Consider the following 72089-nt stretch of genomic DNA (forward strand, 5'->3'; position numbering starts at 1 on the left):
TTGTAGTCCTATTACAAAATTTAACCTCTTTGTGCTAAATCATCTGTCTTTTGAACCCTACTTCCTTGAGCACTTATAAAAGCATAATGAGCTAATAGCTAAAGTTTAAGTGGAATGTTGGTTGAACTATGAATGAAACCATTTAAAGATGGAAGGCTAAGGAAAAACAAAATTTATTTGCAATGAGGAACGCAAGTTGTTAAAATAAAGAGAAGAAAAGGAAAGGAAAAAAAAAACACATGAGAAAAAATGTGTTGAAAAATAAAAAAAGAGACTTCCTTGTTTCATAAAAGTGAAAGAAGGAAAAAAAATAAAGGGAGAGATTGGGTGTTGTATAATTTATAAAAGGAAGGTACTTGAAAAAGATGAAGTATGTTTTTATCTATTATGTTGTATGTGCTTGGGAAGCTTAGTCACTATTATCTATATGCATCATGTCCGCCCCTTAGCCTACATTACAACTATTAAAAAGTTCTAATTGATTTTAGACTGAGTAGGCCTACATTAGTAGACATTTACATAATGGGCAAGTCTATGGTACCTTTTGTGCGCATGTGAACTTATTTGAGAGAGTGGGTGATTTCTTTCATTGTTTGAAGTCCTTAAATTATGTTCAAATTTTATTTGAGTGTGTGGACTGTCTCTCTTTATTTTGTGATGATGGCACATGTTTCATGGTGGATAAGTGACTTTATTAGGCTCTTCAATGAGAGTAAGTAAGTTGACCTAAAAGTAGTTATTTTAGGGAGTCAATTTCTGAAGTTAAGATGTTCCAAATTTGCTATTTGATTATTTTGAATTGTTCAATATTGTGCATGGCATGTTTTGAACATGGGGGAGGTAAGTAGAGAATGTATATGCAAATGGCTAATTTTTTGTATCAACCAAAGTCATAGGTGTTGGAGCTTAATTGAAAAGTTGTGGCTTGATAGTGATAAGCTTAATTTTGTTCGGTCTATTACATGATGATTTTACTTTGCTCGAGGACGAACAAATGTTTAAGTGTAGGGTGGTGATGTTAGGCATATTTTTATATGTTTTAATGTTATTCTGCCCATATTTTAACCGCTTTTGGTGCTGCTTGGTGTTAAAGATACCCAATATATATTAATTATTAGTTTTACGACTAATTAAGTTGTGTGCGATGATTTAGGATATTTGCGGTGAAAAATATGAAGAAAATATGCTTCAACTATAGAAGAAGAGGGTGAAAGTTCTTTTATCAAGGTGGTTAGGTTTGATAATGGTACAAAGTTCTTTAACTCTACTTGTGGTGCTTTGTTTAACACATATGGGATTATACACCAAATGTCATGTCCATATACACTCCAGCAAAATGGGGTGGTTGAACGAAAGCATATACATATCCTTGAGACTGTTAGATCCATTAAGTTTCAAGGTGGTTTGCCCTCAAGGTTTTGGGGATGTTACATTGAAGCAGCAGTGTATATCATCAACAGGATTCCCTTGTCTGTCTTAGATAATAAGTATGCCTTTGAGGTCTTATATAAACGCAATCCCTCTCTCTCATACTTGAGAATCATAGGATGTATATGTTATGCCTCCACTTTATCCAAGCAAGATAATAGGGCCATAAAGTCAGTTCTACTTGGCTATGGTATTTTTCAAAAGGGCTACAAGTTTTATGATCTTGAGAAACAGACAGTCTTCTTCAGTAGAGATGTAGTTTTCAATGAATCCATCTTCCCTTTCAAGACTACACAAGGCAATGCTGAGCTATTTTTTCCAGAGGTGGTTGATCCCTGCAGATTTTCCACAGATGTTCCCACTTTTCATGTTCCTCCCCTGTCCTCTATTAACTCTTCAGTTCCTGCAGATTTACCTAGTAAGGCTGACCAGTTGTCCACAAATTTTCCACAGATGCTCACACTCTTCATTGGGCAGGCTTTTATACCTCACCATTACGAGGCCCGACATTGCTTATGCAGTGCAAAATCTTATTCAATTCATGCATTCACCAAAGGCTTCTCATATGGAAGTTGATGTTCGTTTGGTTCGATATATCAAATCTTCTCCGGGAATAGGTATTATTATGTCTAATGTTGCTGATAATAGTTTGACAGCATTTTGCGATTGTGATTGGGCTTCATGTCCTATCACTAGGCGATCTGTCACAGGATATATGGTTAAATTTTGTGTGTCTCCAATTTCCTTTAAGTCCAAGAAGCAGACCACTATTTCTAGAAGCTCTGCTGAGGCAGAGTATCAGAGTCTTGCTTCAACAGTTGCTGAGCTCGTATGGCTCGCTGGTTTGTTCAAGGAGTTAGTTGTGGATATTCATTTACCTACCTCTATACATTGTGATAGTAAGTCATCTATTCAAATAGCGGTTAATCCCGTGTTTCATGAGTGCACTAAACACATCGACATCGATTGTTGCTTCATTCGAGAGAAGGTACTTCAAGGCCTAGTTCATATTCAGTATCTGACGAGCGCAAAACACAACACAAAATTATTGCTCGTTAGTCAAAGATAGTATAGTTTAATTATCGTCTCCACAAGGATTGAATTTAAACAGTGTTCGAATAATCTTCAGTTGATTACTATCCAGAAAAATTAACACTTGATTTGATGACTATTACTACAATTAACTACTAAAAATTAAGCAATTAATAATTGATCACAAAAGACAGCAGATGATCAAAGAAAAAATATCAATGAGAGAAATAAGGGTATTTAACTAGATAGGTGCAAGATAATTGACTCGGGATCCAATTTTTGAGTTAATTCACTCTATAATACTGTTGATTCTCACGAATTCAACAGATAATCAGATTACACTTGAAGTTAAGGTTCCTCTTTTGATTAAACGTTAATTTTAGTAATTAATCCAATTGAAGCACGGTAAACAATTGCAACAATAAAATGATGGTTATGTCTTAAAGGGTAACTTCTCTCGAATATTCCCCTTAACTTGGTTTAATCAATAATTCAAAAAACTCTCTCGATTACTTAGAAGAATCACTAAATTAAACCAAACCAAATAATACAAAGATAATCACTAAAATATTCAATCTTTCGATTAAATAAACAGGTGAATAATTTCGCAATCAGTTCAAAGCTCCATAAATGTATTCAAACAATTAAACTAGAGTTAAATCTATACACTCAAAATACCATATCCGTCAAAACCCTAGGGAAGAACTATTCCATAGATATGGAGAAAGTTATCACAAATAAATTTAAGAATATAGAAAATATCAAAGACAATTTTACGATACAAACTCTCGTATTGCACCGATTGTTGACAAGAGAATTTGATGAAATCTTGTGTCTTCAAATCGTGGTAGCTCTCTAAAACTTTCCTAGGTCGAATCCCCTTCTAAAATTGTGTCTACGGTGTATTTATATCGAGTATGGGAGGACTTGGACTAAAATACCTTTTCTTAGCCGAAATAGAATTAACCGGGTGAAAATTGCACTAGCGTACTGCACTGGGCGATGCGCTGTGCATCGCACTAATGAGGAAGTACAGAGACCTGACCAATTTAATTTCTGTTGTTGCGCCGCACAATGCGGTGCATTAGGCCTCGCACAATTGCACAATTTCTGTTGCCTTGTTTCTTCTCGCCAGAAGCCAAAAATGGCTTATTCCCTCGTATGACAAGGCCTAACACATGACGTGTTAGTGTCACTTTTGAGAAGGATTGAAGCTTTAAGCTTAATGTGCACTTTTTTTTTTCTTTCTATTTTTGTATATGGGCATTCGGTCCTTGACCCCCGAACTCGATCCCGGTTCAACTCTTGAATTTTTACTCAAGCTTTAAAATTCCTTTTTAGCTCGAAAAGCTCGTCTTAGTCCGAAATTTTAACCTACACAATAAAAAATACGTAATGAGTATAAATTGTCCATATTTTAGTTTAAATACAATTAAAGTGTAGCAAATAATAAGTGTAATGTAACCAAAATTTTTTGTTTTTAGCCTACCATCAGTATCTACCCTCCTCAGAGCAGTAGGTTGATATCCTAACTAAGGCTCTCACCATGCTTCAATATCGCTATCTCTCGTCCAAGCTCGGGATGAAGAACATCTTCATCTCTCCTAGCCTGAGGGGGTGTAAATGAGCTCACCGACTGCACAGTTGTCACTTAGGTGTACAGTCATTACTTAGACCATAGTTAGACTAATTAACTAGAGTAGTTAGTTTGTTAGTAGTTTGTTAGTTATATATTAACAGTGTAAATGGACACAAAGTCGGTTAAGTAGAAATAACAGAAAATATGTTTCACAATTTCTCTCTCTACGTTTTCTCTCCGGCTCGATCCTCTCCATTTGCATCCATCCAATTCTCCAAATCTGTGAGAAATTGAGAATTAACAATTATCCTCAAAGTAAATTCAAGCATTGACAGATAAACTAAATCAAATGATCTTGTTTATTTAGTTAGAACGCCAAAAACGAAAAAGGGATCAGTCATTGAACTTGTTAGGATCGGGAACCCGGGTAGTGCGAAATTTAGCCAAACAACGGTATAATGACAATAACAAAGACAATAGAAGTTGATAACAATGACAATTAAAGTAGATAAAGAAGACACAAATTTAACGTGGTTCAGTCAAAGTGACCTACGTCCACAAGCGGAGAGGAGCAATTTACTATAACAATAAGAGTACAAAAGAGAGTACAAAATTAGAGTAAACACTCTAATTAATCCCAAATACCCTAAGAGAATAACCTCACAAGATCACTCCAAAGAAAGGGTTCACACAAGTGCTTCCCAATACTTAACTCTCATACAAAACACTCTTAATAAAGGAAGAAAGAAAGAAACAAGAATTGAAGACAAGTCTTGTTGGTGTGTTTGCAAATGAGGAGAAACTCCTCTATTTATAACAAAAAATCCTTGGCCTAATAATGGATATTATGTCATGGCAAATGTCATGATCCATAAATTTGTTATAATGGATATTATGTCATGGCAAATGTCATGAACCACAAATTTGTTATAATGGATATTATGTCATGGCAAATGTCATGAAAATTTGGCCATGTTACAAATCTCCACCTTGGCCTAATTTCGGCTTATAGTAAATTTTGCTCCATCTTCTCCGCAAAAATCCCAATGGGCAAAATCATTCTTCATAAATGCCAATCAAGTTCAAGCAAAGCTTGAACTTGGATACTGGAAGAGGTTTTGTGAACATGTCAGCAGGATTGTCTCTAGTGTTGATCTTCTGAACAGAGACTTTTCTTTCAGCAATGGTTTCTTGGATGAAATGATACTTTATATCAATGTGCTTCGTCCTCTCATGGTACATTTGATCTTTAGTCAGGTGAATGATACTTTGACTATCACAGAAAATGGTAATACCACCTTAGTGTAAACTGAGTTCCGCAAATAGACCCTTCAACCATAAAGCTTCTTTGATCGCCTCGGTCACTGCCATATATTCTGCTTCGGTAGTAGATAAAGCTACTACATGTTGTAATGTAGCTTTTCAACTAATAGCACAAACCCCGATGCAAAATACATAGCCTGTCAGTGATCTTCTTTTGTTAAGATCACCTGCATAATCTGAGTCTACAAAACCAACCAAAGTGTTAGTATTTCTCCCAAACACCAAACATGTGTTTGAAGTACCTCGCAAGTATCTAAGAAACATTTCACAGTATGCCAATATGCTTTACCAGGGAAAGCCATATACCGGCTTACCATGCTCACTACTTGTGAAATGTTAGGACGTGTACAAACCATTGCATACATAATACTGCCGACTGCACTGGAATAAGGAACCTGTGCCATGTACCTCTCTTCTTCCTCTGACTGCGGGAACTGAGCAGCTGATAACTTAAAATGAGCAGCAAGAGGGGTACTAACTGGTTTAGCATCTTTCATGCCAAACCTCTCCAAGACTTTCTCCAAGTACTTCTTCTGGGTTAGAAATAGCATGTTGGCTTTTCAATCTCTTTTGATCTCCATGCCAAGGATTTTCTTAGCTGCTCCCAAATCTTTCATCTCAAATTCACTTTTCAGCTAACTTTTCAAATTGTGAATTTCTGTTAAATCCTTAGCAGCAATGAGCATGTCATCAACATATAATAATAGGTACACAAATGAACCATCATTTAACTTCCGGAAGCAAACACAACTATCATACATGCTCCTCGAATAACCATGACCCAACATAAAGGAATCAAACCTTTTATACCATTGCCTTGGAGACTGCTTTAATCCGTACAAGGATATTTTCAACAAGCAAACATGATCTTCTTTTCCTTCAATTTCAAATCCTTCGGGTTGATGCATGTATATTTGTTCCTCAAGTTCGCCATGTAAGAAAGCTGCCTTAACATCAAGTTGTTCTAATTCCATATCATACATGGCAACGAAGGCAAGCAAGACACGAATAGAGCTATGTTTAACAACATGTGAGAAAATATCATTAAAATCAACTCCTTGTACCTGACTATAGCCCTTTGCAACTAATCGTGCCTTATACTTCGCATCTTCAACCCCTGGAATGCCATCCTTTTTCTTGAAGATCCATTTGCAACCAATAATTCTTTTTCCTGATGGCAGCTTCACAAGAGACCAAGTACCATTCTTGTGGAGAGACTCAATTTCTTCATTCATTGTAATCAGCCACTTGGCTGAGTCAGCACCAAAAACTGCTTCTGAATATTTTGATGGTTCTCCAATTTCTTCAGTTTCCTGTGCAACTGAAAAAGCAAATGCAACATAATCTCCAAACCTTAATGGTTGTTTACCTTCTCTTCTTGGTCTATGTTTGGCTATAGAATACTCCTCTTTTTCTGGTTCAACTTCAGGAGTCTCAACTTCAGGAATTTCAGCTTCTGTCTCAACTTCAGGAGTTTCAACTGTATTTTGCTCCAAAGTTGATGAGCTTGGCTCAGAAGGAATGCCAATCTCAATCTCCACCTGGTTCTGTGTACTTTTTCCTTTATCTGTATTACAAGAACTAGAAGACTCTTTTCTAGAATGTAACATAGAGGATTCATCAAAGGTTACATCTCTGCTAATTATAAATTTTGGTGCCGTGGGATCAGGATACCATAGTTGGTATCCTTTCACCCCAGATGCATACCCAAGGAAAATGCACTTTTTAGCCCTTGGCTCTAATTTTCCATCATTTACATGCATGTATGCAGGGCAGCCAAATATCTTTAAATCAGAATAATTAGCAGGAGTACCTAACCATATTTCCTCTGGAGTCTTAAAGTTCAAAGGTGCAGAAGGAGCTCGGTTGACAATATAACAAGCTGTAGAGATAGCTTCTGCCCAAAAGTCTTTTATCAATCCAGCATTTGAAATCATGCAACGAGCCCTTTCCAAAAGAGTTCTATTTATCCTTTCTGCCACACCATTTTGCTGAGGTGTCATTCTCACAGTACGATGTCGAACAATTCCTTCATTCTTGCAAAATTCGTTGAATTCATCATTACAAAATTCCAAGTCATTATCTGTTCTAAGCCGCTTAACCTGTTTTCCTGTTTGCTTCTCAATCAAAACTTTCCATTGTTTGAAATTTAAGAAAACATCACTTTTATTTTTTAGGAAATAAACCCAAACTTTTCTTGAATAATCATCAATGAAAGTTAACATATACCTGGCACCACCTTTTGATGGGGTACGTGAAGGACCCCAAAGATCTAAATGAATGTAATCCAAAGTACCTTTTATTCTATGAATCGCTGGAGATTTGAAGCTGATTCTTTTCTGCTTTCCGAACACACAATGTTCACACAACTCCATATTTTCGGTACTTTGGCCACATAAGAGACCTCTTTTACTGAGGATGGAAAGACCTTTTTTACTCATATGCCCCAATCGCATATGCCACAATTTGGTGATGTCAGAATCTGATTTATCTGATATTGAAACTGCAGCAGCACCTGTAACAGTAGATCCCAAAAGAGTATACAATGTACCAGATCTGCGTGCTTTCATGATCACAAGAGCACCATGAGAAATTTTTAGAACTCCACCTTCACCTGTGTACTTGCACCCAAGAGATTCTAGAGTGCCCAAAGAGATGAGATTTTTCTTCAAGTCAGGAACATGTTTAACATCGGTGAGAGTTCTCACCACACCATCGTGCATTTTGATTCGGACTGTACCTTTTCCAATAACTTTGCAGGCAGCATTGTTACCCATCAAGACAACTCCACCTCCAATAGATTCATATGTGGTAAATAAATCTTGACTGGGACACATATGATAAGAATAACCCGAATCTAAAATCCACTCATTGTTAGATTTGAAACTATTATTAGTTGCTAAAAAAATAGTTCCCTCAGTCTCATCAGCAGCTACACTTGCTTCGGCAATGTCAGTATTTTTGTGCTCATTTTTCTTTTCTGTATGCTTTTCTTTGTTTATCAATTTAAAGCATTCAGAAATAATGTGACCTTTCTTATGACAATATTTGCACATGACATTTTTGTATCTGGATTTTGACCTTGATTTAGGTTTCTCACTACTTGAATCTTTCTTATTGGATCTACCTCTTATGAATAAGCCTTCCCCTTGGTTCCCACTAGTTTCCCCAGTAATATCTCTATCTATTTGTTCTTATGATTTCAAAATAGATTTGATATCTTTATAAGAGATATTATCCTTTCCATAAAGCATAGTATCTCTTATATGTTTAAACGACTGGGGTAAGGAAACAAGCAATAACACAACTTGATCCTCATCTTTGATTTCAGCATCTATGTTACTTAAATCCATAAGAAGAGAATCAAAAGTATCAAGATGAGTAAGTATAGAGGTACCTTCAGCCATACGAAAAGTGTAGAGTTTTTGCTTTAGGTAAAGCCTATTTTCTACTGTTCTTTTCATATATAGGGTTTTAAGCTTTTTCCATATGCCTTTGGCTGAGCTTTCTGCTGCAACTTCACGCAAAACCTCATTTGAAAGATTTAAAATAATACCTGCTTTTGCCTTTTTGTCTATGACGGCAAACTCCTCGTCCGTCATTTTATCCGGCATCTTCTCCTTTCCTTACAGTGCCAAATCTAAGCCATCCTGAATTAGGATAGCTTCCATCTTTAATTGCCACATTCTAAAGTTTGCACTTCGATCAAATTTCTCAACATAAGACTTTGTTAGAGTCATTTTGGCCGGTTAGATCTGGCTCTGATATCAATTTGTTAGGATCGAAAATCCGGGTAGTGCGAAATTTAGCCAAATAACGGTATAATGATAATAACAAAGACAATGGAAGTTGATAATAACGGCAATTAAAGTAGATAAAGAAGACACAAATTTAACGTGGTTCGGTCAAAGTGACCTACGTCCACAAGCGGAGAGGAGCAATTTACTATAACAATAAGAGTACAAAAGAGAGTACAAAATTAGAGTAAACACTCTAATTAATCCCAAATACCCTAAGTGAATAACCTCACAAGATCACTCCAAAGAAAGGGTTCACACAAGTGCTTCCCAACACTTAACTCTCATACAAAACATTCTTAATAAAAGAAGAAAAGAAGAAACAAGAATTGAAGACAAGTCTTGTTGGTGTGTTTGCAAATGAGGAGAAACTCCTCTATTTATAGCAAGAAATCCTTGGCCTAATAATGGATATTATGTCATGGCAAATGTCATGATCCACAAATTTGTTATAATGGATATTATGTCATGGCAAATGTCATGAACCACAAATTTGTTATAATGGATATTATGTCATGGCAAATGTCATGAAAATTTGGCCATGTTACAGAACTATATATTATATATGCTCCATTCAGTGAAGCCGCTAGTTGGAACTTGGATGAGTAATTTAGTAATGTCAGGCAGAAGAACTCATTTTTTATGATAGAACACCTAACAAAAATGCGTCGCTAATTGTTTAATTTCCAATCTAATCTTCAGTCTCATTGACCTCCTTCATGAAAATAATTCTGACAGTTAAAAGATCACAATTTGTAAAGTAACGTCACGAGCTAAGATTTAATGACATTTTAATCGGCGCTACATAATTGAGTTATTTTTTTCTCCTATTCTATGTAAAAATAAATTTTTCTCGATATACCAAATAACAACAGTATTTTATACCTGATACAAATGGTGATGTTTATTTATTCATTTTGTTCAAAAGGACAAAACCATACGTACCTCCCTCAAATAATATGTTCTTGATCGAGTGAATTAATTTTTAAGAAACTTAAGTTGGCTACCACTTTCTGGTATACCCTTGAGTGGTTAAGGTATGACTTTAAAAAATCTGAATGAGAAAAGTGTTGTTTATCCTCAAAATCGGATAACAATTGAATTTGTACGTGGTTTTAAGGATACGTAATCTAATTTGATACAAAATGATAAATCAGATTGAAATTGAAATAAGTACTGGGAAAGTAAATGCAAACCACGCAAGTTGAACAGTTTTAGCCTTGGAAGGTTAGCCACCCTTGAGCCGAAAGAGTTTTTATCGATATCGGAATGGAATGACAAGAGAATAATAAAAACTAAAAATAACAATATATTGCTTTGGGATATGTGTTACAAAGTGTCTTATAAGTAATCAGACCCCCTTTATATAGTAGGGGAGTCGTATTTTAGGTACAATTCTATAAAATATAAAAATCTCCTGGTTTCCTAATTTGCCGGTTCCCTATCGATACGTGCTGAAATTCCCACCGTGATATCTGGCTGATTACAGATATTTTGGTCTTCTGTTGATTATACCGGCAATATTTCCTCAAGCTTACTCGGGGTCAGGGTCTATTCCGGGATCATGAACTTAATGTTCTTGAGGACGACATTCTGACCTCGTGTTCTGGTTCGATGAGACTCGGGGTCGATCTTCAACCCCTCGCGTTCCGAGTCCGATATGTCATGTATTAATCGAGCCTGATTTCGACCGTATACAGATAGTCCCCTAGTTTTTCGGAGAGTAAGTGATAAGAAACGATATGAGCTTCCGATTCTCACATCGGTACTCCGCGTCAGAAACGACAAAATGAATGAAACGTCCCGTCAATCACGTCTTAATGGCATTAAATGCTCATCCGTTGCTAGAAGGCCACTCCTAGCTTTGAACCGTCATTTGAAAATTATAAATACTTCCTTCGTCATTTATTCAAACTTTACATCCAAACCTTCTTTACTCTTGTTCCTTAGAAATCTCTACATTTTCTAGCACTTGCATCCTGATTTCTTGAGATCTTTGTAAAAACTTTCGCTTGTCTTCACTTCGAACCGTCAAGTGTACCTCTTTAAATTTCTCTTTTTCATCTTTTTACCCTCTATTTAAAAGAAAATGGCGAAGACTTCAAAAACAGTTCCCCAAAAAGAAACTACTTCTACATCACGACCGGCTGGCGAGGAACCAGCGGCGGAACCTTCTCTTAGCATGTTTATTCCTAGTGGGTGCTTGGTGACCGCCGATTTTAAGGTTGAAAAACCTTCACCCGTTCTGGGCCGGTGTGAGAAGGTCTAGAGTTACATCTTCTCGATCATCGAAGAGATTCTTCCTACGGTCAAGAAAGATTGCAACTGGGTCGGCAAAGACGTGGTGGTTCCCGGGCCCAAAGAAGATATTACTGCCCACGTCGAGGGATACTTTAGTGTTTACACTTATCTCTTTACGCTGGGCCCGTTGGACCCGATAATCATCCACTTATGAAGAAGGTACGAGGTGTGCCTCGGCCAGATTCACCCCCCGTTCTCGAGGATCGTCATTCTTCTCCGGTTCTTTGTGAGCAAGATCGATGGATGTTCGTTCACCGTCGACTACCTCATACGCCTATATAGTCCCCGACTTTTCCGGGGGAGGGAAGGGTTGATTAAACTTGCACGCCGGGATAGTAAAGCCACATTCTCGAGCATCGATGAAGACTGGGATCGAGGTTGGCTAGGCCGTTTTTTCCGAGTGAGGACCTCGAACATGATCCCGACTGAGTACATGCCGTTTTCCGAGAAGTGGAACACGAAACGTAAGTAAAGTTTCGTGTTACCCAAAATTTTATTTTTTACTCACACAGATATTCGCCACCGGTTAATAGCTGGCCTTCAATTTTAAGTTAGCACGATTTACTTGTTGCCTCATTAAAAACCTTGCCGAAAAACTCATTTGGGACAAAACCGGTACAAGGAAAAAGAGTGCAACGCATGCTTTTAGACCTAAAATGTTGTATTGTTCCTTGTTGGTTACCTGCAAGCGTTAGTTTAAAATGTAAATAAGAGAAAGAATGGGGACGTACCTTAGCAATAATATCGTTTTAAGTGAGTTATATTCCAGTTGTTCGGTAGTTGCTCGTCGTTCATTGTTCCGAGTTTGTAGGATTCCTTTCCGATGATCTCGTTAATTTGGTACGGTCCTTGACAGTTCGGCCCCAATTTCCCTTTATTCGGGTTTCGAGTACTCAGTGTGACCTTCCTTAGTACTAAGCCCCCGATATTGAAGTGTTGAAGGTTGGCTCTTCGATTGTAATACCTTTTGATCCGCTGTTTTTGGGCGGCCAACAGGACAAAGGCAGCTTCGTGCCTCTCATCTTATAGCTCGAGGCTCGTACTCATAGCCTCGTCATTCGATTCCTTCATTGCATATCAGAATCTGATACTTGATTCTCCGACTTCGACCAGTATTAAAGCTTCAGCGCCGTAAACTAATGAAAATGGGGTGGCCCCAGTACTGGACTTCGAGGTCGTACTGTATGCCCATAGGACTTCGGGGTAGGATGTCCTTCTATTTTCCTTTGCCATCGGTTAACCTCTTTTTAAGGTTTTGGAGTATGGTTTTGTTGGTAAATTCAGCTTGTCCATACCCACAAGGGTGATAGGGTGTTGATAGGATCCTTTTGATCTTGTGGTCTTCAAGAAATTTGGTTACTTTGCTGCCGATGAATTGTTTCCCATTGTCGCATACGATGTCGGCCGGTATTCCGAACTGGCATATGATGTGGTCCCAAATGAAATCGATGACTTCCTTCTCCCTGACCTTCTCGTACGCCTGGGCTTCCACCCATTTAGAAAAATAGTCAGTCATAAACAATATAAATTGAGCCTTACCGGGTGCCCATGGAAGGGGACCGATGATGTCCATTCCACACTTCATGAACGACCATGGCGACAAAACCGAATGCAGCAGCTCCCCGGGTTGATAAATCATCGGAGCGTGTCTTTGGCACCCATCACATTTTGAACGAACTCCTTTGCGTCTTTTCCTATGTCGATCCAGTAGTAACTGGCTCTGATTATTTTTCGAACCAGCGATTCGGTGCCCGAATGATTTTCACAGGTACCTTCATGGATTTCCCTCAAAACGTACTCAGTATCCCCTGGCCCTAGACATATTGCAAGTGGGCCATCGAATGTTCTTTTGAACAGGGTTCCGTCTTCGGACATGCTAAATCGGGCTGCCTTTGAACACAGGGCCCTCGATTCTTTTGGATCCGAAGGCAGTTTCTCGGTCCTAAAATATTCTACATATTTATTTCTCAGTCCCAAGTTAGGCTCATTGAGTTGATCTCGGCATGGACTTCTTCCACCACCGATCTCATAAGTTGTACGAATGCCCCCGAATTGAACTCGTCGTCTTCGACCGATGATCCTAAGTTAGCGAGGGCATCAGCCTCACTGTTTTGATCCCGAGGTACGTGTTGCAAAGTCCATTCTTTGAACCGACGTAATGTTACCTACAACTTGTCTAAGTATCTTTGCATTCGTTCTTTTATAACCTCGAACGCTCCATTAACTTGGTTTACCACAAGGAGGGAGTCGCACTTGGCTTCGATCACCTCTGCCCCCAAGTTTTTGGCTAGTTCAAGGCCTGCAATCATGGCCTCATATTCGGCCTCGTTGTTAGTCAATTTCAAAGTCTTAATAGATTGTCTAACTACATTGCTTGTTGGTGGCATCAATATGATGCCAAGTTCGGACCCTTTTGCATTTGAGGCACCATTCGTAAAGAGGGTCCAGATTCCCGAAAATTCGTAAGTTAATTAATAACTCTCTTTCGACCTCGGGTATTAGGGCCGGCGTAAAGTCTTCCACAAAGTGTGCCAAGATTTGAGACTCAATGGAGGTTCGGGGTTGGTATTCAATATCGTACCCACTTATTTCCACAGCCCATTTGGACAACCGGTCCGAGAGCTCGGTCTTATGCATAATGTTCCTCAATGGGTAAGTAGTTATGACACATATGGGGTGATACTGGAAGTATGGTTTTAGCTTCCTAGAGGCACTTAGCAAAGCGTGCGCCAGTTTTTCTAGGTGAGGGTGCCTAGTTTCAGCCTCACCTAGGGTCCTGCTAACCTAGTAAATTGGAAATTGTGTACCTTGCTCTTCCCGGATTAGGATGCCACTTATCGCTATCTTCGAAACCGCCAAGTACAAGTACAGTTGTTCGTATGCCTTCGGTGTATGAAGCAGCAGCAGGCTCGATAGGTATCATTTGAGTTCCTCCAGAGCTCGTTGATATTCCGGGGTCCATAGGAAAATATTCTTATTCTTTAATAGTGCGAAGAATCGGTGGCTCTTATCGGACGACCTCGAAATAAATCGTCCCAAGGCGGCTATGCGCCTAATTAGTCATTGCACAACTTTCACGTTGTCCATGACCGTGATATCTTTGATGGCATTGATTTTGTCGGGATTGATCTCGATTCCTCGGTTAGATACCATGAATCCGAGGAATTTACCCGACCCAACTCCAAGTGCATATTTTTCTGGGTTCAGCTTCATATTATATTGCTTCAATATGCTGAAGGTGTTACGCCCCATATTATTCGTACGTGAAAGTACGCCATAAATAAATTGATGAAAGCTCGGAAATGAGATGTTACATCCCGCATTTTCGTACATTAAAGTTTCATCATAAGTTAATTGACATAAGTCCGGAAATGAGATTATTTTGAGATTTTAAGTATTATGCTATTGCAAATAAGTGATGAGTAAATTCGTGAAGGATAAAGGGTAAACAAATCGAAGAAAATGAGTTTCGTCGAAGTTTGGCGATTTGGGATAAAATATGGTCCAAGCCATAATAGCCCATATTTATGGACTAGTGCCATACAAGGTACCACATGACCATTATAGTAAGGTGTATAAAGTGTATTAAAAGTGAGGAGTATTTTAAGTAATTTGAGATAATTTTTAATTATGTGGACAATTGGTTAATTATTAATTAGTGGGAGATTAACAAGTTAACAAATCAAGTGGACAATTTGGTGGATAAGGTTGTAACGTGGCAGCCCACTATTCAACTTAATGACTCTTAAATTGCATTGCAAGGTGTCACATTTTAAGAGATTTGGTGGCTAAAGTAAGCTTATTAGGTGGGGCCCACATCAATTCTAACAAAAAGTTAACTCTAACTTAAAAGAGATACATATTAACGTAAGATTTTCATTAGTATCTTCAACAATATTAGAAATTCAACAAGATTCTCAACAATTTCATATGAAGCTTAGTAACGTGACATTTTCTGATTCAACAAGAATTCAAGAATTTAAGAATTCAAGCTCATAGCAACGTGACATTTTTTTTTGGCAATTTTAAAGAAGCCCGGCATAATCTTTCTCAAGAATATCATACGAATATTTCCTTACTCCGATCTTGCCATCACGAATTTTGTCACAATTGTCGTGTGCTAGAAGGGTTGTCCAGAGGACCGGTTCAGGTATGTTAAGGCTAAGCCCTTCCTTCATTTTGGCATGATCTCGTAATTACATGTATTTGATAACGAGGCATAAAGAGAAGTTCATACTCCCGAATTTATATACATTATCCTAGTCTCATAAATTATAGTATTCTCCTTATCGGGACTTCATATTTAATTGAGTATTGTCTTCTTCCAGTCAAGAGAGCAGAGAGCCTATATATACAGTATTAAAGTATTTTCATTACCATCGAGCTATAATCAATGGGCAGGCCCCTATTGGGCAACCTCTGATCAGATAGTAAGTTATATATCGAGCCTACTGTGGCCGAGCGCCTATGAGCGAGTCCAGTTGGCCGAGATATAGAGCCTAGTATGGACGAGCGCTTATGAGCGAGCCTACTACGGCAGAGCAGTTATATATATACCGAGCCTTATAAGGCCGGACAACTATTTTACTTACTATATTGAGAGAGTTGAGTCAGTATCAGCAGGTAAGCATATCTTCAGATTATCATTGACTTCCAGTTGCTTTCAGTTATTATATTATCAGTTCAGTTTCAGCTTTCAGTATAGTGCCTTACATACTCGGTACATTATTTCGTACTGACGTCCCTTTTCTGGGGGCACTGTATTTCATGCGTGCAGGTTCAGACAGACAGACGGGTATACCTCTGTTGCCCGAGTTCAGCTTGATCGATAAGCTCCATGCCTTTCGGAGTTGCCGGGTCTAGAGCTTTATGTACATATTGTGTATAAATGTATATATGTTATGAGTAGGTTGGGAAGCTATTCCGATCACAATATATCCATCAGTAGAGGCTTGTAGACATATCCTGTCAGTTAGTGCAGTGTGTTGGGCTTGTAAGCCTTTTATTTATATTTTGTTGGTTTGCCAGTCGTAGTAGTTATGGCGGCCTTGTTGTCCTAGCTTTATATTGATTTTTAGTCAGCATTCACAATTGTCTTGCAATGTGGCACATGGCCAAAGTATGACATTATATGTTCAGAGTCCCTTAGTCGCAAGTTGGTACGCAAGGATATGTGAGGCACCGGTTGCCGATCTCACCCCCGAAGTTCGGGGCATGACAAAAGTGGTATCAGAGCAGTTCTGTCCTAAGGAGTTTATAAGCCGTGTCTAGTAGAGTCTTGTTTATGGGTGTGTTATGCACCACACTTATAAGTAGGAGGCTACAGGGCATTTAGGACTGTCACTCTTTCTTCTCACTCTAGATCGTGTGGTAGAGCTCAGTTGTAAGAACTCAATTTCCTAAACTCTATCTTATTCATAATATGACGATGCCTACATCCAGAATGACAATTGGTAAGAGATTGAATGTGGCTATAGAAGAGTTGAGTCAGAGGAACTCGATTTTTCATGATGCTTATGATGAGTAAATGTAAGGTCTTCAGTAGATCATGTGTGTACTAAGATGTGTAAGATTCTTGATAAGGATCCCTAAGGCAAGAATGCCTATCCACTCTTACGGTAAAAATGAATAAGAGAATCGGAAGGTAGGAACAAGTTTTAGCAAGTAAAAGAAGCAAGGTGAAGAAGGGTACGAGGTACCCAGTTAATAAAGATTAACAGTATTTACAATTCAAGCAGAGAAATATAAGCATTTTGAGTTACCTTCAACAGTAACATAGATATGTATAATTGGCCACACCCATCTCAGTTATGTTGTATGGGGGCTAACAGAAGTAGTATAAGAGAAGGAGGGATATCAGGATCCGGCTGGGGTTAGAGTAACCCAAAAAGGTGAATGGATTGTTTGTGTTAATTGACATTTCCGAAGGATATTGCAAATGTGCTAATAGATATTCTTGTGAGACACCCAGATGATGCATTCTAAAATAGTACAGCTAGATATGAGTACTACAAATATAGGTACTTGAAGCCTTGAAGGGATAAATATTACCTTAGTATTTCTCCCGTCCCTAGTAGGGAGAGAATGTTAGGCAATTCGAAGAACTAATGGATGGAGCAAGGGGAGCTAAAAATAAAAGAATGTCTTGTTGAAGTTTTCAGAATAAAGTGATAGAAAGAAATGTTAGCAGGGGAAAAAAGAAGAGAGTTAATGAAGCATTATGAGTAAGATGTGATACATGGATGGCAACGGAAGATTAAAAAAATGAAATGAATGACAGTATTACAGAGTCTATAGTTAAGTGAAGGAAAAGACGAGAGGTGACAGGCCTTGAGACAACAAAAGAATATAGGCCATAAAGTCATATCCTCATTTCGAGAAATAAGCTCGTGACTCCAACACGACTACCAGAAGGAAAAGTTAGACTCCAGAGTAATAGAAATTAGTATGGGCTGGTGAACAAGATAAACTAAACATGAATTAGGGACTGAGTAATTTGATAATAGTCGGTATCGTGAGAATTTCAGATTTTGTTCCGGCGATAATAGAATGGACAATAGAAGAAGATTCATGAGAAATTCAGAGAATGGTCTTTCAGGAAGACGCTTCCCTAAAGCAAGCAATATGAGCAACGTTAAGCTTAAGGGAATGTATGTGCCAGTTATACTAAGTGTCACCCTTGCGAGTAAGGAATTTTGTTATCCTTGGTACAGAAGGATTACCGCAAGGCGAGTAAGGGTTATCTAAGATGTGAAAAGACTCCAAAGATGAAAAGGTAAAACATCTATAGATAGATCGTCGTGGCTCCAACTCTTAGTACTCCCCTAAAGGGGGAATATGGAGTAATATGGCATTAAGTCAGAATTAAGCGATTCTAGAAATTATGGAATAGTAAAGGAAGAATGCGATAAAAATGATAAAGGAATGAGATTGCACTAATCCAAATTCTACAGATATGCTAGGATTCCAGAATATTATACAAGCACGATGTCAAGGAAAGAAAGTAAGGGTTCCTGCCCGGAATGTTATTGATAAATAAGGAGCCAATGCGAAAGGTAAGTTAGACAAAGAAAATAACCTAAGAAAGATTATGCGGAATATTGATATGAGAATGAGCCAACGAGTAGTTGACAGTTGATTCAGGAAGAACCTAGTTATGGCTAGACAGGAGGTTGTGGAAGAATCAGAAGATTGTGCAAGATAAATATAGTAAAACCCAATATACTGAATTCAACCTCGTAGTAAGGTCATTGTACTACTTGAGATATATTCAAATAGGAGTCGGGATAGTTAGAGGACCGTATGAATGTTACGGGAATAAAAGAGAGTGCCACTAGGAATACAGTCAAAATATCAGTTCAGGAGCAACCCTACAAGCACAGGGGCATGGAGGTAAGTAACTACAGATAATTATAGGCAAGGAAGGACATCAAAAGGTCTGTAATAAGCTCACAGCTTTACAAAAGTCAGAAGGTCCTCCCTAAAGTACTACAATGAAAGACTAGTTGAGGAAGTAAGGAAGAAGGCTTCAACCTAAGCTCAGTGACCCAAAGAGGGAATGATCTTATAATAACAAGTCTCACAACAACGTTGTATGCACTCCCTAAGACAGTGGCACCTACCGTGGCTAATAGACGAGAAGTAAGAAAAAAAAATCATAAGTGATATTCAAGATCATATGAGTTGTATGGAATTCCAATATGTATGGTTACTAAGATAAGTTAAGTATGCACGCAACAAGTGGCATAACGACCAGGAAAAGTAATTTCTTGCGTTTAAAAGAAAGCTGAGAAGGAACAAAATGAATTATTCGATCAATGATCCAGAGTTGGTTACGTTATGAACGCACTTAAGAGTTCGGAGTATTGTCCATCCAGCATATATGTTGACAATCATACAGCCGTAGAAGGTTCCGGTATAAGTTAGAGGAAAGAATTGAGTTCGAGTCATAGACAAAGGATTGAATTGGAAAAGGATTGTATCATGGATATTCCATCGCGCCCATGAAAGGCTAAATGTAATAACTAACACCATGAGCCGCAGATCGGAAGATAGCTTAAGCCTACATAAAGGTTGATCAGAGGAAAGAGGAAACTAAAGAGTTACATCAACTAAGTAAACCAGAAGTTTGATTATTGAACCCAGAAAATTATGGACATAGTGATTGAGAACATTGCAGGATCACTTTTAATATCATAGGTACAAGAGAGAGAGTGCAATAGCCATATTATGTAACGGCTCTATGATTAAGCAAGTTAGAAGAGTACCGGTCTCATAAGAAGTCAGTATGAAGCTCCCACCGGATTGTGTATGCACCAGCGATGCAAGTATTATAATAAAGCTTCAAGTTGTGGATGTGAATCATACCTATATGGAAGGGAGATTATGAAAGAAATAAAAGATGTGATGCGAGGTTTTAAGGTAATTAAGGTAAAGGGAATAACGTATGAGATACTCAAATGCAGAAGGTTGTGAATAGTCCATACTTTGGATAGAATCCTGAAAGCGCTAGGATTCAGTATTGATAGCTGCGTCGTTTGTGGCATATCTTCCAAGCTATGGTTTCTAGGTACTAAGAGGTCAAGTTAAGAGAGTAAAGAAGAGTTAGAGACTATGTGATGTCTCGCTTGATGTTCCAGAACAACATAAGAAAATCTATGGTGAAAGCAAGTTGAAAGGAGGTTATAAGTAATATAAATAGATATATGTAGGTCGCAAGCTAAAGTATGGTAGAGCGACAAGGTTTTAGAAAGACAAGAGTAAGGATAAGAAAAGGCAAGTAAGAAGGTGATGAAAATGGATAAGTCCTTGGGGTTAAGCCCATGAAAACAAGAGAGCTGCTGGTTTGTCTAAGTTATAGAAAGTTCCATAGAGCCTGAATGAACTCAAAGAAGTCTAAGACTAGTAGCATTTAGAAGAGATGGAATGTCGCCCTAGCAGTAGAATGAAGGTGTAATTGTCATAGATGAAGGATGACGTTTGGACCTTCGATTGAGTAATGATTTCATGAATTGTACAGGATTAAAATACCCACATAAATCATGTTGGGATGCTATGAAATACGATTATGGATTGTAGATTAATATTGAGGTGAATCAACAATAGATGGACAAAAGTCACAAAGTATGAGATGAGATTAGACCATCAGTCTTAAGATGAACAGTAATGAGGAAGCATTAAAGTACTTAGACATATACATATAGGATAAGCAATGAGAGTAACCTGGAGTTTGGAAGCAGACCTCAGTAAAGATAAATCGAAGTAAGAGTTATGGTATAGTATGCCCTATCTAGATGCAGTAAAGTCATACGGATAGATAACATGGTCTATAAAATAAGATATAGAAACATTCGTAGGTTCGACAAAGTATCGAGTGAAGAACTTCAGTATACCTATAGATGCCCAGAGAGACATCTTATCAAGCTATGTATATGTTTACAAGGTGAGGCCGAGAAATTGACTAAAAGCCGAAGGAAAAAGGAGAGAAGAGTCATATAGGCGCACTTACAAGGTCAGAGTCGTACATGCTACTTGATAGAAGGTAGCAACAGTCACGAGATTGGAAGGATTCTGACCACGAGTCGTGGTGTGAGAAAGAGGCCTAAAGAGGGGAATGCCCTGGCCTTTGGGATTCATTCACAGAATAGCTGCCTAGATGGCAAGAGGAGTACTAAAGTATTCGCAAGAGCTATGGGTTATGAGAATAATAAGTGCATCAGTCAACATTCGAGGACGAATGTTCCAAAGGGGGGAATGATGTTACACCCCATATTTTTTGTACGTGAAAGTACGCCATAAATAAATTGATCAAAACTCGTAAATGAGATGTTACATCCCGCATTTTTGTACGTTAAAGTTTCGTCATAAGTTAATCGACATAAGTCCGGGAATGAGATTATTTTGAGATTTTAAGCATTATGCTATTTCAAACAAGTGATGAGTAAATTCGTGAAGGAGAAAGGGTAAGCAAATCGAAGAAAATGAGTTTCATCGAAGTTTGAGGATTTGGGATAAAATACGGTCCAAGCCATAATACCCCGTATTTATGGACTAGTGTTATACAAGGTACCACATGACCATTATAGTAAAGTGTATAAAGTGTGTTAAAAGTGAGTAATATTTTAAGTAATTTGAGATAATTTTTAATTATGTGAATAATTAGTTAATTATTGATTAGTGAGAGATTAACAAGTTAACAAATCAAGTGGACAATTTAGTGGATAAGGTTGTAACGTGGGAGCCCACTATTCAACTTAATGACTCTTAAATTGAATTGCAAGGTGTCATATTTTAAGAGATTTGGTGGCTAAAGTAAGCTTATTAGGTGGGGCCCACATCAATTCTAACAAAAAGTTATCTCTAACTTAAAAGAGATACACATTAACGTAAGATTTTCATTAGTATCTTAAACAATATTAGAAATTCAACAAGATTCTCAACAATTTCATATGAAGCTTAGTAACGTGATATTTTCTGATTCAACAAGAATTCAAGCTCATAGCAACGTGACATTTCTTTTGGCAATTTTAAAGAAGCCCGGTAGAATCTTTCTCAAGAATATCATACGGATTTTTCCTTACTCCGATCTTGTTATCACGAATTTTGTCATAATTGTCGTGTGCTAGAAGGGTTGTCCAGAGAACCGGTTCAGGTATGTTAAGGCTAATACCTTCCTTTATTTTGGCATGATCTCGTAATTACATGTGTTTTATAATAAGGCATAAAGAGAAGTTCATACTCCCGAATTTATATACATTATCCTAGTCTCATAAATTACAGTATTCTCCTTATTGGAACTTTATATTTAATTGAGTATTGTCTTCTTCCAGTCAAGAGAGCAGAGAGCCTATATATACAGTATTACAGTATTTTCATTACCATCGAGCTATAATCGATGGGCAGGCCCCTATCATGTTAATGACGTGTTGAGGTTCTTCTTGTTCATCCTGCTTGTTATAATCCCTATTCCTGAAATAATTTTTTGCTTGTTCGCTCAGGTATTCTCGAAGATGCCCGTTGTTGAATAATCGGGTTACTTCCTCTCTAAATTGTCGGCAATCCTTCGTTCTATGGCTGTGAGTGCCGTGATATTTACACATCTGGCTAGGATCCCTTTGGGACGGATTAGATTATAAAGGTCGAGGACATTTAGTATCCTTGATAAATCCAATAGCTGATACGATGGAAGCAACGTCAATGTTAAAGTTGTATTCTGATAACCTCGGTGCTTTCTTAGGCCCGACGGGCTTGTCGAAGCTATTTTTACTCATGAGTCCCCGGCTGTGTAGACCTCGATCGTTTCTCCTTTCGCTTTTATGATATTTCTCCCAGATCTGTTACCTCTTCGATCCATATTGTACGGTTGATAGCGATCCCTCCTAGATCTTGGTTCACGGTCAATGTCTCTCTTGGCTCTATTAATGTTTCTGATAGGATAAACAGACCCCGAAGGGGCCCCGAGTTGATCATCTTCGACTCTGATTTTTGATTAAAACCGGTTATGCATATCGGCCCACGTAACGGCCGGATATTCTATCAGGTTCTACTTCATCTGTTGTGAAGCCAACGAGCTTCGAATATTGAGTCCCTGAGTGAAAGCTTGAATAGCCCAGTCATCATCAACCATCGGTAGGTCCATCCGTTTCATCTAAAATCGGGACACGAACTCTCTCAACATCTCGTTATCTTTCTGTTTTACTTTGAAAATATTCGACTTCCTGGTCTCGAACTTGATGGCACCAGCGTGTGCTTTCACGAAAGAATCTGCAAGCATAGCAAATGAGTCAATAGAATTAGGAGGTAAGTTGTGATATCATATCATAGCTCCCGTTGACAGGGTTTCTCCAAATTTTTCAACAGAACAGACTCGATCTCATCGTCCTCCAAGTCGTTCCCTTTGATGGCACATATATAAGAGGTTACATGCTCATTTGGGCCGGTCATTCCGTTATACTTAGGTATCTTGGGCATAAGGAATTTCTTGGGGATTGGCTTCGGAGTCGCGCTCGGAGGAAAAGGTTTTTGCATGAACTTCTTGGAATCCAGGCCTTTCATTATCGGAGGTGCTCCTGGATATGGTCTACCCTGGAATTATAGGTTTCCATTTTTTTTGTCATTAGCTTCTATTTTCTTTTCCCCCGACTCCACTTGTTTTGTCAGTTCCTCGAGCATTTTTATGATCTCAGAGTTAATCCCCGATTCGTTCTCGTTAGATCTTTTTGCAATCGGTTCATCCCTACGGGTAACTTCTCGGGGCGGATCGGGCACGGCTCTGCTCGATGCGCGACCCTGGTTTTGTAACTGGGCTATCACCACTTGTTGAGCTTGCAACATTTCGAAGATCACCCTTAAACTGATCCCGTCTCCACCAATGTTTTGCGTATTTTGAGCCGCTGATCGGGTTCCATCACAGACGCTATTTTCGGGATCGGTTAGCAGGTTCGCGTCGATAACCACATGTGAATAAGCGTTAATTGGGTCTGTGATAGGAATTTCGACGAGATCAGCAGGTGGTACCTCGTTACCGGGCGCTATGTTGTTATTTTCACCTTGATGATCAGACTCATTGTCAACATATAGGGGTGTTGATCGAGAGTTTGACATTTTGTATTTTAACCTGGAGTCTAAGACACTTCAAAGAGCAAGTGTAAAGTAGTGTGTGTTATGGAGATTTGTATCAAATAACTACTATTATTCTTAGCCCCGCGGTGGGCGTCAAACTATTTATCCTCAAAATCGGATAACAATTGAATTTGTACGTAGTTTTAAGGATACGTTATCTAATTTGATACAAAATGATAAATCAGAATGAAATTGAAATAAGCACCGGGAAAGTAAATGCAAACCACACAAGTTGAACAGTCTTAGCCTTGGAAGGTTAGCCATCCTTGAGCCGAAAGAATTTTTATAGATATCAGAATGGAATGACAAGAGAATAATAAGAACTAAAAATAACAATATATTGCTTTGGGATGCGTGTTACAATTTATTTTACAAGTAATCAGACCCCCTTTATATAGTAGGGGAGTCCTATTTTAGGTACAATTTTATAAAAGGTAAAAATCTCCTGGTTTCCTGATTTGCCAGTTCCCTATCGATACGTGTTGAGATTCCCGCCATGATATCTGATCTGTTACGGATATTTCGGCCTTCCGTTATTTCGGTCTTCTATTGGTTATATCGACAATATTTCCTCGAGCTTACTCGGGGTCAGGATCGATTCCGAGATCATGGACTCAATGTTCTCGGGGACGAACATTCTGACCTCGCGTTCTGGTTCGACGAGACTCGGGGTCGATCTTCAACCCCTCGCGTTCCGAGTCCGATCTGTTATGTAGTAATCGAGCCCGATTGCATTTCTTCCCAAAAGAAGAAAAGAACCATATATTAAGGCTGCCACTTGCCTGTGGTGAATGGCCTTCCTGTAACTTTGTGATGCTTTTAAGGAAATAGCAGATGTGTCTTTTAGAGTTGTCATCATACATAAGTGTGTGTAATCCTTCCTTATTAAAGTTGTTACTAATAATGAGTAGCAGTTGGAGTAGGAGTAGGAATCGGACCCTTGCTTTCCGAAAATGTATATTAAGTATTAAATACACACCTCCGCAATGATTATAGAGAAACAATGTACTTATATCCATGCCATTCAAGTATAAATCTATGTTTAAGGGGCGGGCTAAGTTGATGATCTGATTAAAATTGGACTAAAATAAGTTTTGTAATAGACCCAAGGACGGACATGTTGCGCTACATTTGAATTAACAAAAATTTCTCTTTTTTCTTTTCTTGGTTTAGCGTTGTGGAAACCTGTCTCCCAATAGTCCAATACCTAAGAAAGAAAATGGTATTGCTTCTTCGTTCTCCATATAAGGTATTCTAAGAGGATAACTCCATACTAATTACAAAATCGTTTATAGTTAGATCTAAATCTGTATTGACTTGTTGATTTTCAATTGGAAATTTGGAAGTGAATGATGAGTTCCAAAAGTTAATTTCTAACAATATTTGACTATATGAGTTGCCTTCAGAATAAAAAAGAAAAAGGAAAAATGACAATATGAGTTCACCTCATATTTAGGCTATCAACTTCAAAAACGCTATTGCATTTTTCTCTTCCTCATTAATACCCAATCAAGATTTTAATAAATTTTAAGTGATCTAGTCTCTTCTAATTTTGACTATTTTCCCCCTTTATTGGCGAATTATTTTACTTTTTATTCGTTGAGTTTAAGCTGGTCCTTATGTTACAGGAGTAGTAACAAAAGTTGTAAGTTGGCTTTCATTAATTTTGAAATGAATGGCTTAGAAGTCATAGCTATCTTGAGAAAAAGAAAAGAAGGAAATAGAAAGCGTAGAACTCATCATGTCAAATAAATATTCGGTGTTTGTTAAAGATTTTCAAATCTTTGGAAAGTTGATCAATAAACTAGTTTTTCAAAATTTCTAGGCCTTTTACTTGGACTTTATATATTATTCTCAAACGCTCCGTTGCATCTTATTGACGTCGAATTCCATACTGTGATATATTCTTTTATTAAATTTATAGAGTAGAGGTCAAACTTTAGGTAGAGGGCCACATTGGTTCTTTTAATTTGGTCGAAATACAAGAAATAAATAATGAAAATAGCAGATATTTTTCCCGGACTAAAAACGAGATCACATCATCATTTTTCTATTTTTTTTGGGTATATCTAAAGGTTATCTTAAATGACATTTTACTATAAGGTATATACTTTGGAGAACTACTTTAGAGTTATAGTACCCAAAAAAAGAAGAAAAAGAAAGAGTTTTAGATGATATTTCGCGAGAAATTGATACAATAAAACATTGGCAAGCAGGAGAGCCGCAAACTTTAACCTTTTTTATTCTTATCTTTAAACTTTCTTCTAACTATAGATATCATAATCTTCATTTACAATTTGCAAGCTGTGGTTGTGAGAGCGGAACCACATATTCATCTTTCGACAAACGCTAAAGAAAAAAGAAAAAACCCCTACAAGACAAAGACTTTATAACTAAAAAATGAGGTTGAAAAAAATTAGGAAAAGAAAAAAAAAAGAAACATTTATCACCGTTCGATCATCTCGGAGTCATGATCGAACGAACCAGGCTTCTTACAACTTTTCAACCTCAACAATCCGTACAACTTCCGGAATTCCTTCGCCACAGGAACAGAGTCCTTCCAGTTGACGCCACCTGTCTCCTCCGCTTGCGGCGACGGTGACGGAAACGGCAGCCCTGGTGACGATGCACTGTCACTCAACCGTTTTCCCCTCCCGGCGATCTTTCCCTCCGTTCCGTTAGACTGTAACGCCGTGATGACGGACTTCAAAGCCCTGCTCGGGGAGCTCCGGTTGACCATCATCAACTCGCCGATCGCCGCCGGACTCATGGTTGCGCCGCTCTGGAAAATCTCCTCCACTTGCGGAAACAGCTTGTGCTCCTTTACGCCCAAATAATTATTCGCTAAAGACCTAAAAGAATTAAAATCACACAAAGGGAAGTGTATGTGCACATCAATTCTACCAGGCCTTAACATCGCTGGATCTATATGCTCTTTGCTGTTCATTGTAAAAACCATAATCTTCTCATCGCCACAACATGAATTTACAATACCATCCATAAAATTAAGCAAACCCGAGAAGCTTGTAGTTATTAATTTCTCGTTGATCGAACGATCGAGATCTTCGATTACGATTAAGGATCGGCTTGTGGTTTGTAGCAAAAGGAGTTTGAGATCAGAATCATCAGAAACTCTGGACAAATCAACGTCGTAAACATCGTAATTCAAGAAATTCGCCATAGCGCCAATGAAGCTTGATTTTCCAGTACCGGAGGGACCGTACAGGAGGTAATTACGCTTCCAAGCACGGCCCATTTTGTGATAGTAATTTTGGGATTTGGTAAACGTTTCAAGATCGGATTTTACCTTAATTTTGAGATCGGTATCCATGGCTATGGTATCCAAAGTCGCAGGATGTGTAAATGGAACAGATCTCCACCGTCCCTTTATGGGATTTTCCGACGGCCCATTGTTTATGAACAATTTTAATTCTCTTCTTCGCTGTTCGATATCGTCAGAGACAGTATGAATATGCTGAAAATATGGGGGGAGAATTCTGCGTTTATCTTTCTTCTTAATCCTCAACAAGAAACTCCGATTACAAACTCCATTATTAAATCTTTCAACTTTGTTTACCCAGGAAATTCTGGCTCCGAGGAATTCGTCTTGAATTACCTGATTGTCGTCTAAAGATAAGACGATATCAGTAGATTTTTTACCGGAGAAGAGATTGGTGAAGTTTGAATCTTCCACTGATGGCAAGGAATTGACATAAAGGGAAACTCTCCGGTAAAACTGATTGTCTTGCCCATTTTCATTCAGCTCTGCAACTTTAAGGTACTGATGAACGTGAATTCTGTCGTCGACCCAATTTGCCCATTTCCGCAAAACAAATATCAAAGCTGTTCTATACAGGATAAATCTAACGAGAAATAAAAAGCAAGGAACCAAGAACAAAAGGAAAAATATATTGACAATCCACATGGTGATAAATTAAAGCTTCAGACTAAAAATAAAGTTGGAACTTTCGCCTGAAAATTAGGAAACGAGCTCGAAATTAAGCTTTGTTTCTCCGGGAAACTAATAATATCATTTTTTGTATTCGGCGGAGAAGAGGGTTTAGAGATATATAAATTATATCTGGAGAAGGCGAAGTATTCGGTGAAGAAGGGTTATCTAGGGAGGAAGTGAAGGGAAGGTGGTTTATATATATATAGTTTAGTTTAATAAAAACATTGTTGTTTGGTGTGAGATGGTTACTCTTTGCTAGCAACTTTCCAGCCAAGAAATTTAAGGCCCCTTTGCTGGACTAACTAGTGGACAGTTGAGACTTAGAGAGTTGAGACTTGTGAGTTGAGGCATGATATTTACATCTAATTAATAGAGGCATGATATTTGATTGTTCATATTTTATATTCTTATTATCTTATTTACTTGATCTATTTTTTACCTCATTAAATTATTTAATCACAAATAAGTTGATATAATATTTATACCTAATAAATAAATGTATGACATGTATTTATTATAAATCTTTATTATTTTATCATAATAAATTACTAGTAATATTATTTTAACCTCTTTTAAATCACTTAACAATAAATAAGTTAATATAATTTAACGTAGACAAACCAGGCCGTTATTTCAATCGAGACAAGACGTTGTTTATTGTGAAACTACCAATTAAATTTTCGATTTTCCTACTATAACAAATTAAAAATCGTACTGTAACAATTAATGCCTACGTAACCTTATGAACTCATTTTTGACATTCTATAATGAATAAAATGTAAATATTCAATAAATGTGGGCTAACTATGCCTTATTGATATTCTCTTCAATAATATGAATTCATTTGGCACGAAGATCATGACGACGATTTTTATGTGTTTTTGTTTCCTTGTGGAATTAATTAGTATAAGAATTGAATGAATGGGTAGGTTCGCCTAGCCAAAATGTTTATAGTTTCTTTCATACTACGACCCCTACTGGCAATTAAATGAGTTACTCTATATATTTCCTTGACGTCTAACCACTTGGTACATATGACAAGCTAAGCTATATTCCTTTTTATGGCTATATAAGCATTAACAGTTGAGGTTTCAAAAATCGCATGCTGTGCATTTAAGGCAATTATTTACATATTGAATACATTTTCATAGTGGTAGATTCAAGAATAAGCAATAACCCGATTAGGGGTATACAAACCGAACCGAAAAATTACACAAAACAGAAAAGTCAAACCAAACCGATTAAAAAATCTGACTTGGTTTGGTTTGATTTGGTTTGCTATTGAATAAAAAATCCTAACCAACCCGACATGTAAATATATAATTTTTATATATACTTTTAAGATTTTATATAGAATTTTATTTAAAAAAAATGTCTAAAAATATTTGGGATTCTCTTGCTAGACATAAATTTTAATAGATTATGAAGTGCTCCATATTTATTGATCTTAAATAATAGGTTGTATGATCACTTTCTTATCAATTGTTACTGAAATGCGTCTATCTCTTTGTTCTTCCATATTCATATCATATGTTAAGATCTATTAAATTCTTGTATCTTTTTCAAATGTGAAGTGATTATTAATATTTAGGTATCATATTATTTTTTATGTTTAATTACTAAATTCGATTAACCTGAAAGTGTACATCAATAAAAAATTATTGTCAAATGACTAAAAAAATAACTATTATGTGTTACTAATAGAATTCTCCCATAAGAATATTTTAATCAATAATATGTTTGTCAATTTTTTATATTTTTACTAAATATATATTTACTTATCAAATATTTAATAAAGTAAGATTGAAATAATATTTAAGTAACAAAAAACCCGAAAATCCGACAAAACCGAACCAATCCAAACCGATATAGTTGGTTTGGTTTGGTTTTGATAAAAACCGAATCAATCCGGTCCATGTACACCCCTAAACCCGATACAGTAAAATCAACTTTTTACGCCAATGATATAATGTCTACATCAATTATATAAGCGTAACCAAGGCTTTTACAAAATTCGTGGATCTCTAAATGTTTGGATTGAAACTCAGATTTGTTTTCTTCACGTTATATCATATCTACAAAATTTGACAAAAGCATTTGTATTAAAGGGTATTGAAATTATATGATCTCTCACAACGTGGAAATGACACCAGATAGTCACTTTTAAGCATGTTGATTAAAATATATTCACGGTTTACAATGTATTTAAAGATTAGCCAATTTTGCTCAAACTTCAGGATACGACATATTAGAGTTTAAATCTCAAAGTGTAAATATCAAGACATCGCGTCCTAAAGTTCAAAAATTATGTCCAGAAGTTCGAATCTTATTTTCTGAATTTTAGATTAGTAGTTCAGAAATTCAGGACACTTAGTCCTGAATTTCAAATTAGCAGCTCAAAAATTCAGGACACTAAGTCCTAAATTTTCAAATTCAGGATATTTAGTCCTAAATCTTGAATGAATTGGCTAATCTTTAAATATATTGTAAATTGTGAATATGTTTTAAATAACGGGCTTAAAAGTAGCTATTGACGCACTTCGCCCTCACACAACAGAGACATAACGTCGTCTAAATGGATTTATAAAAGTATTGAACCAAATCTTTATTAGTACCTTAAAATTTGGAGTTTCACATTTTATTTTCCTTGTAGAATCTTTTTTGTATTTAAAAAAAATGTCATCTTAATTTTAAGAGTACTCTGATACTAGCTCGCCCGCCATCAATTATCGTGGGCTAACTACTTGACTTCTAGATCTAATCTAACAGTTGATTTTCTCAAAACAAACAGCCAAGTGGCAATTAAGTCTTAATAGTTTTGAATATTGATGACTGACCAGCTGATCCATTTCCCATTGAACCAAGGAACATAGAAATCATTCAAATGGAGTGAAAGTGGCTCACTTGCCTTTGCCATATCTATGACTATGACTAGACTAAGATTATCTTTTGAAATACGAACTCTTCAAAAATCAAACGGGTAAGTAACCCCTGATTTGGTCCAAAATCCAATTAATTTCTCATGATAATTAACTAAAGCTGGATTAGCTAAGCCACGGGCCCCAGTTCGATCCCTTTTTGGCCAAGCCGAAAGGCAGATTTGTCTCCAAAAAGGTTACCCGCGCCTCCTCTTTTTTCCTTTTTGTTTCCTCAAAAAAGTTTCCTTGCATTAGTCAAATTCCCTGTAAAAATTTCTACTTAATCAATATTGTTTAGGAAAAACGCAAACAAGGCATTATTTTATATTAATTTGTGTTATTTCAGTCCAATCTTTACGAAATCAACGTTCCATGACTTGAACTTTTGTCTTTTTTCTTATTTATTGCCGTAAGAAAATACACAAACGCCCTTCAATTTTAGATACCACATAGGCTTAACCTATTATAGATGAAGTAATGTATTCACTTACGTGGGTATATCAAAAAAAGTCATGCATCTAATGTTTCTAACTATCTTAATACATACTTTTGTAATGTACTCAAATCAATATAACGTAGTTAAGTAGATTTTTTTTTTTATCCAATCCCAGATTCCGAGTAGATTGATCGGTACCTTCTAAATGCTAGCACAACTTATCAAAAGTTCTCTTAAATTCCTAACTTTCCCTCCAAAACAAATTCTATTTTATTGCAAAAATATGCACATATACCAAGTGCACAAGTGAGAAAAATGCAAAATTATATTCCCTAAATTCAGTTCCCCCCCCCCCCCCCTTTTTTTTTTCCTCTAAAAAGAGGAAGAATAAGTATCCCTTTTCTTTCGTAAGAAAAATAAACTAGAAATGGCCAGTAATGCAAAGTTGAACTTTCACACAGATCACAGTTGTGCGTATATACAACTTAACTTGATGGTAACGGCACGTGCGTTTTATAATTGATTATTATAATAAACAACTAAATATTTAATGTTTATGAGTTCCTGCAATAACCTCGAGTAAATTTTCAATAGTAACTAGGTTCACATTCAAATGTTTATAGATATTTAGTAGATTTTTCGAACACATTTACACTGTTTGAACAAAAATTACTGGGTTCACGTGAACCCGTAAGTCGCAAGGTGGATCCGCGGAAGAGACGACAATTGCAGAAGATATTAACGCAGTATTGAAATTACTTGTGATGAGACATACACTACTAAGCTAATTTGATAGATAAAAACTATGAGGCGATAACCTCTTCCTCAGTCTTTCATTTTCTTAATTACGTGAAAGTGAAACTGACTAGTTGAAGGAGAGATCATAATAGTGGCATTTGGCTTATCTCTACTTGCAAGGTAGTTGCAAATTAAATCCTCTGGTCTAAAATTCAATTCTGGACTTTTTTACACGCTTATCATTTTTTAACTATTATTTAAAAAAATAGTATCATTTATTATTTATTCCATAAAGAGTATTTTTTTCATTATTAGCATATTATAAAAATTAAACTCAACATTTAATAAGTTAACTGAATCACTAATCACAGGAAGTACTTTTTTGTCCATCTCCATTCTCCCTTTCTAACATTCATCTTCTTCACTCCATTTTTGAAAATGTGATGCATATGTGAATGCCACCTAAATTCAAGATGTATTGATTTATACGTCTTTTATACTTTGTATATCAAGTATCACCTTAATCCAAAATGTATTTATATGTATATAATTGTTGTATATTTACTTGTGAAGTACCATCTTATTTTAAGATGTATTTTTGATGTATATTTCAAATATATTTTATATGTCAAGTGCCATTTTAATTCATGATGTATTTTTTATGTATATTTTTTTTTTGTATATTTATATGCCATCTTAATTAAATTTAAGATATATTTTTTTATGTATATTTCACATGTCTAAGTGTCATCTTAATTGAAGATGTATTTTTTATGTATATTTTTTGTATTTTTTATATGTGTTAATTCAATGTATATATTTTATATATACGTTTTGTATATATTAACATATATTATTATTAAAGTAAGATCTTTATGTTAAGAAAAGAAGAAAGAAGGAAGAGAAAAATTTAAGAAAGATAATTAAAAAGAAAACTAATGGAATAAATTTAAAAAATATATTGGCTTCGGCAGAAAACAAAATTAAGAAGATGAAGAAAAAGAAGTAAAGCTGATAGATAAAGAGAGAAAAAAAGGGTATGATTTTTGTACAAAAAATTATTGAATTTTCATTCAAATTGCTTATGTTTAGTGATTAATAATTAATATTCCTATTTTAATGAAACTGTGTGCTACAAATATAAATATTTTCCTGCCATAACTGTAATATTGGGTTTCATACTAAGAATTTGTTATATTTCTTTTAAACTGTCACAGTTAGGTAAAGTTTTCAAAATTCTTTGCCCCTTTTCATTGCCCAAAATTGTATAGATTGAACATTGACATGACCTTTAATTAAATGAAAAAGGCCATGATAGTTTTATTTTAATATTAATATTTTGCATGTTAAAGGGAAATTAATATTAGGTCAATTTGAGCCACATAAAGAATAGATATAGATAGTACATATATTTAACGCAATGAATGTGGTCCAAAGTCCAAACAATATATTAGCCTGTTAGGGTATCACATCATTGTTAAAATTGTCCTGGAACCAGGGCCGATACTGCTGCTGCCCTACTCATTCATTTTCAATATCTTTAGGCTAAATACAATATTTATTTTCTTAGAAAGAAATGTAAATTATTCAAAAGAAACAATCATTAAAAAAAGGAAATATAACAAAGTTGATAACCATAATGTAAGAATCTTCTTTCAGAAAACAGGGGATTCCAATATTCTTATGCTTCCAACGATAGAGAATTGGACAACTAAGCATATTCTCCACAACCTACAATATTATTCGAGAGAAATGTCAACTTCATCATATTTTAGTCACTATGCCACGATATTCCAATTAATTAGTTTTATTATCGCCGTTCTTTTTATTTTAATTAATGCATTTGTTGTCTCTGCATAAAACAGCATACGCGTACAAAACGTGTAAGCTGTAGATTTAGTTCTATAACACGGAACAAACACATATATGACTGTTTAATTTAGCTTTGTTCTTTTTTATTTTTCCCTCATTATTTGATGCTGTATTCCCTTGCAATATATCTTCACTATATATCATAAGGTAAAAATAGTATTTCACTATTTGAGTAATTGTTTTAAATCTATGAGTTCAACTAATGATTTAGTATTAGAACAGAAAATTTTTTATCTATCGGGACACACTAATACAGCATAGTTGGAAAAATTCTCTCTTTTTGTTACCAACCCATTTCCATTTTCTGTTTGACAATTCTTATAAGATTTGGGATTGGATCACCAGAATTGGACCTATTCCGCTTCGATAACTTTGCCGGCACGATCACACTCTCTTTGAGTTTTCTTGAGCAAAACATACCTATGTTGGGATCGAAATAATATGGTGCATGCGTAAGCTAACAATACAAAGCTTGATGGACGATAAATCAGAGTATAAAAGAAAAATATACTAAACTGGGCATAATAATTTAATATAATTTGGTCAATTGACCTACATATGATATAGCTAATATAAAAAAAAAAATCTATCGAGAGAAAAACCTCCCCTAAAAAAAGCTCTTTAATGACTACATTATGGAAGTTGTTGTTCTTGTTGTGAGAAGAAAACGTCAATTTATAGAAGTAACAAAACTTATCCTCCAAGAAAGATAAGGCAATACGAAAGAAATTTATTCCTTTTAGGAGTCATTTTCTCTCTCTTCAACAAAGAGAATTATAATATAAGTTTCTTCTTTATACATTCGCTGTTTATTTTAAGTTTAAGCACTTGGCTAGAGGGCTATTTAAGTTAAAATCTTCTAAAAAAAAATAAGGAAAACATCAACCAGGTAACTTATCCAATTTGTCTTAAAGTGCTAATATTTTGATATTTACTTTATCATGCAGTAAAAATTACAAAAGAAAAAGAAAAAGAAAAACTTTACAATCTTGTCTTACTCGTCGTGTATTTTAAGTATGGTAGAACTTGTAAAATGGATAAAATTGCAGAACAAATTGAGAAAAAGAGCAAAAAAGAAAGAGAAAAAGGTAAGAAGAAAAAGAGTAGCTTCGCTAGCGCCTGATCCACCAGGAATCTTTCACCGCCAGCCATGTTCCAGGATGGCTAACTGAAAAATAAAACATAATTATCGGAGAAATTAAGAAAAATAAAATTCTTGTTGATGATTTGCACGTACGTATTATAAAACAAATAGATATTGTATGAGAATTGAGATATATGGGTAGGAGTTAGGATCGTGCAATTTGAAGAAGGCAAAGAATTTAAGAAACTTCCTTGCGAGAAATGGACAAAGAAAATATTTAAGAAACTTCCTTGCGAGAAATGGACAAAAAATCGAGTCAATGCAAGTCTAGCATACGTGTGATGAATCTTCTGCTTATATGGAATGCACATGCACACGTCTGTTTATATTGATTGCTTCCACATGAAATTACATATGTTTTTGTAAAAAAGGCCGGTCACTACTAAAATATTCGGGCAAAATCGTCCAAAAAAAATCGATGAAAGTTGGTAGGCAAAAGCGAATGACCGTCCAAAACGCGACCATTTACGTGTGGACGGTATTTTAAATGTCGGAAGAGTATACCGACCAAAGTTGGTCGAAAATTACCGACCAAAATTGATCGGTATGCTTTAAACGACCATCTGACAATGTAATTGATTTACCGATCAAAATTGGTCGGAATATTATTTTATTAATTTAATTTTACCGATCAAAGTTGGTCGGTGTATTAAATTTATTAATTTTTTTATACCGACCAACTTTGGTCGGTATTGGAAAATATATTTTTTTTAAATTAATAAAATTTAAAAAAACGACCAACTTTGGTCGGTAATGTAAAAAAAATATATATTTTTAAATAATTAAAATTTAAAAACTCCGACCAACGATGGTCGGTAAACAGAACAGTGCAGGCAGAAAACCGACCAAAGTTGGTCGGTAATGTTGAATTCTGGGAATTCATTGTACATTAACCGACCAACATTAGTCAGTAATGTGCAATTTAATTTTTTTTTTTTATTATTTACCGACCAAAGTTGGTCGGTTTTCTGGGTTTAATTTTGGCATAAAATGCCTGTTTTGGTAGCTACACCACATGCCAAATAAAAATAGCATACCAATACCCCCAATTCACATCTAATAATCACCAATTCACCTCATAAAACCCCTAATTCACCACAAATCCAACCAAATATCCAAAAAAAACAACAACAACCAAACATCCAATTAATACTTTAAAACAAACAAATTAAAGTTCAATTGAACATCAAAATCCAAAATCAAGCAAAAACTAGTTATAACAAGTTAAAAATTATTCAATCTAATTCAAAACTGTTTCTATTAGTCTAGTTCAAATTATATCAAAGTATTGGTCAAGGGGTATTTTCTACAACATCATCATCACCATCTGATGAACTTTCATCTACAAGACGGTATAGAGAACGGTCTTGTGAAGGACGGGAAGAACGATCATGGGGAGGACAGGAGGAACGATCACAAGGACGACGGGAGGAATGATCACGGGGAGGTTGAGCCTCTGGCGATGACTCACGAGACCGGGGAAACGGAAAAGCTCCAGTAGATAGGAGAGTTCTGATCTGAGCTTGTGTACCAAGGAATTGAGCATCTCTAAGCCTTTCTCTTTCCTTGGCCATTTCTAGCTCGGATGTAAGCTTTGTCTCCCGCATAGCCGCGAGGCTCTCCCTATTAAGTTCCTATTCCTTGTATTCCACACCTATAGCGATAGAATTTTTTCGTAGGAAGCCCGTATACCTTCCCCCATTTTGGACCACCAACAACCTCCAACCATATTCTTTCAGCATCATTATCCAAAGGTTGGCTTGGCTCGCCCGATTCACCAGATGGCTGACTACGAATGAATTCATCCATATTACTTTGGTAGCGACCCTACATTATATTAAATTCAATTAGTATTTCAAAATTTATATAAAAGTCAATTAAAATACTTCAAGAAAAGTGAAAGCTTACATATACAGTCGAGGCCCGGTCCTTGACGCACCTTTCTTGAACCGACTCTTTCTTCTTCTTTACAATATGCGTCTCCTTGAATAGCTCATCATGGCTCATTGGACGCCCATACTTCTTTTCCTGAAAATAAATTAATTTAGTTAATAAATAGAATTGATATACTTAGAAAAGTAAAATAATTTAAGCAATTACCAATCTTCTTTTTATTGTCCCCAGGCTGATAGCACCCCGAGTGTGCAAGGAGCCTCCCTTCTCGGATGAGAGAGCTTTCTTTCCTTTTTTGCTCCTCTCTAAGAAATCCGCGGTAAGCCATTGCCTTAACAAATCATTCCATAAATGCTCAAGACACCAGCCATGCCTCTTATTCTTCTTTCTAGTATCCGAGAAATGATCCGCCAATCTCTTGCGAGCTTTATGATAAAAATTTGCAGCCACTTCCGCGCTATAGCAGTCTTCCCATACACACTTGCTCTGCATTTCAAAAGTTAAATATTAGATGGAAACATCATAAATATAAATTATTAAACTGCTTAAAAAAATATTTATACCTTAAACTGATTGAAAATTTGCTCCTTCAGCGAGAATGGGAAATCAGTCCATGTTATGAAATATTCCACGGCTACCATCGATCTCTTCATGATTAGTCCACACAAAGTAATTCTCTATAAACCCCTTCCTATAAAGATGAAGCTTAACTTCCTCCGGTTTTTTAAACTTCACACAATCGCACATGATACAAGGGCACATGACACAAGGGCACCTAATTACAACTTCAATTTGGTATGGTGAAAGTGACATTGCATGTCTAATAAAGTCATCAACCCCTTCTACAAAATCCTCCCGCAATCCTCGCTTATTAGGATAATTCCTATTATACATCCAAGTACGATGTTCCATCTATACAAATAAAACAAGAACAAATTAATTTATTCTATAATTATAAATTAATTAAATCTTTTTAGTTAATTAAGATAATTATTTTTTGCTAATTACACCAAAATTAAATTATAGTAAATATCCTAAGAGTTTAAGCATAAACTAAAAGTTTAATTTATATCCTAAAACTTCAATTCATATCCAAAAAATTCAATTCATATTCTAAAAGTTCAACACATACCCTAAAAGTTCAATTCACAAGAACAAATCCTAAAAACTCAATTCAATTCATATCCTAAGAGTTTAAACATAAACTAAAAGTTCAATATATATCCTAAAAGTTCAATTCATATCCAAAAAGTTCAACCCATACCCTAAAAGTTCAATTCACAAGAACAAATCCTAAAAACTCAATTCAATTCATATCCTAAGAGTTTAAATATAAATTAAAAGTTCAATTTATATCCTAAAAGTTCAATTCATATTCAAAAGGTTCAAGACAATACAAACTTAAACAATCAATTTACACCATATGTAATCAATTCAATTCAATTAAAACAAGATCTAAACCCTAGATTTCAATAAAATGCAAAGCTAAACAATCAATTTAAACACTAATTAACTAATTCATAACTAATTAATAAAATATTAAATTTATACAAAAAAGATATAAGTTGTAATTCAAACCTAGAATTTTTAGGAGGTGGAGAAGGAGGGGCGGCAGTGGTGGAGTCAGTGGCAGCGGCGGGGGAGTGGCAATGCGGGGCAGTGGCTACGTGGAGTGGGGAATGGGATTTGTGTGAAGGAAATAGAGAAGGAGAGGGGGAAGGGTGTTGTGTGTGTGAGGGAGAAGAGAGTGAGGAGTATGAAAATTTTGTGAAGAGAGTAAGAGAAATGAGGAGGAAATTTTGGTCGGTACACTAAGTGTTTGATTGTTTGACTATTAACCGATCAACTTTGGTCGGTTATTTTAAAAACAAAAACTAATTTTTTTTTATTTGTGTTTTTATTTCTTAAAATGTTATAAACTATAAAAAAATTATTATAAACTATAAGCATTTATTTTACTCACACATATATTTATTATAAATAATAATAAACTATAAGCATAATCTTTATAAATAATTATATTAATAATTAATTTTAATAAATTATTATAGTATCTATCTAAGTTAATTTTCTAAGTTATAATTAAGTATATGAGTAATTTCACATACACAAACATACACACACACACACACACACACACACACACACACACACACACACACACACACACTATATATTGTAATTGATGATCAATCACATATATTACTATGTATGAAAAATTTATCAATTGATAAACCAATATTATTCTATTTTAAATATGTTTTGTCGTTTGACCTATTATTCAAATCGTTTTGTTTTTAATATTCATCGATGCATCTAAATAAGTTATAAGTCGATGAATCAATTTACAAATAGATATATTTGATGATGATCAATTATATATACTAATTAGATTATTGCTTCTTCACAAGTCTATCCCCAAAAGAACCCGACCCTGTGGCCCTAGCGCTTCGTGTTCTTATATATATGCGGCTATACCTATATATATATATACACACACACACACACACACACATACACACACTTCGTTGTACTACTTTAACTATATATAGCTTGTTATAGTATATGTTAGTGTATTCATTATTTGTATTACAAAATAAAGTGTTAACGGATTACATTTATATTATTTAGATAGTAAATATTAAAGTGATTCAAAAGTTTGACCATGTTTGACCTAATAACCGACCATGTTTGACCTATTAACTCGTTTACTTAATGCTAATAACTTCTTTGGTTTCTTTAATTTGTGATCCATATATATATACATGTCAAAGATGTTTAGTATTAATTTTTCTATATTTCATTCATTCATCACTAATAATGCATGACATAGATTAATTGATATAGGTCGAGACGTTTTATTTTTAATATTCATCGATATAGGTCGAAACATTTTATTTTTAATATTCATCGATACATCTAAGTAAGTTATAAGTCGATGAATAAATTTACAAATAGATATGTTTGATGATGATCAATTATATATACTAATTAGATTATTGCTTCTTTACAAATCTATCCCAAAAGAACCCGACCCTGTGGCCCTAGCGCTTCATGTTCTTATATATATGCGGCTATACCATACACACACACACACACACACACACACACACACACACACACACACACACACACACACACACACTTCGTTATACTACTTTAACTATATATAGCTTGTTATAGTATATGTTAGTGTATTCATTATTTGTATTACAAAATAAAGTGTTAACGAATTACATTTATATTATTTAGATAGTAAATATTAACATGATTCAAAAGTTTGACCATGTTTGACCTAATAACCGACCATCTTTGGTCGGTTATTTTCCAGGAAATAAAATATACCGACCAAAGTTGGTCGGTAAATACTTCCCCTGCAATAACCGACCAACTTTGGTCGGTAAACTTAAATATAAATTCTATAAATTTTATAAAATATTTTAAATAATAATATAATTATTAAAATTTTAAAAAATGGGTCCACATTACTGTCCAAAATTGGTCGGTAATCAAAAAGCTGCTTTGACTAAGCAAGTCTGACCACTTCGGTCAAATTTTTGACCAATATACCAACCAACTTTGGTCGGTATATAATTTAAAAAAAATATAAAATATTTTTTTTGTAGTTTCCATCCGTGTTGGACGATTTTTTGGTCGCTTTTGTTGACCGACCAACGTTGGTCGGTATGGCTTGGTCGGTTTTTCCCTGATTTCTAGTAGTGAGTCCGGTGCATTAAGCTTCCGCTATGTGTGGGGTACGGAAAAGGGTCAGACCATAATGGTCTATTGTATGCAGCCTTATCCTGCATTTTTACAAGAGGCTATTTTCATGGCTTGAACCCATGATCTCCTGATCACATGACAGTAACTTTTCCAGTTACGTCAAGACTGTGATCCCCTTCCTTATGTATGCTTTTGTATCTTGCTTATTATTTTTCTGTTTTCTTCAAATGAAAAATACTTAAGTAGGATCATCAGAAAAATACAGATTGCTGGGTCACAATGCACACTTGTCTTTCTAGATGATGATGAACTTCGTGTTAATTGAAAGGTAACTAATTGTATAAGGTGAAATATGATATGACACGTGGTCGTCTAAAGGGAGGACGCGTAGAACCCAAGACGGGGATGGCCGAAGTCCGAAAGCATTTATTCCGCTTGTCACCGGATATGACAACGTTCATAAAGGTGTGTTAAATGCTCTGCGTCCTATAGCATTTAATAGGGAATATTCTGTAGCATTAAGAGCGATGGTCCGTTACACATTTATGTTCACCGTTATTTCTTCATCAATGACCCTCATAATTGACATTAAAGGAGGACACGATCCTATGACCTCCTTCCCTAGACATAGCTATAAATAGTGAGCTCAGTTATCATTGTAAGGGGGACGAATTTTCTGGCTAAACTGATATTATATTCTATACAAAGCTTAATACAATCTTACTTTCTTGCTTTGTTATCTCATCATTGCTGTGCTCAGAGACCTTGTTCCCGTAATTGTTATCTCTGTTGTTTCTTCTATATTTCAAAGCTAAGTATTGTACATTTCTTCAATTATTGCATTATTTCAGGATCAAATTAGTTCACTTGTCTAGAAACCACATATAAATTCAACTGTACTATTTTACGGGTAAACAGTTTGGTGCCCACCGTGGGGCCTAGACAACCGTGCAATTAAATTGATCCTTGCCTTTTTTACTAACGCGATTTGATTATTTGGTCTTAGAAAAAAAATCACAAAAGAAAATGGCAGATAACAATGTTAACAACACGTACAACCCAGAAATTCGAGGGGATCATCCTCATTTCGAGGATTCAATCAGTGACACCCGCAATGAGAGAAATGATGCCACGCTGGTGCATAACAGGTAGAACCCTCGACAGGTTCGAGAGACAACTCCTGATGATGCTGATGAGGAGCATGTCGTGGATGCGGTTAGGGTCTTACGAGAGCAATATGCAATCATTCTAGTCCATCTCACGCGGCAGGATCAGGTTATGACAGAACTGAAGTAGGCGCTATCGGGGGTTTTGAATAATGCAAACAGACGAGATCTAATTCCTCCCGGTGTTCCCGCAAACCAAACAATGCAGAGAGTCGATAACAACACTCCCAAGGGTAAAGTTGGCTCCGACGGGGCTGGGGGAGCAGATCCAGTCTCAACAACGAGAACGACCCGTTCAAAAATGAAATTTTACGGTTTATGAGAGAAGTAAACGCCCGCATGGACCAAATCCTGGGCACGCCACCAATATTGAAAGGCCCGGACTTGAAGAAGTATACTCAATTGTCGTACAAGCTAAGTGCGGCACCAGAACTAATCTCGAAGCGGTTCAAAATGCTTGAAGTGCCAAAGTATGACGGTACTTCAGACCCACAGGAGCATATTACCACCTACACAACGACGGTAAAACAAAATGATCTAGCTCCTCACAAAATTGAATATGTGCTGCTAAAGAAATTTGGAGAAACTTTCACGAGGGGAGCCCTAACGTGGTATTCATTGTTACCCGAACATTCTGTAGATTTCTTTGAGACGCTTGCGAATTCTTTCATCAAGGCTCATGCTGGTGCCAGAAAAGTACAATCCCGGAAGGCCGACATATTCAGGATCGCATAAGGAGAATTAGAATTACTATGAGAGTTCGTTACCCGGTTCTAGAAAGAAAGAATGTTGCTTCCGGCTGTTCCGGACGAATGGGAAGCTGAAGCATTCACCAAAGGATTGAATCCGAGAAGTTCAGATGCGTTCTGGAAGCTGAAAGAGAGCCTGCTTGAGTTTCAAGCAACAACTTGGGCAGATGTCCACAATCAGTACGAGTCAAAGATAAGGATCGAAGATGACAAGGTCGGTTCCACATTGTCGGCAAAAGGACGGGAGAAGAGCGGAGAAAAATCGAAGGATGACTACGACGCGAACAAACGGATTTCAAGGGTCCGATATTTGCCCTACGAGCGGACCGAATGTCGTGGAAGAAACTTTCGGACATCAAACAAGTTTATTATTGACAGGGGGACTGATCGCGGTCAAAAAAATAGATCGTTCCAGGATAAAGAGACGTCGGGATCTCGGGATCCTTCTTACCCCAAGTTATCAGAATATAACTTCAACGTCAGTATAGTGGAGTTGGTGTCAGCCATGAGAAACATAAAAGAAGCACGATTCCCGAGACCTATGAGATTCGATTCCAAATAGAGGGATCCCAACTTATTGTGTGAATACCATGGGAAGAACGTCCACCGAACAGGGGACTGCCGACACCTCCGAGAGGAGGTGGCAACACTATTGAAGAATGGTCACCTCAGAGAATTCTTGAGTGGCCAAGCTAAGAACAAATATGGTCGTAATAGAGACAACGCGAAACCTTCGAAAGCAGGGGAAGACCCCCCATGCCAAACGATCAATATGATCTTCGGAGAGAATGAGATTAACGAGGTCACCTTTTCGGCAGCGAAGAAGACGAAAGTATCAATAACTCATAGTAAAAGACTCAGGGAAGACGATATCACTTTCATGGAGGAGGACGTAGATGGATTGTTGTTACCACACAATGACGCACCGGTAATTTCTTTAAATGTGTTAGATTTAAGATTAAACGTGTTTTAGTGGATCCAGGAAGTTCGGCTAATATCATACAATGGAGAGTATTGGAGCAAGCTAAACTCACCGGAACCATTATTCCGATAACAAATCTCCTCGTTGGATTCAACCTTGCGAGCGTAACGACCCGGGGAGAGATTTTACTGCTCACGAATGTTGAAGGAGTAATGAAAATAACTCTTTTCAAAGTAGTAGATTGTGACATGGGATACAACATCGTCCTGGGAAGGCCATGGTTACACGAGATGAAAGTTGTACCCTCAACATATCACCAGTTATTAAAGTTTCCAATGCCCGAATGAATTAAGCAGATAATAGGTGATCAACCGGCAACAAGGGAGATGAATGCAATCTCAGTTTCTAGTAGCAATGGGAAGGAACATACAGCATAACAATTACAGGAACCGGCACCTACTCCAGAGCTAGAATGAGATAACCCAGAAGCGGAGTCATCAGAACAATATCAGGTACCGAGATATTTTCAAGTTCCAGAAGAAACGGACGCAACGAAGTCCATGGCGGGAGGAACTGGAGCAAGTTGCATTGTTCGAGCAATTTCTAGAAAGAAAGTTCCATTTAGGGACAGGACTGCACCAGGAGCTCAAGTCTGGTTTTATTGAATTCCTTAAATTTAATGTTGATTGTTTTGCGTGGTCGCACGAGGATATGTCATGTATCCCAACGAATATAGCCATGCACATGATGAGTTTGGATCCCTACGTACCTCCGGTAAGACAAAATAAACACCCTATTGCCGAGGCTAGGAATAAATTTGTCAAAGAAGAGGTAACCCGCTTGCTTAAAATCTGTTCGGTCCGAGAGGTAAGATATACGGACTGGCTAGCCAATGTAGTAGTAGTTCCTAAGAAAAACAATAAATTTCACATATGTATAGACTATAAAAACCTTAATAAGGCGTGCCCGACAGACTCGTTCCCACTGCCAAATATCGATCAAATGATTAAAGACACGGTCGAGCTCGAGTTGATGAGTTTCCTCGATGCTTATTCCGGGTATAACCAAATCAATATGAACCCTGAAGATTAGGAAAAAAACTTTGTTTATAATGAATTTCGGTACATATTGTTACAATCTAATGCCCTTCGGGTTGAAAAACGCTGGAGTCACTTATCAACGGCTCGTAAATAAGATGTTCGAAAAGCAAATAGGAAAGACTATGGAAGTTTATATAGATGATATGCTCGTTAAGTCATTGAATGTAGGTGACCTTCTTAAGCATTTGAAAGAAACATTCGACATTCTGAGGAAGCATAACATGAAACTTAATTCCGAGAAGTGCGCGTTTGGGGTTAGTTTTGGTATGTTTCTGGGGTTTCTGGTCTTGCAAAGGGGAATAGAGGTAAACCCCGACAAAATCAAGACGATAGAGGATATCCCATATCAATTATCGAACGTAAAGGAAGTCCAAAGGCTCACAGAAAGATTAACCACTTTGAGTAGGTTCGTTTCCCGGTCATCAAAAAATTGTCATCGCTTCTTCACACTACTCAAAAAGAAGAACAATTTTGAATGGGCACCGGAGTGCCAGCAAGCTCTGAGGGATCCTAAGAAGTACATATCAAGCCCTCAATTTCTCTTAAAACTAAAATAAGGTGAAATATTGCTAGTCTACCTCGCGATTTCGGAAGTTGCGGTAAATGCGGTTTTAGTTCGGGAGGACGAAGGTATGCAATTTACCATTTATTACGTTAGCAAAAGTTTAACGGGTGCAAAAACTCGCTACCCATATTTGGAAAAACTGGCCTTAGCTCTTATAGTCGCCGCTTGGAAGTTGAGGCCCTACTTCCAATGTCACCCGATAGCTATGGTGACTACTTTCTCTTTGCGGAACATCCTCTATAAACTCGAGCTCTCAGGCAGATTGGATAAATGGGCCGTCAAAATGAGTGAGTTCGACATAGAATATAAACCAAGGACTATAATTAAGTCGCAAGTCTTGGCTGACATCATGGCCGATTTTAGTCCGGGACTGCTGCCTCTCGCAACCAAGGAGGCAGTAATGGTGTTGGAATCGACATCGGGGGTCTGGACCTTATTTACGGACGGAGCTTCCAATGTAAAGGGGTCTGGACTCGAAATAGTCTTAATCACTCCTTCGGGGGAAACCCTAAAGCAAGCCATCAGAACGATCACTTTAACTAACAATGAAGCAGAGTATGAAGCTTTGATTGTAGGGCTCGAATTTGCCTAGGGATTTGATTCCGAGGTTATCGAAATTAAATGTGACTCGCAGCTGGTGGTAAATAAGATCCACAGGATCTTTGATACCAAAGAAGAACGTATGCAACAATACGTGGTAAAGGTCCAGGCTCTTTTGGCACGATTTCGGGATGTGTCAATTACTCACATCTCGAGGGAGGATAACAAAGAAGCGGATGCATTAGCAAACTTAGGATCATCGACGGAAATAAAGGAATCAGAATCTGGGACGGTAGTACAACTGATGAGCTCAGTTCTGGATACAGATGGTTATTTTGAGAAAAATTAAACTAGTCTGGTCTGGGACTGGAGAAATGAAATAATCAACTATCTCGAGCATGGGAAGTTGCCCGAAGACCCCAAAGCATCACGGGCGTTACACGCCAAAGCTGCATGTTATAGCTTCAAGAGAGGCCAACTGTATAAAAAATCCTTCCAAGGCTCGCTGGTCCGACGCTTAGGAGTGCCATAAGCTAATTATGTCATGAGAGAAGTCCATGAAGGGATATCCGGCAATCACTCGGGTGCAAATTATTTGGTGCTGAAGTTGGTACGGGCAGGAAATTACTGGCCTCACATGGAACAAGACGCTAAAGACTGCCTACGAAAATGTGATAAGTGCCAATGCTACATACCACTAGTACACCAACCGGCAAAACCCTTACATTCGGTTTTGTCCCCATGGCCGTTCATGAAATGAGGGATGGACATCGTCGGACCACTGCCACCGGCTCCCGGAAAGGTAAGGTTTTTTTTTTTAATTTTGACTGACTATTTTTCTAAATGGGTGGAGGCATGTCCTTATCCGAAGATCGGAGAACGCGAAGTGGTCGATTTCCTGTGGGAAAATATAATTTGTAGATTTGGAATACCAAAAGAAATAGCATGCGACAATGGGCCACAGTTTATCGGTGCAAAAGTTACAAAGTTCCTCGAAACTTTGAAGATAAAGAGGATCACATCTTCCCCTTATCATCCGAGTGCAAACGGTCAAGCGGAGTCAACAAACAAAGTAATTATTAAAAACCTCAAGAAAAGGTTGGAAGCGACAAAAGGCAAATGGCCCGATGAATTACCCGGATTTCTATGGGCCTACCGAACAACGGCCAAATCGAAGACATGAGAAACTCCTTTTTTCCTTGTGTACGACGCTGAAGCCCTAATCCCGGTGGAAGTAGGTGAACCCACTTTGAGATATTGTCGGGCAGATGAAGAATCGAACAACGAAGCGATGTTAATCAACTTTGAATTGCTTTAGGAAAGCATGGACTTGGCACATATAAGAATGGTAGCTCAAAAGAAGAGAATGGAATGGTATTACAATCGAAGAGCCAACTTCTATTATTTCAAAGTAGGAGACTTGGTTCTGAGGAAAGTAACCCAAAATACCCGGGAAATCAACATGGGGAAGTTAGGTCCAACGTGGGAAGGTCCCTACCGGATTTTAGCTATCACTGGGAAAGGATTGTACGAGTTGGAGAACCGGAATGGAGACAAGTTGCCTACAACTAGAACGTGGCACACCTCAAAAGATATTATTGTTGATGAACATTATTCAAGCGGAAAGTATGTGCTACACTCTTTTTTCCTTAGTTCAGTTTTTGTCCCAATTGGGTTTTTATGGCAAGATTTTTAATGAGGCAGCAACAGAGAGCATACTACGAAGATCGCAGCAATAAGACCTTTGATAGCAAGGCAAACAAACAAGCTTACACTTGGGGGCAGTTAGATAATCTTTGGTTCGATAGCAAATTCCCACGGGGAAGTTAAGTTTGCTACCTAACAAAGGTAACCCCACCATTCACGAGCGCAAACCACTAGAGGATTGTTAGATATTCCTTCGCTCGATAGCATAAACTCCTGAGGGGAAGTAAAGTTGTGTTACCAAGTTGAGGATTATCTAGCAATTCATTAGTGGAATCTTCGAAGATACAAGACTTCCAGTGTTCCAATTCACACTCTTCGCATTTGAACTTTAGGGGGGGTGATATGAGGATATGGCAACAACGACTGCCACTTCAACCGGGGAACGAAAATCCAGAAACTAAATGCATCATCGGGACTGGGGATTACGCATCCAGCCCTGTAGAAACAAGTTGTACAAGATAGCCACAAGTAAAGGCAATTTCTTTTCAGCATAGCAAATGCTTATGTATTTTTTGAAAATAGAAGGAATAAAATGAAATCCTTTTGTTTATATCTTGTTTCTTGTCTGAACAATGAATAAACTTTGTCATTTAAAAGTTAAATAAGTACTTCGAATGTTAGTGCCATAATGAACAAGAGACGTCCTCTTCAAGAGCACCGTAAACATAAGAGGGCCCTCTCTTATAAAATCCCTCACATTAAAGTATTGATTCCGGAAGAATCTATGCGCAGAATCAAAAATGCCTTCAAGGAAAAATACACATGAAGCTGTCGCACCCCATTTTTCTCTCTCTCGAAAAGAGGGCTTCGATGTGTGACAACTCTTTTAAAGGAGGTATTAAAAGAGGAGAGTCGTCACCTAACTGTTTAAGGTGCGTTAGGGTACCTATTTGCACATGACTCGGGTTTGACTAGTTTGCATCACCAGAGATCGGGTAAGGGATCGAAATTACCTCGAAGAGAAAGTGTTAGGCACTCTTCGAGGTCCACAACTGTGGGTCCCGACCGAACTTGAATTATATAAATTAGTAAGACAAACAAAGACAGTGAAAATAAGGAGTTTGGGCAGTTTGATTACCAAAGTCTTTGAGTAAATACAAACACTTGAGTCAAAGATAAAGGGGGGGTCCTAAGTTTTTTTTAGCCTAAAGGATCACCCTGTGCAATATAAATAATACTCCGTAACTCCCTCAAGATGGGGTATTACTCATATTATTCACCTGGCATAGAATATCATCTCATTACTATCTCTAAGTTATTACCTAAAACGCACTAGTTGATTCTAAATCGTGCCTTATGCGTGCGCTACCCGTTCCTTGTCTATGGTCCAGGAGGTTTTGGACCTCTATTTGGTTGGTTATAGACTTTACTTAGGTTGCTCATAAAATGATAAATCTAAGCGACATTCAAAATATGTAGGACTTCACATAAATACAATAAATGGCTCAAGTCGGCCTCCACATGTAAGCAACAATTGCACGCGAACAAGTTGTATATTAATTAGTTCAGAATTAAGAACTTAAATTCCTATAGACATGATTTCTATATGATCTTGGATTCAAACGTTCATATATGACACTGTTGTTTCTAGTGGCTTAGATGAGGAAGCAGTAAACCATTTGCTATTAACGCTGGTTTTAGATACCAGTTTTAGAAAGGTGACATTGTCCTACATACATAATATCTAATAGTGGCATAGTTAAGCAAACGAAAATAGTTCTGGGAACCCAGCCTTGACAAGGGGATAAACAACATTAAGTGAATGACAGTATCCTATAGGCAGGATCTCTAACAATTGACAATCAAACCTTGATTTTATAACACTTCACCTCTTATGAGCATGTTATCTGGGCGGAGCAATAAAAGCAACAATAGCTGATTGATCAGTCAAGGTCCTATAGGCATGACTTCTAGGTGAAAATAGAACATAATCTGGTGAGATCATATAGGCAGGGTATCTAATGAGTATGTTATAATCATACAAATCGAAAGAAAGTTCACTGGTGTTTATTTTCTGTGTGTTGTCTAGTAGCACATAGCGGTAGAATAAATAGAGAGTTTACATCAGTGCTCTGATGGCAGACAAGTTATGTGAGTGTGTGAGTTTCCTAAAGGCATGATTTCTACCAGTGGAAGTAAAATGGCATATACAACAAGTTGGATAACAAGTAAATCACAGGAATCCTATGGGCACGTTTTCTAACCTTGCATGCAAATATCAGAGTAGACCCAATGATAAACGTGATTACAAAATATTGTACAAACAATGACAGTAGGCCACAATGGGCCCGAAAGGAAATACCCAGCATTGCATGGGCCTTCAACAACTCCCACAGAGCATACCCAGATTCCCAACAAGGAACTATATTCATCAGCACAACCTAGAAACCATAGGAGAACTCAAGCCAAACCAAACAGCCCTAGATTGACCAATATTACCCGGACATTGAATCACTCAAACCAACCAGTTTACATATATTCAGTGGACAGTAGAAAGAAAGAGTTGAGTGTCAGAGATAGCTCAGGTCTCAAATAGTAAAGAGAGTGGCTAGAAGAACCCAAATCCTAGTGTGTCAGAGTTCACAAGGGTCTCAAATGGACCCCGAGCAGTGCTCACACTAGGGTGGTCAATAGAGAAGTCTTAGTGGCCTTGGCTTTCAGCCGGCGAAGAGTGATATATTCAAAATAGTGTAGGCAACAAATGAGAGTGAGGGAATAGTGATCAATATGGCAGAATTTGAAGAGTTGCATTTGTATTTTTTAGAAAGCAGACATGACAAGGGTGACATACAAGCAAAGAGAATCACAAAACTCAAAGAGCAGGTTGTTATCACAAATTCAAACACTTAGCATATTGGGCAAAAAATATTTTTTTGCGAAAGACAAGGGCATCAAAGTTTTTGACATTACAAGATTGACATACAAAGGTGCATAATACTAAACGAGTATGAAGTAGAGCATTAACTTGAAGTATTAGAACCTAGGGGGGCCCAAATTATGTTAAGTATCCATCACAATATCAAAAGACAGACATGTTAACTTACATCATGAAGCTAAACAATATCAAACATGGTAAGGAAATACAAGTTGAGATAGCTACTCTAAAGGTTCAAATAATCACAAAAGGATATGAGATTCAGCAAACAAAGACATGATAAAGTGTCAAAACTAGCAGGGGAGCATATCATAGTTAACGGTGAACATATTACAAATGCAAGTTAGTCATTACAGGAATGCAGAATAAAGTGGGAAAAACAAACTCATGTCAAATAACAAATATAGACATTAAGGTATCAACACATTAAGCTTAAGAGGGTCTAAATTATTTAGGTGAAACATATTCAAATAATCTATCTCATAACTGGTAGCTTTATTTAAAATCAAATGCTAAAGAGGTTCAAGACAAGTGCAAAACTATCAAAGATGCACACAGAAATAGCCCAAAACACATTAGGTCACGAATTTCAGAGGTAAGAGGATGCAAATCGTGAACACAGAAGAACAAAATTGTAAAAACCAAAAGACTTACCAGTTATCAGTTGAAAAAAATAGACAACAGGAAAGAACCAACTCCACAATACTTTGAATATAAATCAAAGAGTGAAAACCCAGAATCTTAGTGCGTCAGGGTTCCTAAGGTCTTCGAATGAACCCCGGGCAGTGCTCGCACCAAGAAAAATTAAAAAATCAAAATCCGGTAGCCTTAGCTTTCAGCCAGCCAAGAATCATAGTATAGAACAAGAGAATAAGAGAACAATAGAGTAATAACTCTAATTTTTAGTGAAAGTCTAGCGATTCCAGTCTGCCTCAAAGGGGGGTGGGGAGGGGTTTATATAGCAGTCAAAAATAGAGCAAGCACATAAGGAAATAGAGTAAATTAAGCAACAAATAAGGGAAGACAACATGCAAATTAATTTGAAATCGATTTAAGAGAGAAATCCAATAAACCCTAATTTTTTAGGGAAAGTGTAAATTAGCAGAAATCCAAACAAAATCGGACTCACAGAATGTAGAATCAGATGTGTGTAGATGAAATACGGTCCAGATTCAAGAAATAGGACTCATTCGGACAGAATCAGAGAGGTAGTACTTGCCATGTTTAGGCAAATACCAAGTAACACCACAATCTTGCAAGTAACAACGAGATAACGCGTAAAGGCAAATAAATCACAGAGGGAATCCATGATTTACTCGGATTTGGAGAAGATTGGGGAGGCGACAGTTAGGGTTTGTAAGGAGAAGAGAAGCTTCGAGAGGTTTTGGGGGCGGCGGATGGGTAAAATGAAGTTAGGGTTTGGGGTTATAAGGAGAGGTAGGGGATTATTATGGGTCGTTGATCATTTGAGATCAACAACCAAGATCGAAAGCGGAGTGGGAGGGGGGGTCATTTAAAATGGGTCGTGACTGAGTTCATTAAAGGGTTGGGCTGGTGTGGGCTGCTGAGAGGGGAGAGGGTGTGGGCTTAAGATTTAGGCCAAGATTGGTCCGAAAATTAGCCTAGAATTGGGCTAATTTTTAAATAGGAGATAAAAAGGGAAAACATTTAATAAAAAATATTTAAATAAATATATAAAAATTCTATTGATGCAAATTAATACTTTAAAATGATAGTAGGATATTACAAAAATGTAAAAGATTATTTTGACTCTGACCAAAAAGACAAATGCAAAATATAGGCTATGCCTGCAAGATTGCGCAAATAGCTTAAAATACCATTGTAATTACAAAATAAAGTGAAAATATTTGAAATATGTATTATGGATGAAAATAATAATTTTAGGTACTTAATTCATTCCAAAATAATTTTAAAGGATAATTATTAGATATTTATATAATAAAAATGTAGAAAGAAATTAATTTTTAAGCTTTAAAAATTATGAAAAATTATAGAAAATGCTTGTAAACTAAGTAATGACACAAAGTGATATTTTGAAAATATATATACTGTTTGAGAAAATATGAGGGCAAAATTGGGTATCAACAGCTGCCTCTCTTTACCCGGGAATGATGAAAGAGTTGTCGGGTAAAGAACTGATGACCGATTTTGACTGAATGGGGAGATTTAAAAAATGGAGGTCGAACCTTGGCTCCTGAGTTGACTACATATCCCTGGTGTTACGGGAATCAGGCCGTGTGCAGTTCTGGATCCAACAGTGAACTGAACCGATGGAGTTGTTATAAGAATAGTAGTATGCTTCGGAAATGGCTCTTTTAGGGTAGGACAATATCAGATGAATTTGCACAAAATCATGAATGTGAATCTTGAAATGTTATGGATGTATCTCAAAACAAGTATCTGAACGGTTATCAAGTAAAAGTGGGTAACTGATGGTGGTTGGTTGCGTTTGAAATAATTGCAGGATGTGAACGTTGAACGGAAACCAGAGCGAAGATTGCTCCCGTTAGGAGAATGATTACTTCTTGGATTACTTGCAAAACTTAAACACGATGCACGTAAGTATATATGGATTATTGCGAGAATTTAGACATGATGCAAATTTCCTTTATCCATGAAAGTTGTCTTTGGACGGTGAGGATGATGTCCTTAGACCATGGCATCCTGGGCCATGAATCATGTGATAGGGGATTCACAGGCTATGAAATGATGTCCTCGGGCCATGAAAATGGTGCCTCTGAACCATGACGCCTTTGAATAATGATGTGCCATACTAAGAGATCCTCAGGCCATGGAATGGTGTCTTCCGGCTATGAGGATGATGCCTTCAGACTATGACTCCTTTGGACAAAGATGGCGATGTTTCAGCCTATGAAATGCAAAGATATGATCCAAGGTCGTATTTAAAATGAAACAGAGCTTAGAAAATGCTTAGCCGCAGGCGAATAGAAGACAGTGCTAGATCTTAAATAGCATAATGAAGATAGTATTTAATCTTGAAGAAAAGACAGTGCTTAGCCGTATGCAAAATAGTAGACAGTGCTTAGTCTCATGCAAGTAAGAGAAATGGTGCTTAGCTTCATGCAAATAGGAGACAATGCTTCGTCTCATAAAAATAAAGGAGACGATGCTTAGTCTCATGCAAGAAAGACAGTGCTTAGCCTTATGCAATTAGGGAGGCAGGGCTGAGCCTCATGCAATATAGGAGGCAATTCTTAGTCTTGATGTAAGGAAAGGCAATGCGTAGCCTTTATGCAATTAGGGAGGCAGGTCTTAGCCTTATGCAGTTAAGGAGGCGATGCTTAGCCTCGTGCAAATAGGAGGCAATGCTTAGTCTCATGCAAAGAAAGGAGACAATGCTTAGTCTCATACAAAGAAAGGCATCGCTTAGCCTTATGCAATTAGGGAGGCAGGGCTTAGCCTCATGCAAAATAGGAAACAACGCTTAGTCTCGATGTAAGGAAAGGCAGTGCTTAGCCTTTATGCAATTAGGGAGGCAGGGCTTAGCCTTATGCAGTTAAGGAGGCGATGCTTAGCCTCGTGCAAATAGGAGACAATTCTTAGTCTCATGCAAAGAAAGGAGACAATGCTTAGTCTCATGCAAGGAAAGGCATCGCTTAGCCTTATGCAATTAAGGAGGCGATGCTTAGCCTCATACAAAGATAGGAGACAATGCTTAGTCTCGATGTAAGGAAAACGATGAGTGATAGTAGAGTGTTTCTTAGCTGGAGATGCTTGGGATAGATAATGCGCTATCTTGAAGGTGGTAACCTGACGTGTCTGCAGATATTATTGTCGTACTGTTCCTGCATCCAAAGAAAAATTGTGAGTTTTGCAGGGGAAGGTTGGTTCGCGCTTTTGTCTTTTGCTTTGCATGTGCTCCTGTCTTGAGATCCTGTTTGAGTCACCCTGGGTAACATCTGGCTGTTTATAGAAATAAAGTTTTTCGAAAGAAATGTGTGCATTTGATGAATATAGTTATTTAAAATATAGTAGTATGCAATATCGACTGAGTTAGATGAATCAATGACTGTGACATATTTTAGAGACATTGCAACCTCCTTGCTTTAGAATTTTGAGGGTTCCCCTCAAAATTCTGCCCCAGTTTAAGTGCAATACTTTGGTTGTTCCGTGTATGACGATGTTGGATGGACTTGCTCTGGAATTTTGAGGATCCTCCTCAAAATTCTGCCCTAGTTTCTGACCATGGTAAAATGAAGACTTTATTGAGTTGTGACCGAACCCACAGGGTTGCCTACGTATCCCCTCTTAAATGGGAATCGGGTCAAGCATAGTTCAGTTACATCAGATGAAGAACTACAAACAATCTAAACATAATATCTTTTGACTGCGTCTGAGTTGATAGGTTTTGGCCAAACTTCTCCGTCCATTTCTGCAAGTATGAGTGCTCCTCCTGTTAGTACTCTGTGAACCATGTAGGGCCCTTGCCAATTGGGTAAAAATTTCCCTTTGGCTTCATCTTGATGCGGGAAGATCCGCTTTAGCACCAACTGCCCTGGTGTGAATTGTTTGGGCCTGACCCTTTTGTTGAAAGCTCTGGATATTCTGTTCTGGTAAAGTTGACCGTGACATACTGCGTTCATTCTTTTTCCGTCAATGAGAGCCAGTTGCTCATAACCACTTTGTATCCATTCTGCATCACTGAGTTCAGCCTCTTGTATGATTCTCAAAGAAGGAATTTCTACTTCGGCGGGAATGACGACTTAAGTGCCATAGACCAGCAAATAAGGAGTTGCCCTAGTTGATGTGCGAACCGTGGTACGATATCCAAGTAGGGCAAATGGTAACTTCTCGTGCCATTGTTTGTGATTATCTACCATCTTCCTTAATATCTTCTTGATGTTCTTATTGGCGGCTTCAACAACTCCATTCATTTGTGGCCTGTATGTTGTGGAATTCTTATGCTTGATCCTGAAGGTTTCACACATGGATTTCATTAAATCACTGTTAAGGTTGGCGGCGTTGTCGGTGATGATTGATTCCAGTGCCCCGAATCGACAGACAATATGATCCCTAACGAAATCTGCGACGATCGTTTTAGTTATAGCCTTGTAAGATGCGGCTTCAACCCATTTTGTGAAATAATCTATGGCAACTAGAATGAACTTGTTCCCATTTGAAGCGGCGGGTTCGATTGGACCGATGACATCCATCCCCCAAGCGGAGAAATGCCAAGGTGAACTTGTTGCATTGCGTTCATTGGGTTGCACTCGTATCATATCTGCATGTATTTGGCACCGATGACACCTTTGAACATACCTGATGCAGTCCGTTTCCATAGTCATCGAAAAATATCCTGCTCTTAATATCTTCTTGGCTAAAACAAAATCGTTCATGTGTGGTCCGCAAGCTCCGGCATGTAACTCTTCGAGCAGTTTGGAAGCTTCTTTGGCGTCAACACACCGTAATAACCCTAGGTTTGGAGTCCTTCTGTACAGAATTTTGGAAGAAATGGTTGGACAATCTTCGGAGTGTGCGTTTCGGAGTATGATTTGTGTGCTCCGGGTACTCTCTTTTTGCCAAGTATTCTTTGATGAAGTAAAACCATGGATTCCCATCAGTTTTTTCTTCAACATGAGCACAATAAGCTGGCTGATTATGGATTCCTACTGGAATAGGATCGATGAAATTCTTGTCTGGGTGTTGTATCATGGAAGATAGAGTGGCCAACGCATCTGCGAACTAATTCAGGATTCTCGGAATATGTTTGAACTCTATTTTTGTGAATCTCTTCATCAACTCTTGTACGTAGTATAAATATAGCAATATTTTGGTATTCTTTATAGCCCATTCTCCTAGAACCTGATGTACCAAAAGGTCTGAATCTCCAATTACCACAAATTCCTGAACGTTCATGTCAATGGCCAACTTGATCCCCAAGATGCAGGCCTCATATTCTGCCATATTGTTAGTACAAGAAAACCTGAGCTTTGCGGATACTTGATAGTGTTGACCTGTTTCTGACACTAAAACTGCTCCAATTCCTACTCCTTTGAAGTTTGCATCTCCATCTAAGAACATTCTCCAACCGTCATAGGTTTCGATGATATTTTCTCCTACGAATGATACCTCTTCATCGGGAAAATATGTTTTTAGTGGTTCTTATTCTCCACCCACAGGATTTTCTGCCAGATGATCTGCCAACTCTTGCCTCTTGACCGCCTTTTGAGTTATATAAATGATGTCGAACTCACTCAGTAGTATCTGCCATTTTGCCAACTTTCCCATAGGCATGGGTTTCCGGAAGATGTATTTTAACGGATCCATTCTTGATATGAGATACATGGTGTAGGCACAGAAGTAGTGCCTCAACTTCTGAGTTATCCACGTCAAAGCACAGCAGGTGCGCTCCAACAAAGAATATCGTGCTTCATAGGGTGTGAACCTCTTACTTAGATAGTATATGGCATGTTCCTTTCTTCCCATCTCGTCGTATTGTCCCAAGACACAGCCGAAATCCCTATCCAGTACAGATAAATAGAGTAGCAGAGGTCTCCCAGGTTCTGGTGGGACCAGAACAGGTGGTTTGGATAAATATTCCTTGATCTTGTCAAAGGATTTCTGGCATTCTTCAGTCCAACTTGTCGTGACGTCTTTCTTTAACATTTTGAAAATTGGTTCACAAATCACAGTTAATTGTGCTATGAAACGGCTGATGTAATGGAGACGCACTAAGAAACTCATCACATCTTTCTTGTTCTTTGGAGGTGGAAAATCTTGGATAGCCTTGACCTTTGACGGGCCTAGCTCAATTCCTCGACGGCGTACGATGAACCCTAGCAGCTTTCTAGCGGGGACCCCGAAGGCACACTTTGCGGGGTTCAGTTTCAGGTTGTATCTTCGGAGTCGATCAAAAAATTTCCTCAAATCTGCTATATGATCTGTGTCTCTCTTGGATTTGATAATGACGTCATCCTCGTACACCTCTATCTCCTTATGTATCATATCGTGAAAAATAGTTGCTATGGCCCTCATATAAGTGGCTCCAGCATTCTTTAGGCCAAACAACATCATTTTGTAGCAATACACTCCCCATGGTGTAATAAAGGCCGTCTTTTCGGCATCCTCTTCATCCATCCCCCGCGAAGCAATCCACAAAGGATTGGAATTCATGCTTGGCACAGTTGTCGATTAGTATGTGTATATTGGGCAAAGGGAAATCATCTTTGGGACTTGCTCTGTTTAAATCCCGATAGTCGACACACACTCTGACTTTCCCATCTTTCTTTGGAACTGGCACGATGTTAGCCAACCAGGTCGGATATTCAACTACTCCGAGAACCTTGGCTTTGATCTTTTTGGTGACTTCCTCCTTTATTTTCATACTTATATATGGCTTGAATTTTCTGAGCTTCTGCTTTACAGGCAGACACATAGGGTTGGTAGGTAGTTTATGAGCCACTATGGACGTGCTCAAACCAGTCATATCATCATAGGACCATGCAAAAACATCCTCATACTCCTTCAAGAACCGAACGTACTCTGCCTTTTCTGACGGTGATAGGTGAATGCTTACACGAGTTTCCTTTCGGAGTCTCCCAAATTAACTGTTTCAGTCTCATCCAAATTGGACTTAGACTTGTTTTTAAAATTTTCCACTTCTCTGACAATTTCCTCGGGTATTATATCCTCTTCCGGATCCTCTAAATCATTATCCTTATGTTGCATTGTTTCATTACATGTCACAGTCGTAAGTTCATCGGGATAGGTAATAATAATGATGTAGAGAAAAATGTAAAGAATAATAATAAATACTAAAAATAACAATGCATTAGATAAATCTTGAAAACGTTAAACAAGTACGGCTCGATGACTCGAGCAATTATTTCAAAACAAAATATGCTTAAAACAAAATACTGAAAATGTCTTAAATGCTCATAAAATTTCTTTTAAAATAAATGATGCTAATTCCCAGGCTACCTAGGAACTCGACGGGCCCTTGATGGTGCATCAGTCCAGTTCTTGAGAATAGCTCCTTCTCCATGGCCTGAATAATAAGGCCTTCCTCCTCCTCCTCCTCGTCCTCCTCCTCAACTATTCGCACCGCAATCCATGTCTTCATCATCCAAAAATATATTCCTTATGCCAGCTAGAGCTTCATTTTCTTCGGACTTCCACATCATGTCGGCTTGATGAAATGACTGGCTCAAATGTGGTATTGGTTTCTTTAGAGGGTAATAAGGACCACGCCATGGTGGCGACCAATTCTGATACTCGTGCCAGGTGTATTCGTACCCAAGCCCAAAGGTTATGCCATGACGCTTTAGCTGTATCAGTTTGGTGATTCCCTGGAGATTCTTACTGAGACCCTTGCCAGGCTCATACCCTGTTCATGCCAATATGCCTTCTATCTTACTGCTCCACCATTTGTCCTTTTCAATTGTGTTGACGCGCTCGATGCGATGGTATGTTTCTCCACCCAACTTCTTTCTATTCTCGATGACCTGAACAATTTGACTGGTGTAAATGGGATTACTTCCATCCCCATGGATGATCACTTCCTGATGGTTTCACTCAAACTTCACGACCTGATGTAGAGTAGAAGTTACGGCCCTAGCGGCATGTATCCAAGGTCGTCCCAATAATAGGTTGTAGGTAGCAGATATGTCCAACACTTAAAACTCAACATCAAACCAGGTTGGGCCCATGTGTAGGCTGAGGTTGGTTTCCCCAATTGTGACCCTTTGAGACCCATCAAATGCTTTCACATTCATACTTCCTGCTCGTATCTCGTGCAGGCCTTTACCCAATCTTTTCAGAGTAGTTAGTGGACATATGTTAAGACTCGAACCCCTATCTATCAGGACTCTGGCAACGAACTTGTCCTCAAACTGCATTGTGATATGCAGTACCTTGTTGTGACTTAGTCCTTCTGGTGGCAGCTCGTCTTCATGAAAAGTGATCCTGTGGCTTTCCAACACTTGCCCTACCATGTTGGCCATCTCCCCGCCAGTGATGTTGTAGGGTACATAGGCTTCATTCAACACCTTCATCAGGGAATTCCTATGTGCCTCAGAGTTTTGTAGCAGTAATAAAATGGATATTTGAGCAGGGGTTTTGTTCAGATGATCAACCACATAATACTCTCTTACCTGCACCTTTCTCTAAAGATCATCTGGACTAGTCTCAATGACAGGCGGTTTAGAGGCTGCTTCTTTGCTCGTTCCTCCCAAATGCTCGGGTGTATAAATTCTACCAGTTCTGGTCATGCCTTGCGTTGCACCTGTTTCTTCCATTTTTGCCTTTCCTTTCCTTCTTGCTTTCGCAATATAATCCCATGGTATAGCATTAGACTTATAAGACGGTGTAGGTGCTACCATCACGGTGAAGGGTGTTGTTACTTCAACCTCAAACGGAGTTGGTGCAGCTACCTCAACTTCAATTGGTGCCTGAGTTTGTACCATGATAGGTGTGAGAGTGACTGGAGATGTTTCAGGATTATCCCCTTCTCGAATGAGTCCAATTGACCTCTCCGAGTCCCATTCTTCATCGGTCTCTATCACGTTTACCCCTCCACCCCTGTGATCCGGGAGAGGATTGTTACGGACATTCGGTGCAGCCTCATTTGCATGTATGACTTTGGTGTTAATTAATGTCTGAATCTTATCCTTCAAAGTACAACACTCATCGATAGTATAACCCTTCATGCCTGAGTGATAGACACATGTCTTATTTGGATTAATCCACTAGGGAGAGTTTTCCATAGCAACAACGGGAATGGGAGTGATATAACCGGCAACCTTCATTCTCTCGTACAATTGGTCTATGGGTTCAGCAATTGGTCTGTACTGTCTGGGTGATCTGCGGTCGAAATTTGGTCTAGGTTTTTGGTAGTTTTGGTGGGCTGGTGGTGAGTGGTAGTACGTTGGTTGGGTTTTATAGGTATGGTAAGTGGCGGCAGGTTGTTGGTATCTGGGAGGTGAAGGCTGATATGTGGGTGGTAGTTTTTGGTATGTAAGAGGAGACTTTGGACCTTGGGCTACCATCACCGCACCTGCTTCTTTCTTCTTAGAGATACCTCCTGACTGCAAAGCTTTATTTGTGGCTTGGAGTGCTTCAAAATTTGTCACCATTTCGCTTTTGATCCCTTCTTATATTCTTTCCCTCAATTTGATGATGTTAGGAAATTTATGGTTTTCAATAACCATGAGTCTTTCGTAGTATTGCGGATCCTGAGCCCTGACGAAGAACTTATTCATCTGTTCTTCTTCCAGTGCTGGCCTTACTTTTGCAACTTTTGACCTCCACCGAGTAGCATACTCGCGGAAAGTTTCCGTTGGCTTCTTCTTAAGATTCTGAATATAGAAAACGTCTGGTGTGTTTTCTGTGTTAAACCTAAACCGATCCATGAAATCTGATGCCATGCTCACCTAATTAACCCATTTCTTTGGGTTCTGACTGATGTACCAAGATAGGGCATCTCCAGTGAGGCTTCTCATGAACAGCTTCATGTGGATTCTTTCATCCTTTCCAACCCCTACAAGTTTGTCACAATACGTTCTCCAATGCACATTCGAATCACCAGTCCCGTCAAACATTTCTAACTTAGGAGGTTTGTAACTCTCTGGCAGTTCTACATCTAGCTGAATACACAAATCTTCATAATTTAAAACCTCAATGCCTTTGCCCCCTTCGACACTTTGAACTTTGCCAGTAAGTTTCTTGAGTTCCTCCGCCTTATTTTTGATGAGCAGGTCCTTCTCGCCAGATTCGGGTATGTATAGGGTCTGTTATGGGGTATGGGGTAAGGTTTCCATATATATGGGATTGCTTTGGTGAACTTCGAGAATCTGGGCATAATGGTGGTCATTGGTTGAGTTTTGCGGGTCAGGAGTAGGCTTTGTTGCATTTTGAGGAGTGTGGTAGGTGGTGGTTTATGGATACTGGGTTGGATGATGATGATGTTGTGGAGGGGTTGGTACTGGCGGGGGGTTGGGGTTTTGAGGAGGTGTGGCGTATTGAAGTGGTGCGGGATGATTTTGCGAATTTTGTGTGTTTTGGGGAGGTACCGGGTTTTGTGCATTTGTGTTTTGTTGGTTAAGGTCGGGGACGTTTAAGGTGAGGGAAAGGTTTGCCAAATTCCGGACCTACTCAAGTTCCCCTTGTAACTCCAGTATTTTTTGTTCTAACCGTAAGACCAAGTCGTTCTGTGCCGGAGTACTCCGACCATCTGAAGTTTCGACATTCTCTATATGCGTAGCGTTGTCTTTTCTGATACTGCTCATATCATCCATTTTTGCTTTTCCTTTGTTTTTGGGATCACTTGGAGGAGGTGGAGGAGGTGGAGGACCTCTAGATCTGGTATGATATGCTGATGATGGAAGTATGCACGAACTAACCTTGGGGAATGAGAATAAACAAAAGAAAAGAAAAACAAAAAGGTAACCAAGTCAGTAAGGAGTATTAAAAGGATGTTTGCAATATTTAACATATGTTGCAGAATTAGTAAATAAATTCGCGTCCTAATTTTGGGGAACTCATTATGCCCGAGGTAGGCCTAAGCGACATATAGATTTCGAGAAAATTGATGCCAATAATTGCGTCATTTCATTAATGTGATAAATGAACCAAACCTCGACTAAAACGACAATAATTATAAAGAGTTACTAATGGCATTTGCCTTATTACAATCAAAGTCTAAAATGAGTCTAGAAAGCAAATAAAACATTATTCCTAATATATTTGGTCCCAGAGGGACCTTCTCCATGCTTGGCCTTCTTGGCTCCATCAATCAGTTTCCCCAGGTCGTGCATGTCCAACAGTAGATAAGCCCTTGCTAGATGCCCTCCTTCGTTGCCCTCTGTATTCTGACAGGCTGAGATCCTTTTCCCCATCTTTCCCTCAAGCTCCATCAACCCCTGCTCCAAATATTCCAACCTCTCTGTTGATTTAGTAGCAATTCCTTTCCACTCGTTGATTGCTTCCATGTCCACTTTGTGCTGTTCCAAATGCCTGGCTTCAGATTTGAAAATTCTTTTGTGCAACATCCTGTATTTGACTTATGCCTTAGCAGCGTCGTCTATGACCCCATTCCTCAGATTAATCCTTGTCTTAACATCTCCCGCTATATCATCCACCAACCATGATGGGTAGAAGTACACATGGCCGGCGTGATACCGATCTGGCTCGATGGTATCTTTCTGCACAATGATCTTTTGATTCCACATATGTTGTGCCTCGAACTTGAATAGAATAGTGTTTCCCTTGAAGTATGCTTTGTACTGGACCATGTTGGAAACCCGAGGTATAACCTGCTTTCTCCCAGCTTGCCTTATAACCCTTATAGGAGCATAAGGTTAGATCCCTCTCAACCAGATTAGCACTAGATGAGGAGTCTCTCTTGACCTGATGATGAATTCGCTGCTAGGGAACTATTCGAACATCCAATGCACTTTTTCATCAGTCAAATTGCTGAAGAAACGTACCTATCTCATAACATTTCCTGGTTGTGCAAACCTATTTGGGATAAAACTCATTCTCTTCGGATGATGACAGGCTATGTGGTCATTCCATGGTCGTTGCGGAAGTTCTTGACGGAATTCACCTCTCTGAAAGTGTTCTAATAACCATACCTGCAACAACAGATTGCAACCCTCAAAATGCCCATACCCGTTTTTGCAATGGTCTAAAACCCGGTACATCTCAGCCAAGATCATAGGGACAATGGTGTAAGTTTGCCCCTCAATTCCCTCCATTAAAGTCCTAGCGACCATAGCTAGGTGAGTGTGGATCCTTTCTCCCTTCATCGGAAATATCAGCATTCCCAGAAAACAGACAATGAATACAAAAACCTGGCGGTGTGTCCAACCCAAAGAGGTAATGGCAAGTTCATAATGGTAAAGGCGATATGACTTGTTGTTCCCATAACACTCATAAAGAAACTCAAATGGTATATAACACTTCTTCAGATAGAGTAACTCATCATTTTTCTTGAAACCCATCATTTTCAAGAAACCTCGGGAAGTACAGTTTTCCGGTACCAACAAATCAGGGCTATCCCATGGGAGTCCAGCGAAGCCTCCTATTAAAAGAGGAGTCATTTCTGTGTCGCCAAAATGGAAGACGTCTCTCTTCTCATCCCAAAACATGGTGGTGGCCTCAATTAATGCATTGTTTGGTTGAATGTCTAATAAAGAGGGTAGATTCCTGAGGACTCTTTTTACATGGTTTTTGTCACTTGGTAAGAGGTTTTTCCACCAATCCAGTAGCAAATGTGGGATATTTTGAACCATGCCGAACCTGGGGACTTCATGCCTCATTTCTGCAAAACAAATAAAGTTAGCCCTTTCCCCCTCAGAATTTGACTATTTACACATTAATGATTGACATACGGTCATGTTTTCTCCAAATAATGCACATATCGTGATGGTATCCATTGGGATTACGGAAATCCCGGCGGACTTTGGACAAGGCTTGGCTTAGCGAGTTATCACGCGGACAACGTTCTAACCCATACTAGGTTTGGACATTATGCATGCACAAATAATATTAGAGTGGAGTTTCTAGAAAAGTTTAGACTGGTACCCTCAAGCGGACAACTTGAGAGGGAAAGGCACGGAACCGTTGACTGCACCGCTGATCGACTAGTTTTACCGCAAATAAGCCTTTCCAAATTTAAAGGGTGATTTCGGAAGAGCGCAGACACTCATCAAGCGCCGCTATGGTATTAATTGGGCACGAGTGGAATATGATGTGGAGCATGCTTCATGCAAATATAAACAACACTTTGTCAAATATTTTGCATGATGAAGATAGTAAATGCAGTATTAAAACGAAACGTAAAGACATGAAAAGAAAGGAAAACAAGAAGAAGTCAGGTCGCGCAATGTGAAAGTTGTAATAAAGTAAGCGAGGGAGTAAGGGTGGGGAAAGACATGGTGTAGCAATTTAAAAGGGCAACTTGGAGTAAATAAGTACGACTAAAAAAGAACACGCATGTTAGAGCCAATTTGAGCAAAAGAAGGGAAAATAAGGGAAGGGATTTGCATACGAATTCAAATAGAGGGGGAATAAGGGAAAGGGTGTGCATGCAGCAATGAAAAAGGAAATAGGGGCGGGATATTCAAGTAGCAACAAAATAATAAAAGAACAATAAAACACGTTTATCAGAGAAGACTAATTCACATGAGCCAAGTTTGTTATGGTAAGAGCCTAAGTGTAATTCCCCGGCAAAGTCGCCATGCTGTCGTGCCCTATTTTCTCTCTCTCGAAAAGTGGTCCTCGTCGTGTGACAACTCTTTTAAAGGAGGTATTAAAAGAGGAGAGTCACCACCTAACGGTTTAAGGTGCGTTAGGGAACCTATTTGCATATGACTTGGGTTTGACTAGTTTGCATCACCAGAGATCGGGTAAGGGCTCGAAATTACCTCGAAGAGAAGATGTTAGGCACTCTTCGAGGTCCACAACTGTGGGTCCCGGCCGAACTTGAATTATATGAATTAGGCAGACAAACAAAGACAGATAAAATAAGGAGTTTGGGAAGTTTGATTACCAAAGTCTTTGAGTAAATACAAACACTTGATTCAAAGATAAAGGGGGGTCCTATGTTTTTTTTAGCCTAAAGGATTACCTCGTGCAACATAAATAATACTCTGTAACTCCCTCAAGATGGGGTGTTGCTCGTATTATTCAGCGGGCACAAACTATCATCTCATGCTACCCGATTACTATCTTTAAGTTATTACCTAAAGCACACTAGTTGATTCTAAATCGTTCCTTATGCGTGCGCTACCCGTTCCTTGTCTATGGTCCAGGAGGTTTTGGACCTCTATTTGGATGGTTCTAGACTTTACTTAGGTTGTTCAAAAAATGATAAATCTAGGCGACATTCAAAACATGTAGGACTGCACATAAAGATAATAAATGGCTCAAGTCGGCCTCCACATATAAGCAACAAATGCACATGAACAAGTTGTATATTAATTAGTTCAGAATTAAGAACTTAAATTCCTATAGACATGATTTCTATATGATCTTGGATTCAAACGTGCATATATGACACTGCTGTTTCTAGTGGCTTAGATGAGGAAGCAGTAAACCATTTGCTATTAACGCTGGTTTTAGATACCAATTTTAGAAAGGTGACATTTTCATACATACATGATATCTAATAGTGGCATAGTTAAGGAAACGAAAATAGTTCTGGGAACCCAGCCTTGACAAGGGGATAAACAATATTAAGCGAATGACACTATCTTATAGGCAGGATCTCTAACAATTGACAATCGAACCTTGATTTTATAACACTTCACCTCTTATGAGCATGTTATCTGGGTGGAGCAATAACAGTAACAATAGCTGATTGATCAGTCAAGGTCCTATAGGCATGACTTCTAGGTGAAAATAGAACATAAGCTGGTGAGATCCTATAGGCAGGGTATCTAATGAGTATGCTATAATCATACAAATCGAAAGAAAGTTCACTGGTGTTTATTTTCTGTATGTTGCCTAGTAGCACATAGCGGTAGAATAAATAGAGGGTTTACATCAGTGCTCTGATGGCGGACAAGTTATGTGAGTGTGTGAGTTTCCTAAAGGCATGATTTCTACTAGTGGAAGTAAAATGGCATATACAATAAGTCGGATAACAAGTAAATCACAGGAATCCTATAGGCATGTTTTCTATCCTTGCATGTAAATATCAGAGTATACTCGTTCCCCAGTTTCACTATCAACCCAATTGTTCATTACAAAGTTATTACAGACCCAATGATAAACGTGATTACAAAATATTGTACAAACAATGACAGTAGGCCACAACGGGCCCAAAAGGAAATACCCGGCATTGCCTGGGCCTTCACCAACTCCCACATAGCATACCCAGATTCCCAACAGGGAACTATATTTATCAGCACAACCCAGAAACCATAGAAAAACTCAAGCCAAACCAAATAGCCCTAGATTGACCAATATTACCGGACATTGAATCACTCAAACCAACCAGTTTACATATATTCAGTGGACAGTAGGAAGAAAGGGCTGAGTGTCAGAGATATCTCAGGTCTCAAATAGTAAAGAGAGTGGCTAGAAGACCCCAAATCCTAGTGTATCAGAGTTCACAAGGGTCTCAAATGGACCCCGAGCCGTGCTCACACTAGGGTGGTCAATAGAGAAGTCTTAGTGGCCTTGGCTTTCAGCTGGCCAAGAGTGATATATTCAGAATAGTGTAGGTAACAAATGAGAGTGAGGGAATAGTGATCAAGAGGGCAGAATTTGAAGAGGTGCATTTGTATTTTTTAGAAAGTAGACATGATAAGGGTGACATACAAGCAAAGAGAATCACAAAACTCAAAGAGCAGGTTGTTATCACAAATTCAAACACTTAGCATATTGGGCAGAAAACATTTTTTTGCGAAAGACAAGGACATCAAAGTTTCTAACATTACAAGATTGACATACAAAGGTGCATAATACTAAACAAGTCTAAAGTACAGCATTAACTTGAAGTATTAGAACCTAGGGGGGCCCAAATCATGTTAAGTATCCATCACAATATCAAAAGATAGACATGTTAACTTACATCATGAAGCTAAACAGTATCAAACATGGTAAGGAAATACAAGTTGAGATAGCTACTCCAAAGGTTCAAATAATCGCTAAAGGATATGAGATTTAGCAAACAAATACATGATGAAGTGCCAAAACTAGCAGGGGAGCAGATCATAGTTAACAGTGAACATATTAAAAATGCGAGTTAGTCATTACAAGAATGCAGAATAGAGTAGGAAAAACAAACTCATGTCAAACAAAAAATATAAACATTCAGGTATCAACACATTAAGCTTAAGGGGGTCTAAATTATTTAGGTGAAACATATTCAAATAACCTATCTCATAACGGGTAGCTTTATTTAAAATCAATTGCTAAAGAGGTTCAAGACAAGTGCAAAACTAAAAAAGCTACACACAAAAATAACCCATAACACATTAGGTCACGAATTGCAGAGGTAAGAGTATGCAAATCGTGAACAAAGAAGAACAAAATTGTAAAAACCAAGACTTACCAGTTATTAGTTGACAAAAACAGACAACAGGAAAGAACCAACTCCACAATAATTTGAATATCAATCAAAGAGCGAGAACCCAGAATCTTAGTGCGCCAGAGTTCCCAAGGGTTTCGAATGAACCCCGGGCAGTGCTCGCACACAAAAAAGTTGAAAAATCAAAATCCGGTAGCCTTGGCTTTCAGCTGGCCAAGAATCAGAGTATAAAACAAAAGAATAAGAGAACAATAGAGTAATAACTCCAATTTTTAGTGAAAGTCTAGCGATTCCGGTCTGCCTCAAAGGGGGATGGGGAGCGGTTTATATAGCAGTCAAAAATCGAGTAAGCACATAAGGAAACAGAGTAAATTAAGCAACAAATAAGGGAAGACAACATGCAAATTAATTTGAAATCGATTTAAGAAAGAAATCCGGTAAACCCTAATTTTTTAGGGAAAGTGTAAATCAGCAGAAATCTAAACAAAATCGGACTCACACAGTGTAGAATCAGACGTGTGTAGACGAAATACGGTCCAGATTCAAGAAATAGGACTCATTCGAACAGAATCAGAGAGGTAGTACTTTCCTTGTTTAGGCAAGTACCAAGTAACACTATAATCTTGCAAGTAACAACGAGATAACGCGTAAAAGGCAAATAAATCACAGATGGAATCCATAACTTACTCGGATTTGGAGAAGATTGGGGAGGCGACAGTTAGGGTTTGTGAGGAGAAGAGAAGCTTCGAGAGGATTTGGGGGCGGCGGACGGGTAAAATGAAGTTAGGGTTTGGGGTTGAGGGGTTATAAGGAGAGGTAGGGGATTATTATGGGTCGTTGATCATTTGAGATCAACGGCCAAGATCGAAAAGGGAGTGGGGCGGGTGTCACGACCCCAAATTCCCTCCATAGGAGGTCGTGATGACACCTAGTCTCTAAGACTAGGTAAGCCTATCAATGCGGAATAATAATAAATATCTGAAATAAATAAACTACAATTCAAATAATTACAACTCCCAAAATCCGGTAGAAATAAGTCACAAGCTTCTAAAAGATTATTCTCAATGTCTCTATATATCAAGGTCTAAAGAAAAATAAGGAAGCAACATAAAAATGATAGAAGGGGACTCCGGAGTCTGCGGACGCTGGCAGATATATCTCGAAGTCTCCATGCGCAGGTAACTCACTGACGTCTAGACTGGTAAGATGTACCTGGATCTGCACAAAAAGATGTGTAGAAGTGTAGTATGAGTACACCACAGCAGTACCCATGAAGTGCCAAGCCTAACCTCGATAGAGTAGTGACGAGGTCAGATCAGGCCCACCTGGAGAATAAATAATGACATGGAAAAATATTTAAACAATTTAATAAGATAAAATGACAATGGAAATGAATCAAGTAGTATGTCACATTTAATTATACCAAGTAATGGCAAATAAATACCTCGTGGAAGCAAAACGAAATTTCTTTTCAAAATTTAAGAAAAATCATAATAAATATCAGAGGCAACTACGGCCATAAATCAATATCAACAAGGGCACTACCGAGGTTCCGCCTCGTAGTCCCAAATCATAAATAAATTCACAATATCTCATTTCCTTATCTCACCGCGGGAGCCTTCACAATTTATTTTAAAGGAAATATTTTTCCCGAAATAGCATCCCTTGTTTAAGCCATCGTTATCACACTGCATGACTTCTAGTAGTTCCCCCTATTAGACACGCGTATCAAGCTACCCTTATCTCACCGCATGCATTTCAATACCCAGACCTTATACCACCGCATGCATATCAATATCACAATATATCACAATTTGCACCTCAAGTGCTCAAATAATTTAACTTGCCAAAATAATTCAACAATAATATTTTTTCACAATAAAGAGCTCACGGCTCATGTCAAAATAAATCATCAATAATATTTTTCCACAGTAAAGAGCTCACGACTCCATCACAATGAGTACGAAAATCTTACACAAATATTCAGGAGTAAATAATTCAGCAAAATAATATTTCAAAATCTTTAATATGTTGCTTCAATACCAAATTTAAAATGTCAAATACTTCATATTAATAATAATTAAATTAAAGAAAATCAACTTTAAATAATGCACGGAATAAAAGAAACCAAGTTTCAACTAAACAGGTAAAACAATTAGCATAAAAAGGTCAAGCAAATTTAAAGTATACAAATCGAATCAATGATGGAGAATATAACAAGAATTAATAATTTAATTAATATGCAACAGTGATCTTCACAATTTAAAAACATAATCCTTCATATTTAGTTCGTGTACACACTCGTCACCTCGTGTATACGACTTTTATCACATTACAATTAATACAAATCCTAGGAAAAAATTTTTCCACACAAGGTTAGACAAGTCACTTACCTCGACTTGCTCCAATTTAACCAAGTAGTATGCTTTTTCCTCGATTTTCCGATTCTGGTCGACTCGTATCTAGTCATAATTAATTCGATACATTCAACAAAAATTATAGAATTAATTCTATAAGAAAATACTATATTTTTCAATAAAAATCCGAAATTAACTAAAAAATAGCCTGTGGGGCCCACGTCTCGACGGCGAAAGTTACGAAATATGAACGCCCATTCCACCGCGAGTCTAACCATACCAAAATGACTAAATTCCAATAATGATTTGACCCTCAAATCCTCAAATCTATCCAAAAGGGTTTTCAAAATTTTTCAACTTAAATCACCAATTAAATGTTAAAAACAGTTATAGATTCGGGTAATCTAACAAAGATTGAATTAAGAACACTTACCCCAATGTTTTCTCTGAAATTCTCTCAAAAATTGCCTCAATCCGAGCTCTAAATAGTTAAAAAGTCCCATTTTCAGAACTTAAACATTCTGCCCAGGTTTTTACTCATCGCGATCACGAAGCACAAATTACCACTGCCCAAATTAACTCTACGCGATCGCGTATATCCTCACGCGATCGCAAAGCACAGAATTCCCAGCTCTACTCGATCGCAGTCCTCTTCACGCGTTCGCGTGTCACAAGGTCTCAAATCTACGCGATCGCATCCCGCTTCACGCGATCGCGAAGCACAAAACTTAGCAGCCCTTAATTAACCTTATGTGATCGCAAACAATGCCGCGCGATCGCGATCGCGATGCACAGCTTGCCAAACCTACGCGATCGCGGTTGACCTCACGCGATCATGAAGAACAAAGTTAAAACTGCCTCAACTAAGCCTACGCGATCGCGTCCTAATCTTCGCGATCGCGAAGAAGGTTTAAAATACCAGAAATCAGCAGCTACCAGCAGTGCCAAAATGAAGGAAAATACTCTGAATACCATCCGAAACACGCCCGATCCCCTCGGGACCTCAATCAAATACACTAACAAGTCCTAAAATATCATACGGACTTAGTCGAGTCTTCAAATCACATCCAACAACACTAAAAACGCTAATCACACATAGATTCAAGCCTAATGAATTTTGAAACTTTTAATTTCTACAAACAACACCGGAACCTATCAAATCAAATCCGATTGACCTCTAATTTTGCACGCAAGTCACAAATGACATAACGGAGCTATGAAAATTTTCAGAAATTGATTCCGACCCCGATATCAAAAAGTCAACTCCCCGGTCAAATTTCTAAACTTTAAATGCCTATTTAGCCATTTCAAGCTTAATTTCACTACAGATTTCCAAATAAAATTTCGAACACGCTCCTAAGTCCAAAATCACCATATAGAGCTGTTGAAATAATCAAAATTCTATTCCGGGGTCATTTGCACGTAATTCGACTTCCGGTCACTATTTGAACTTAAACATTTAATTTCTCATCAAAATTCCATATCTCGGGCTAGGGACCTCGGAATTTGATTTCGGACATACGCCCAAGTCCCAAATCATGATACGGACTTACTGGAACTGTCAAAACACTGATCCGAGTCCGTTTGCTCAAAATGTTGACCAAAGTCAACTCAGTTGAGTTTTAAATCTCTAATTCACATTTTAATCTATTTTTCACATAAAAACTTTCCGAAAAATTTTGCGGACTGTGCACGTAAGTCGAGAAATAATAAATAGTGTTTTTTGAGGTCTTAAAATATAGAATTAATTATTAACTTTAAAGATGACATTTTGGGTCATCACAACGGGTCGTTTAAAACATGTCGCGACCGGGTTCATTAATGGGTTGGGCTGGTTTGGGCTGCTAAGAGGGGAGAGGGTGTGGGCTTAGGATTTAGGCCAAGATTGGTCCGAAAATTAGCCTAGAATTGGGCTAATTTTTTAAATAGGAGATTAAAAGGGAAATAATTTAATAACAAATAATTAAATAAATATATAAAAAATTTATTTATGCAAATTAATACTTTAAAATAATATTATGAGATTATAAAAATGTAAAATATTACCCAAAATGACAAATGCAAAATATAGGCTATGCCTACAAGATTGTGCAAATAGCTTAAAATACCACTGTAATTACAAAATAAAGTAAAAATATTTGAAATATGTATTATGGATGCAAATAATAATTTTAGGTACTTAAGTCATCCCAAATTAATTTTAAAGGATAATTATTAGATATTTATATAATAAATATGTAGAAAGAAATTATTTTTTGAGCTTTAAAAATTATGGAAAATTATAGAAAATACTTGTAAACTAAGTAATGACACAAAGTGATATTTTGAAAA

At 37.7% G+C, this 72089-nt stretch overlaps 1 protein-coding gene across 1 annotated transcript; it reads right to left on the reverse strand.

Moving 5' to 3' along the window:
- Positions 1-26299: 26299 nt before the first annotated feature.
- LOC107809663 (AAA-ATPase At2g46620-like) lies at positions 26300-28351 on the reverse strand. Its single transcript, XM_016634314.2, has one exon. The coding sequence runs from the start codon at positions 28004-28006 to the stop codon at positions 26528-26530; it is 1479 nt and encodes a 492-aa protein (XP_016489800.1). The 5' UTR covers positions 28007-28351; the 3' UTR covers positions 26300-26527.
- Positions 28352-72089: the final 43738 nt, after the last annotated feature.

This window comes from Nicotiana tabacum, chromosome 19 (genome assembly GCF_000715075.1).
Source record: "Nicotiana tabacum cultivar K326 chromosome 19, ASM71507v2, whole genome shotgun sequence".
In the NCBI taxonomy this organism is placed as follows: Eukaryota; Viridiplantae; Streptophyta; class Magnoliopsida; order Solanales; family Solanaceae; genus Nicotiana; species Nicotiana tabacum.

What these genes read in the sequence shown, in the direction of transcription:
- LOC107809663 (XM_016634314.2), bottom strand. Translation starts at nt 28,006, where the DNA reads ATGTGGATTGTCAATATATTTTTCCTTTTGTTCTTGGTTCCTTGCTTT.